The following is a 72,089-nucleotide window of genomic DNA, read 5'->3' as shown; positions in this document are numbered from 1 at the left end:
TGGCCCCGGGGTTCATTTTCCATATTATATTTTCAAATCTATAAACCAAAAATACCAAAAATATATTCCTGCAATTTATTTACTTTTTTTGCAATCTTCTATATATATATATATCAGATCTCATCCTTGCAAATAACTGTGAAGGGATTGACAACCCCTTTATAATGTTGGGTGCAAGTGTTTGATTATTTGTGTAGGTACTACTATTGGAGCCTTGATTGTTCCTTCTACTGGATTGATACCTTGGTTCTCAACAAACTGAGGGGAAATACTTATCTACTTCGCTTCATCCCCCTTTACTCTTCAAGGGAAAACCAACGCAAGCTCAAGAGGTAGCAAGAAGGATTTCTGGCGCTGTTACTCGGGAGGATACATAGCAAGATCACGCCTACCAAGTACCCATCACAAACTCATCTCTTGAATTTACTTTATTTTCCATTTGCCTCTTGTTTTCCTCTCCCCCACTTCTAAAACGATTTTCAGAAAATACCAAAAAGATTTGCCTTTTTATTCACCCTTTTTCCGTTCGTCTTTTTTTTGCTTGCTTGTGTGCTACATTGCTTGCTTTGTCATGATGGCTCAAGAGAATACCAAGTTATGTGACTTTTCCACTACTAATAATAATGATTTTATTAGTACTACGATTGCTCCCTCCACTAGTGCAGAATCTTGCGAAATTAATGCCGCTTTGCTCAATCTTGTTATGAAAGAACAATTTTCTGGACTTCCTAGTGAAGATGTCGCATCTCATCTAAATACTTTCGTTGAGTTGTGTGATATGCAAAATAATAAAGATGTGGATAATGAAATTGGTAAATTAAAGCTATTTCCTTCTCACTACGAGATCGTGCCAAAACTTGGTTTTCATCTTTACCTAAAAATAGTATTGATTCCTGGAATAAGTGTAAAGATGCTTTTATTTCCAAGTACTTTCCGCCTGCTAAGATTATCTCCCTTAGGGACGATATAATGAATTTTAAGCAACTTGATCATGAGCATGTTGCACAATCTTGGGAGAGGATGAAACTAATGATTAGGAATTGGCCCACGCATGGTTTGAGCTTATGGACGATTATACAATTTTTTTTATGCAAGATTGAATTTTCCTTCTAGAAATATTTTAGATTCCGCCACAGGTGGTACATTTATTGAAATCACATTAGTAGAATCTACTAAACTCCTAGATAATATCATGGCAAATTACTCTCAATGGCATACAGAAAGATCTCCTACTAATAAAAAGTGCATGTTATGGAAGAAATAAACACTTTGAGTGGAAAGATGGATGGATTAATGAAATTGTTTGCTAGTAACAGTACTCCTATTGATACCAATTATATGCCTTTGTCTTCTTTGATTGGAAATAATAATGAATCTATGGATGTGAATTTTGTTGGTAGGAACAATTTTGGCAATAACGCGTATAAAGGTAATTTTAATCCTAGGCCGTTTCCTAGTAATTCCTCTAATAATTATGGTAATTCCTACAACAATTCTTATGGAAATTATAATAAGATGCCCTCTGATCTTGAGAATAATATTAAAGAATTCATTAGCTCTCAAAAAGGTTTCAATGCTATGATTGAAGAAAAATTGCTCAAGATTGATGATTTGGCTAGGAACGTTGATATAATTTCTCTTGAGATTGATTCTTTGAAAACTAGATCTATTCCACCCAAGAATTATATTAATGAGTCTTTGAAAGCTATGAGAATTTCTATTGATGAGTGTAAGGAAAGAACCGCTAGAATACGTGCTAAGCGTGAATGGCTTGAAAAAGTGTTTTCTCGTGATAATATTCATGAATATCTAAAAGTGATTGGTGTGACACCTATTGAATCTTTGTTTTCTAGCATAAATCTTAAAAAATATGGGACTGGATATGAGTCAAATTTAGTAAAGAGGCGTCCCAATGATTCGGAGTTCTTAGATCTTAGTGATAAGATCGATAAAAGTGGGATCGAAGAAGTCAAAACTTTAAATAGAAATGAGCCCACTCTTTCGGATTTCAAGGATTTTAATTATGATAGTTGCTATTTGATTGATTGTGTTTCCTTGTTTCACTCCATGTTAAATTCTCCGCATAATTATAGTCAAAATAAAGCTTTTACTAAACATATTGTGGATGCCATGATGAAATATTTTGAAGAAAAACTTGAGTTGGAAGTTTGTGTACCTAGAAAGCTTTATGATGAGTGGGAACCTACTACTAATATTAAAATTAAATATTATGAGTGCCATTCTTTGTGTGATTTTGGTTCTAGCATTTTGACAATTCTAAAAACTTTATGTGATGTGCTAGGATTCCATGAATTTGATGAGTGTTCTTTAAATTTGCGTCTAGCGGATTCTACAATTAAGAAACCTGTGGGGAGGATTAATGATGTTCTTATTGTTGCAGATAGTAATTATGTGCCCGTAGATTTCATTATTCTTGATACATAATGCAATCCTTCATGTCCTATTATTCTTGGTAGACCCTTCCTTAGAACGATTGGTGCAATTATTGACATGAAAGAAGGTAATATTAGATTCCAATTTCCATTAAGGAAAGGCATGGAGCGCTTTGTTAGAAAGAAAATAAGATTACCTTATGAATCTATTATGAGAGCTACCTATGGATTGCATACCAAAGATGAATATACCTAGATCTATTGCATTATGCCTAGCTAGGGGCGTTAAACAATAGCGCTTGTTGGGAGGCAACCCAATTTTATTTTATTTGTTTTTGTTTTGTCTTTGTTTTTTAGTGCTGCACATATTATTAACTCTGTAATAGTTGTGTTTTCTTGTTTTAATTAGTGCTTGAGCCAAGTAAGACCTTTGGGATGGTCTACAGTGTTTGCAAGTTGATTTTGCTGAAAAACAGAAACTTTCTCTCTTAGTCCAGGAATTCTATAAATTCACTGGAACGTGCTTTTGATCTGAAGTTTTTACACAAGATTGGTTTAAAAATTTCCTAGATTTTACTAAATTTTCAGAATTTTTTGAGTTACAAAAGTATTGGAAGTAAATAAATAGCTACAAATTGTCCTGTTTTTGACAGATTCTGTTTTTCTTTGTGTTGTTTGCTTATTTTGATGAATCTATGGGTTGTATCGGGGGGTATGAACCATGGAGAAGTTGTAATAAAGTAAATATTACATAAATATAAATAAATAATTAGTTCACAACAGTACCTAAAGTGATGATTTATTTTTCTTATACTAACGGATCTCATGAGTTTTCTGTTGAGTTTTGTGTTGTGAAGTTTTCAAGTTTTGGGTAAAGATTTGATGGACTATGGAATAAGGAGTGGCAAGATCCTAAGCTTGGGGATGCCCAAGGCACCCCAAGTCATATTCAAGTATACCAGATAGCCTAAGCTTGGGGATGCTCCGGAAGGCATCCCCTCTTTCGTCTTCAATCCATCGGTAAATTTACTTGAGGCTATATTTTTATTCACCACATGATATGTGTTTTGCTTGGAGCGTCTTGTATGATATGAGTCTTTACTTTTTAGTTTGCCACAATCATCCTTGTTGCACACATCTTTTGAGAGAGACACACACTGAATCGTGAATTTATTAGAATACTCTTTATGCTTCACTTATATCTTTTAAGCTAGGCAATGTTGCTCTAGTACTTCACTTATATATTTTAGAGCACGATGGTGTTGTGTTTTATAGAAATTATTAAACTTTCATACCTCACTTATATTATTTTGAGAGTTCTTTAAACAACATGGTAATTGGTTTAGGTTATTAATTTAGTCCTAATATAATAGGCATCCAAGAGGGATATAATAAAAACTTTCATATTAAGTGCATTGAACATGATGAGAAGTTTGATTCCTTGCATATAGTTTTGAGATGTGAAGATGGTAATATGAGAGTCATGCTAGGAAGTAATTGTGAATTAGAAAAAATACTTGTGCTAAAGCTTGTGATTCCCGTAGCATGCATGTATGGTGAACCGTTACGTGATAAAGTCGGAGCATGGTTTGTTTAATGATTGTCAACCTTTGTGTGGAGGTCGAGATCGCGTGATGGTTAACTCCTACCAACCCTTCCCTAGGAGAATGCATCTAATACTTTGCTTCGATAACTAATAGGCTTTTGCAATAAGTATGTGAGTTCTTTATGACTAATGTTGAGTTCATGGATTATACGCACTCTCACCCTTCCACCTTTGCTAGCCTCTCTAGTACTGCGCAACTTTCGCCGGTACATTAAACCCACCTTCCTCAAAACAGCCACCATATATTTTACTCAAAACAACCACCATACCTACCTATTATGGCATTTTCATAGCCATTCTGAGATATATTGACATGCAACACCACCGTCCCGTTTTTTTATGACAAGCACCATCACTTCCATATTGCTTATAGAGTCATACTTTGTTCTAGTTATCGAGTTGTAATCTTTTGAGTTGTAAGTAAATAGAAGTGTGATGATTTACATTATTAGAGCATTGTCCTATGTGAGAAAAGGATGATGGAAGCTATGATTCCCTCACAAGTTGGGATGAGTCTCCGGACTTTACAAAAAAATAAAAGAGGCCAGAGAAGCCCCCAAAAAATGAGAGAAAGAGAGAAGGGACAATGCTACTATCTTTTTCCACACTTGTGCTTCAAAATAACACCATGTTCTTCATAGAGAGTCTCCTATTTTGTCACTTTCGTATAACTAGTGGAATTAAATCTTTTGCACAACCACTTAGTTTACTTTTTGAGCTTTCATACACTTATAGCTCTAGTGCATTTGTTGCATGGCAATCCCTACTCACTCATATTAATATCTATTGATGCGCATCTCCATACCCGTTGATATGCCTAGTTGATGTGAGACTATCTTCTCCTCTATTTTGCAACCTCCACCACACTCTATTCCACCCATAGTGCTATATACATGGCTCACGCTCATGTATTGCGTGAGAGTTGAAAAGGTTTGAGAACATTAAAAAGTGAAACAATTGCTTGATTTTCATCGGGGTTGTGCATGATTTAGATACTTTGTGTGGTCAAGATGTAGCATAGCCAGACCATATGATTTTGTAGGGATAACTTTCTAAGACCATGCTATTTCAAAAGGAAGCAATTACCTTATTAGTATGCTTGAAGTATTATTGTTTTTTTGTCAATATTAGACTTTTGTTTTGAGTCTTGTGGATCTGAATATTCATGCCACAATAGAGAACATTACATGGATAAGTATGTTAGATAGCATTCCGCATCAAAAATTCCGTTTTATCATTTACCAACTCGAGGACGAGCAGGAATTAAGCTTGGGGATGCTTGATACGTCTCCAACGTATCTATAATTTTTTATTGTTCCATGCTATTATATTATCTATTTTGGATGTACTATATGCATTTATATGATGTTTTATATTATTTTTTGGACTAACCTATTAATCTAGAGCCTAGGGCCAGTTTTTGTTTTTTCCATGTTTTTGAGTATTGCAGATAAGGAATATTAAACGGAATCCAAATGGAACAAAATCTCCAGAAAGATTTTTCTTGGACCAGAAGACACGCAACACACTTGGAGTAGGGGGCAAGGCAACTGTCGGGAGGCCACAAGCCTGCAGGGCGCGCCCCTGGCTTGTGGGCCCATGCAGGTCTCCTAACCCTATTATTTGGCCTATAAATTCCCAAATATTCCCGTATCGCCAAAAGAAGCCACGAAAATACGATTACGCCGCCGGGAGCCTCTCTTCCTAAGAGATCCAATCTGGGGACCTTTTTCGGTAATCTGCCGGAGGGGGAATTGATCATGGAGGGCATCTACATCAACTCCATTGCCCCTCCGATGATGTGTGAGTAGTTCACCATAGACCTACAGGTCCATAGCTAGTATCTAGATGGCTTCTTCTCTCTCTTTGATCTTCAATATCATGTTCACCCACCATATTATTTTCCTTTATGAGAGAAGCCTCTAGAGAAACCTATGGCCCCCGGGTCTATTTTCCATATTATATTTTCAGATCTAAAAACCAAAAATACCAAAAATATATTCCTACAATCTATAAAATTTTGTTTACGCAATCTTCTATATCTATCTCTATCAGATCTCATCCTTGCAAATAACTCTGAAGGGATTGACAACCCTTTATAGCGTTGGGTGCAAGTGTTTGATTATTTGTGTAGGTACTACTATTAGAGCCTTACTTGTTCCTCCTACTGGATTGACACCTTGGTTCTCAATAAACCGAGGGAAATACTTATCTACTTTGCTGCATCACCCTTTCCTCTTCATGGGAAAACCAACGCAAGCTCAAGAGGTAGCAGAGTGCCAAATCCACCGGCTACATCTAGGACAACATGGTGATCTCCCGCGAGCTCATCCCCCGTTTCGACAAGGCCCAAGAAGAATGCACGCTCTCGCCCCGAGAGGACTGGTTACAGAAGCTTCTCAAGATCTCTTACTTTGGGTTGTCCTCCCTCGAGCGCACCATTGTCACGCAGCACTCCCACATCACCACGCTCAAGGATGGCGACGCCAACACGGCCTTTTTTCACAGGCAATTCTCTTACCGCCACCAGAAAAACCATGTGCATGTCCTCTCCGTCGACGGCCATACCATCATAGATCAGGAAGAGATGGCGCAAGCAGCATTCACGCACTTCGACCAACTTTTCAGTCGTCCTGCTGATTGTGAATGCTCACTCAACCTGGACAACCTCATCGAGCCATGCGACCTAACAAGTCTAGATGCACCATTCTGTTGGGGAACGTTGCATGGCAAACAAAAAATTCCTACGCACACGAAGAGCTATCATGGTGATGTTCATCTACGAGAGGGAGATCGGATCCACATATCCTTGTAGATCGCTAAGCGGGAAGCATTAAGAAACGCGGTTGATGTAGTGGTACAGCTTCATGATTCAAATCACCGTCGTCCCACGATCTAGCACCGAACGGACGGCACCTCCGCGTTCAGCACACGTACAACTCGATGACGATCTCCGCCTTCTTGATCCAGCAAGAGAGACGGGGAAGTAGATGAGTTATCCGGCAGCTTGACGGCGCGCCGGTGATGGTGATGATCTATTCCTGCAGGACTCCGCCCGAGCTCCATAGAAAGCCGATCTAGAGGAAGAACTACGAGGTATAGGTTTGAGTTGCACGTGGAAAAGTTGTGTCTCAAAAACCCTCAAACCTCTAGTATATATAGGAGGAGGGGAGGGGCTAGCCTTGGGGCTCAAGGGAGACCCTAGGGCGCCGGCCGAAGTGGAGAGGAGGACTCCAACTCCAATTCAGTTTGGGGAAGGAGGAGTCCTCCTCTTCCTTCCCACCTCCCTCTTTTTTTGGTTTTATTTTCCTAGCGCCATAGCCCACTTGGGATGGCCTCACCAACCCAGTAAGGGCTGGTGCGCCACCCTAGGACTATTGGGATCACTCCCAGGTGGGTAGGCCCCTCCCGGTGAGAACCCGGAACCCATTCGTCACTCCCGGTACACTGCCGGTAATGCCCAAAATCTTTCCGGAGACCAAATGAAACAATCCTATATATATCAATCTTCATTTCCGGACCATTCCGGAAACCCTCGTGACATCTGTGATCTTATCCGGGACTCAGAACAACCTTCGGTCACCAACACCTATAACTCAACTATACCGAAACGTCACCGAACCTTAAGTGTCCAGACCCCGCGGGTTCGAGAACTATGCATGTCGGGACCCCGATCCTAAGCCATAGGAATCCAGCCTGTAACAAATCGCATCCCTTTGTGGTCTCACGCACGGTTAACTCCACGGTTGCAGCCTTACCTTAGCCGGGACCGTTTGCGTCTTTTGACGCACGTATGCGATAGTGTCGCTAGCATTCCAACGTCAAAGAACCCGGATCGACATGTCTAGTCATAAGCCAAAGTGGCAGTTCCGCACAAGGACAGGCATACATGACCCAACAAAGCAGGTGTCGGTCATCAACGAACGTAGACGAGTCGTAGCAAGCTACAAGGACTCCATTACATCGCGTGACATTTCCCCAAAGGGGACAGACACAGCAGCTAAGAAGGACACATGCCGGTCAACCAATGTGTCTGGAGCAGTAGCGAACTACCAAGGCTCGCTGGATCACAACGGGGCATTTCCTTGTAGGGAGTGCTACTAAAGTTCACGACTAGGTATTCGAACCCCATACATATCAAGTAAGACACACGTACGCATGGCATACCGATATGTATAGATACATCGATGGCATCACAACATAACCATAAACATACAAACTTTATTTAGGAGGCTCGGAAGAGCCACACACATAATATTACACATCAAGGGTCTCGCGACCCATAATAGCAGTCATACAATACAAGCCAGCGGAAGAATTATAAACTGTCTGGGTACAGACAGAGCAACTAGAAGGCACATGGCCTGACTATACTACAGAGCCGACGTAGGGCCAGATCGTAGCTGGGACACCAGCTACTCATCGTCGTCGATGTCTACGAAGAACCCTCCGTTAGGGTCATTAGCAACCTCTGCAACATTATTAAGCAAACATGAGTACGAAGGTACTCAGCAAGACTTTAGGATGGCTAACTACTCATGCAAGGTATCAAGAAGGTATTGTGGGGTTTCATGCAGAAAGCCAGCATTTGACTCGTGGCTAGACAACTTGCTTTTTGAAATTAGTTTTGACAATTCGATTTCTCGCACACGAGTCCACTAACACCACAACAATACCCTATCGTGGAATCATTCCGTCTCCATACGGAAATGCCGTCCACGACACTCACGCTTATCTTGACAATTTTATGAGTAGCCATTGAAGTTATCTATGAACAACATATGTCTCCAAGTAGTCCATATCCGCGGACGCGGCTATTCGAATAGATCATAACCCTGCAGGGGTGTACTTCGTCACACACGCTTCCGCCACTTATCGCCATGTGCACGTCATGCACCTCGGCAACCTTCAAGCGGAAGCCCAGCGAGGGAGTCGGCCACGACCGTTAACCACATTAGTACTTAGTCCAGGTTTATCGCCTATCTGAGAGTAACCCGTACGGAAGTCCGGCCGAGGTTTCCGCCATGGCCTCAAACGATGTGCGCAGGGTTCCCAAGCCCACCATCCGGGTGCCACTTGGTACACCGTGCCACTGCCTACCGCATCACGGTCCACCTCTCAGGTCAGCACCATGCACGGCCTCCAGCATTACTATAAACACCAGAAACTACTTGCAACTCCTGGACCGAGTACTACGCGATTAATAGGCCGAGCGGGGTCATATTTCAGGGCCCAGCATGTGGTAGTATCTAGTCTTGGATTACATACACGGAACTCAGTTCCTAAAGACGGTTCCAATGAAACAACCCGCCATGTACTCCTACACAACCTTTCACCGGTACCTTTACCAAATCAAGTTCAACACACGACCTTTGCTTACCGAACACATTCCACATTTCTGTTCATCTCCCAGATGACAGACCATACACAACTCTAAGCATAGCATGCATAGCAGGATAAGGCACATCATAGCTCAAGCAACTACCAGGTATGCTAGGTTGCAAGGTTCGGCTATTTACTATGACAAGGTTAAGTCATGCAAAGGAAGTGGGTCCAACTATCGTGGCAAAAGCAGTTGAAGCAGTTGATCTTAATGCATTAAATAGGTGCAGGAGCAAGAACATAGGTGTTATCGGGATGATCAAAAGGGGTGCTTGCCTTGTTGCTCAAAGGAGGAACGATATCCGTCGGACGGATATTCGGTGGAATCCGGGGGTGCGGAGCCTACCGAAATGAACGGCAACATTCAATAACAATCATATGCAATCAAAATGATGCATGAGCATGGCATGAGAATGCAAAGTGATAAGTTATTATAATTAAAATGTTTTAGGTTTAGAGTTGATTTGAATCACATTCGAATAGCAATTCAAACGGGTATTTTCGGATACCGGTTTAATTGATTCGACCTGATGCTCAGATCAACCTAATGTTAACATGCATGAAATGTCATGTTATGGTACTAGTTTATATCTAGGGCAGTGTGTGATCATTGCATTTACAATGAAATTTGGATATCTTTGCAAATTCCATTTATAAAGTGATTAAAGAATTGAATTATTCCGTATTTCACAATTTAGGGTTCTGTAACTTTTTCAAACATAGCTGGAAATAGCATAATCAGAATCCTTGAATTTTTCTGATACTTATTCATATATAAATTATTTTCATTGGAGTTACAGATTAATTTCTATGATTTTTGCAATTTTTAGCAATTTCCTGAATTATTTTTATACTGGAAATTCCATTTACTGCATCAGGCTGACGTCAGCAGGTCAGCCGACCTGTGCAGGTCAAACCTGACAGGGGGGCCCCACTGGTCAGCCTCTCTGGGACTAATCTCGCGCTGACCGGCTCCTAATTGGGGTTTGACCAGGCGTGGGGCCCTCTGTCAGCGACTCAGAGGAGGGCGATTAGGCCCTAATGGCCGGCCACGTCGACGGCCACCGGAGGGTGGTCGCCGGCGACCAAACCCGCGGCGGAGGGCTCGCCGGAGGCGGCCTAGACGGCGCTGCACCGCACGAAAACGCACGCGGTTGGCAGCTAAAGCAAGCTCGCGAAGTGGCCGATCTGGCAGGACCAACTGGGGAGGCTAGGGTCGCCGGAAGAGGCGTCGGCGACAAGCCGGAGCGGCGGCCGAAGCTCGGGCGTCGTCGGGGGCTTTGAATCAGAGGGATCCACGCTTAGATCTTAGCTGCTACGGCATCTACGCGTCGTCCGGGAGCTGCTGGTGCCCTCGGAAGGACGAGCTGATCAACGGAGGGCTACCGGCGACGAGCGGCAGCGGCAGGGCTCGTCGGGCTCCGGTGAAACTAGGGCTAGAGGAGGGGATCGACGGGGAAAGCTTAGGGAAAACCACCGCATGCTCACAGGGAGTGCAGAGAAGAGCTTAGACGGCTCGGGGAAGGCCTGGGGGCGACGAATTGACGGGAGAGGTCCGGCGGCCGGAGGAAGAAGACGACGGCGTTGCGGGCGTTGCAGGGCTCGAGGGGACTTCGGCTTCTGCAGAGACGACCAGGGCGACGAGGCGGAGCTAATGGCGTGTTCGCGGAGGAGATCCTATGGCCAGGGGCACGGCCAGCTCGAGCTCGAGCTCGGCTCTAATGGCGGCAGCAGGGAGGGGGAGGAGATCCGGGCGGAGGGGAAGAACCAAGGCGGGGAATGGATAGGGGAGGCTCTGGGGAGCTTATCCCCGTCGTCGCTAGCGCGAACCGGCGGCCAGGCAGGCACGCAGGTGCGTGGCCGCGCCGGAGGAGGCAGCGGCCACCTCCTGCTTCCTACTGGCGCGGGGAAGGGGACGAGCGGCGAGATGGGCTGGGCCTGGCTTGGGCGTCAGGTAAGCCTTTTCCTTTTTCTTCTGCTTTTGTTTTTTCTGTTTTGCTATTTATTGCTTTGCTAATTATTTCAGCTCCAAAACAAAAATTAAAAACTAATTTTGACCTCCTGAAATATTTGTTATAATATCCCCACTCATTTCCAAGACTTCCAACATTTTTGGAAAATTATAGTTTCTGATTTCAAATTTTTAAATTGAAACCAGTGGCTTTTGCATTTATTTAAAATGCTTAAAGTGTCAAGAAAATAGTTTTCTCTAATGCTCATTTACTTTCATGATTTATCAGAAAGTTTGAACATTTCTTGAGGCCATTTTGGGTTCATTGATTTTGAACTAGTTGAATTTTCCTTTAATTGAAAGGGTGGCTAGGGTTTAGAGTTTTTCCTTTGCCACTGGTTGTTTTTGTTGGAACTTCTTGGATGCAAATGCAAAGAAGACATGAGCACAATGCTATCTAGCTTAAGGTTTAGGGATGTGACAACTCACCCCCACTCAAAAGAATCTCGTCCCGAGATTTAGAAGTCGTCGGGAATAACGCAGGATACTCAAGTCGGAGACGAAATGACGATCATATTGGCTCTTTTGACGAGACTGGGCTGTTTTCAACTTTTCACGAATAATGCGAACCTGCTCTTCTGCATCCTGGATCATGTCCGGGCCAAAGAGTTGCCTCTCTCCGGTTTCTGACCAATTAAGAGGTGTTCGACATCTTCGTCCATAGAGAACTTCAAAAGGGGCTTTGCCCAAGCTTGATTGATAACTATTGTTATAAGCGAATTCGGCGAATGGAAGGCACTTCTCCCAATTCATACCGAACGAAATAACACAAGCTCGGAGCATATCTTCTAGGATTTGATTCACTCTTTCTACTTGACCACTTGACTGGGGATGGAAAGCAGTGCTAAAAGATAAGTGAGTCCCCATGGCATTCTGAAAACTTTCCCAGAAGCGAGAAGTAAAGATACTTCCACGGTCCGAGTTAATTTCCAGGGGAACACCATGAAGAGACACTATTCGAGAGATATATAACTCCGCTAGCTGGCTAGCTGTTATACTTTCACGAACAGGAAGAAAATGAGCCACTTTGGAAAGACGGTCAATGACCACAAAGATAGCATTGTTTCCTTTCTTGGTCTTGGGAAATCCGGTAATGAAATCCATGCTAACTTTATCCCATTTCCATTCAGGAATAGCTAAAGGTTGAAGGGTGCCAGCAGGCTTTTGATGTTCTGCCTTAACTCGACAACAAACATCGCAGTTAGCAACGAACTCAGCAATTTCTCTCTTCATCCTAGTCCACCAGAACCTCTGGCGTAGGTCCTGATACATCTTAGTACTACCGGGATGAATGGTGAGAGGAGAATCATGAGCCTCCTTAAGGATTTACTGCCTTAGATGTGGGTTCTTAGGAACCACTAAACGATTCTGGAAGAACACCACACCTCGATCATTCATGGAAAATTCTTTAGCGTTTCCGCTAAAAATATTCTCCTTGATCTGTGATATACCCTTGTCACGCTTTTGGCCAGCTATAATTTGATCCTTAAGAGTAGGCTTCGCCACCAGGGTAGAAAGGAATCCTTGAGGAACGATATGAAGATTCAACTTCCGAAAGTCCTCATGGAGAAGTGGTTGACCTTGTTGTAGCATCAAATTGTTACAATAAGATTTACGACTTAGTGCATCGGCCATAACATTGGCCTTCCCCGGGGTGTAAGTTATCCCTAAGTCGTAATCCGAGATCAACTCAACCCACCGTCTTTGCCTGAGATTCAAATCCGGCTGGGTGAAGATATATTTCAGACTTTGGTGATCAGTGAATATTTCGCAACGATTACCCAAAAGGTAATGTCGCCAGGTTTTTAGTGCATGGACCACAGCTGCAAGCTCAAGGTCATGTGTGGGATAATTATCCTCATGTGGACGCAACTGTCGAGATGCGTATGCGATCACATGACGATCTTGCATGAGAATGCAACCTAATCCCTGTCGCGAGGCGTCGCAATAGATAACAAAGTCCTTAGAAAAATTTGGTGGTAGCAACACAGGTGCGGAAGTCAGGCGTCTTTTCAGTTCCTGAAAACTATGCTCACACTGTGGTGTCCACTCGAACTTTTTATCCTTCTTGAGGAGTTCAGTCAGAGGCTTTGCAACCTTGGAGAAATTCTCGACGAAGCGGCGACAATAGCTCGCTAGACCAAGAAAACTCCTAACTTGCTTAACCGATTCAGGTTGAGTCCAATCAAGGACAGCTTGAACTCTCTCGGGATTGACAGCAATACCCTTACCAGAGATTACGTGGCCTAGATAGGTCACTTCTGGTAACCAGAATTCACATTTTGAAAATTTGGCATAAAGGCGATGCTCTCGAAGTTTCATCAATACCAGCCTTAGATGCTCGGCATGTTCTTGTTCATTCTTTGAGTAGATGAGAATATCATCGAGGTATACTACGACGAATTTATCCAAATACTCCATAAAGATTGAATTCATCAGCCGAGAGAAGGTGGCTGGGGCATTGGTTAAACCGAAGGACATAACGGTGTACTCATATTGGCCATAACGAGTAACAAAAGCCGTTTTTGGAATGTCCCCGTTCTTAATCTTGATTTGATGGTATCCCAACCTCAAATCCATTTTGGAGAAGACTGAGGATCCAGCGAGCTGATCATACAGATCGTTGATCCTGGGGAGCGGATACTTGTTCTTTATGGTGACCAGGTTAACTGGTCGGTAATCTACAACCATCCGATCCGTTCCGTCTTTCTTCTTGACGAAGAGGACGGGACAAGCCCAAGGAGAAGAGCTAGGACGAATGAAACCTTTGCTCAAGGCCTCATCTAATTGCTTCTTAAGTTCGGCTAGCTCCAGGGGTGCCATCTTATAAGGTCTTCTGGCTATTGGGACAGTTCCCGGAACAAGATCTATCACAAACTCTACATCTCTGTCAGGTGGAATTCCTGGCAGTTCCTCTGGAAAAACATCCGGGAAGTCACGGACTACCGGAATGTCTTCAAGTTCCGGAAGAGGGTTGGCATTTAAGGAGTAGAGCTGGCATTTGGCAACTCGAGTAGAGACATTTACTATCTCACCCGAGGGATGGGTAAGCTGGACATTTCTAGATTGAGTATCAATCTTGGCATAGTGAGCTGACATCCAGTCCATGCCCAAGATGATATTAATATCCGAAGATTTCAATGCTATCAATGAGGCTAGAAAAACTAGCCTGTCTACTAGAATTTCATTATCATAGGTTATCCTAGAGGTTTGCCATTTACTACCAGGGGTTTGGACAACCAATGGGATTGGCATATCACAAAATGACATGTTATGCAACTGTGCATAACTTTCTGAAATGAAGGAATGAGAAGATCCAGTGTCAAAGAGAACGGACGCTGGGTGATGATTAACAAGAAGCGTACCCAGCATGACGTCGGGATCCTTTGCAGCTTCTTCTGCTGACACATAGTTCACACGGCCACGTGCAGGAGTTGGCTTCACATAAAACGCCTTGCCCGACTTGGACTGCCCGACGGACTTTCCGGGTTGCTTGGCACCCATATTCTGAGGACACTCACGGGAATAATGCCCTGGTTCTCCACACTTGTAGCATATCACCTGGTTGGCACGTGGTGCAGCATTGCCAGCTGGACCACCATAAGCTTTTGCTGGAGGGTTGGCCTGATTCGTCTGAGGCGCCACATAGGATGGCCTCGGAGTGTATCTTGGCGGCAGAGAACTGTTTGGAACCCACAGCCTGCGTTTTGGAAACGCGGAACCAGAAGACGAGCCGAAGTCGCGGGAGTGCTTCCTTGTGGCTTCGAAGTCGGTATGACCAGTCTCCGCACTGATCGCTTTGTTGACCAGGGCTTGAAAGCTTGCACACTCATGGAGGCGCAGATCTCGACGGAGCTCAGGGCTCAGACCCTTACGGAATCTTGCTTGCTTCTTGGCGTCAGTAGACACCTCCTCTGTTGCATAACGGGCGAGGTTACCGAACTCGCGGCTATAGGCATCCACAGACAACTGCCCTGGGTGAAGGCACAGAACTCCTCTCTCTTTCTGTCCATCAGACCCTCTGGAATATGGTGCAGACGAAAAGCTGCACTGAAGTCTGCCCATGTGGCCACTGGTTCAGCGGGACGCATAGCTTCAAAATTCTCCCACCACAGATTGGCGGGTCCCTCCAGGAAATACGTCACGAAGGTCACCTTGTCGGCTTCAGATACATTTGCCGAGCGAATCTTGCGTGAGATGCTGCATAGCCAATCATCAGCGTCGAGGGGATCGACGGAATGATGAAACTTTGGAGGATTCAGCTTCACAAAGTCATTGAGGGATACTGCAGCATTCCTAGGCTGTCGAGCCGTATTCTGCTCAATACGCTCTAGCAGTCGGTTGGTCTCCCTTTTGTTTCTTTCTGCCTCAAGCATCACTTCTACCAGAGAAGGTGGGTGAGGCAGGTCTTCCTGCGACGCTTGACTACCCTCACCTTGCTCATGAGCTGGGGCACGGTTCAACCTGGTGAACACCATCCTGACAAACAAACTCATAGCTTAGACCAATATCATAACATTACTAGCTATGGATTAAGAATGTACTGAACACACGGAATGCGGAAATGAATATCCGAACAACATGGTAACAAGCAACTGCTATATATACACCATGGTTCATACACACCCTTACATAGTTCAGTACAAACTTACTCGAAGAGCAAACTACTGAAATGGTGGAACTACTCATCAGAGGCTTACAAGCTTCCTATACATTATTTATCTAGGCCTCCGGAATTCGTTTCACATTACTACCATACTCCACAAGTCACACAGGACTGTGAACGTACGGCTACTACCATACTATCCTTCCGCTCACAGCTCAGGCATCCGCATAGAACATCTCATAGAGATTACCTCCATGACCTGGAAGCTCAACCTGCGGATCAGGAAACACTCTAGCCTGAGATCCCTGGGATCCATAAGGACACGGATGTGGCCTTGGTCCCCTGACTGGTGGTAAGAGGGGTCCCCGAAGAGGTGTGGCTCCTCCTATAGCTGGCCAGTCAACATGGGCCGGAAGATGGGTCCTAACAGGGTTCATCATCTCCATCTCTCCATACCCTGTCTGGACTACCGATGCCAGCTGCGTCAAAGCTGTCCACAGACGGGCACGGGTAGCGTAAAGCTCCATGCGGAGAGCACGAGCATCCCTGTCTCTGTTCTCTAGCATCTCAACAGTGGTCTGCAGAAGTGGATCCTCCATAGATGAATCAAAATAGACTCCACTGAGGTATCCCTCTTCGCCAAACTGAGAGGCCGGAACATAGCAGAACTCTGAATTCTGCAGCAGTGCATGTCTCGCTCTCATAATAGGCAGCATCTTGTACTGCCATGTCAACAGTAACTCCCAACCCATAGGACCAATGGATTGGCTTCTCCGCTCCAGGGTAGTCTGGAAATACCCTAACAGTGCAGATGTACTGGCTCTGGTTGAAGTCTCGGTACTGTTCCTCCACTGTGTACTCGGGGTACCAGCGGTAACCGCACACCGACATCATCCTGACCAGCATGGCCGTATGACCCGGTACATCAATGCACCTGGTCAGACGTACCACCTGACGAGAAGGACGGCCAGGCATCTGTAAATAGAGAGTAATGCAAAAAAAAGCATTAGAGCTCTGAATGCAAAATTGGGCAGCATAACGGCTGTAAATGCTCAAAAACAAATTTTGAGACAACCCAAAAATGAAATAGCGTCACCACTTAACTATCAAGTTCAACTCTCTGATCATCAAACTTACTTCCTGCTTCCTAGGAATAAAAGAAACCCAATATCTCTCGCCCCGTAGTCCTATAAGCTACCGATCAGGAACACGAGCCTAGGAGAAGATGAGTAACCTAGTCCTTAATTCCCGCAGAAAAGACGAGGATGACCAGAATAGAATAACTTGAGAAGAGAACAAGAGTCTTACGTTCCCTTCCACAAACAATTCCCTTATATATAACTAACAAATTCTAGACTCAACTTCGACCAGTTTGGCTTAGTAATCCTACAGTCAGTCAGGCTCTGATACCAACGCTGTCGGGACCCCGATCCTAAGCCATAGGAATCCAGCCTGTAACACATCACATCCCTTTGTGGTCTCACGCACGGTTAACTCCACGGCTGCAGCCTTACCTTAGCTGGGACCGTTTGCGTCTTTTGACTCACGTATGCGATAGTGTCGCTAGCATTCCAACGTCAAAGAACCCGGATCGACATGTCTAGTCATAAGCCAAAGTGGCAGTTCCGCACAAGGACAGGCATACATGACCCAACAAAGCAGGTGTCGGTCATCAACGAACGTAGACGAGTCGTAGCAAGCTACAAGGACTCCATTACGTCGCGTGACATTTCCCCAAAGGGGACAGACACAGCAGCTAAGAAGGACACATGCCGGTCAACCAATGTGTCTGGAGCAGTAGCGAACTACCAAGGCTCGCTGGATCACAACGGGGCATTTCCTTGTAGGGAGTGCTACTAAAGTTCACGACTAGGTATTCGAACCCCATACATATCAAGTAAGACACACGTACGCATGGCATACCGATATGTATAGATACATCGATGGCATCATAACATAACCATAAACATACAAACTTTATTTAGGAGGCTCGGAAGAGCCACACACATAATATTACACATCAAGGGTCTCGCGACCCATAATAGCAGTCATACAATACAAGCCAGCGGAAGAATTATAAACTGTCTGGATACAGACCGAGCAACTAGAAGGCACATGGCCTGACTATACTACAGAGCCGACGTAGGGCCAGATCGTAGCTGGGACACCAGCTACTCATCGTCGTCGATGTCTACGAAGAACCCTCCGTTAGGGTCATTAGCAACCTCTGCAACATTATTAAGCAAACATGAGTACGAAGGTACTCAGCAAGACTTTAGGATGGCTAACTACTCATGCAAGGTATCAAGAAGGTATTGTGGGGTTTCATGCAGAAAGCCAGCATTTGACTCGTGGCTAGACAACTTGCTTTTTGAAATTAGTTTTGACAATTCGATTTCTCGCACACGAGTCCACTAACACCAAACAATACCCTATCGTGGAATCATTCCGTCTCCATACGGAAATGCCGTCCACGACACTCACGCTTATCTTGACAATTTTATGAGTAGCCATTGAAGTTATCTATGAACAACATATGTCTCCAAGTAGTCCATATCCGCGGACGCGGCTATTCGAATAGATCATAACCCTGCAGGGGTGTACTTCGTCACACACGCTTCCGCCACTTATCGCCATGTGCACGTCATGCACCTCGGCAACCTTCAAGCGGAAGCCCAGCGAGGGAGTCGGCCACGACCGTTAACCACATTAGTACTTAGTCCAGGTTTATCGCCTATCTGAGAGTAACCCGTACGGAAGTCCGGCCGAGGTTTCCGCCACGGCCTCAAACGATGTGCGCAGGGTTCCCAAGCCCACCATCCGGGTGCCACTTGGTACACCATGCCACTGCCTACCGCATCACGGTCCACCTCTCAGGTCAGCACCATGCACGGCCTCCAGCATTACTATAAACACCAGAAACTACTTGCAACTCCTGGACCGAGTACTACGCGATTAATAGGCCGAGCGGGGTCATATTTCAGGGCCCAGCATGTGGTAGTATCTAGTCTTGGATTACATACACGGAACTCAGTTCCTAAAGACGGTTCCAATGAAACAACCCGCCATGTACTCCTACACAGCCTTTCACCGGTACCTTTACCAAATCAAGTTCAACACACGACCTTTGCTTACCGAACACATTCCACATTTCTGTTCATCTCCCAGATGACATACCATACACAACTCTAAGCATAGCATGCATAGCAGGATAAGGCACATCATAGCTCAAGCAACTACCAGGTATGCTAGGTTGCAAGGTTCGGCTATTTACTGTGACAAGGTTAAGTCATGCAAAGGAAGTGGGTCCAACTATCGTGGCAAAAGCAGTTGAAGCAGTTGATCTTAATGCATTAAATAGGTGCAGGAGCAAGAACATAGGTGTTATCGGGATGATCAAAAGGGGTGCTTGCCTTGTTGCTCAAAGGAGGAACGATATCCGTCGGACGGATATTCGGTGGAATCCGGGGGTGCGGAGCCTACCGAAATGAACGGCAACATTCAATAACAATCATATGCAATCAAAATGATGCATGAGCATGGCATGAGAATGCAAAGTGATAAGTTATTATAATTGAAATGTTTTAGGTTTAGAGTTGATTTGAATCACATTCGAATAGCAATTCAAACGGGTATTTTCGGATACCGGTTTAATTGATTCGACCTGATGCTCAGATCAACCTAATGTTAACATGCATGAAATGTCATGTTATGGTACTGGTTTATATCTAGGGCAGTGTGTGATCATTGCATTTATAATGAAATTTGGATATCTTTGCAAATTCCATTTATAAAGTGATTAAAGAATTGAATTATTCCGTATTTCACAATTTAGGGTTCTGTAACTTTTTCAAACATAGCTGGAAATAGCATAATCAGAATCCTTGAATTTTTCTGATACTTATTCATATATAAATTATTTTCATTGGAGTTACAGATTAATTTCTATTATTTTTGCAATTTTTAGCAATTTCCTGAACTATTTTTATAATGGAAATTCCATTTACTGCATCAGGCTGACGTTAGCAGGTCAGCCGACCTGTGCAGGTCAAACCTGACAGGGGGGCCCCACTGGTCAGCCTTTCTGGGACTAATCCCGCGCTGACCGGCCCCTAATTGGGGTTTGACCAGGCGTGGGGCCCTCTGTCAGCGACTCAGAGGAGGGCGATTAGGCCCTAATGGCCGGCCACGTCGACGGCCACCGGAGGGTGGTCGCCGGCGACCAAACCCGCGGCGGAGGGCTCGCCGGAGGCGGCCTAGACGGCGCTGCACCGCACGAAAACGCACGCGGTTGGCAGCTAAAGCAAGCTCGCGAAGTGGCCGATCTGGCAGGACCAACTGGGGAGGCTAGGGTCGCCGGAAGAGGCGTCGGCGACGAGCTGGAGCGGCGGCCGAAGCTCAGGCGTCGTCGGGGGCTTTGAATCAGAGGGATCCACGCTTAGATCTTAGCTGCTACGGCATCTACGCGTCGTCCTGGAGCTGCTGGTGCCCTCGGAAGGACGAGCTGATCAACGGAGGGTTACCGACGACGAGCGGCAGCGGCGGGGCTCGTCGGGCTCCGGTGAAACTAGGGCTAGAGGAGGGGATCGACGGGGAAAGCTTAGGGAAAACCACCGCATGCTCACAGGGAGTGCAGAGAAGAGCTTAGACGGCTCGGGGAAGGCCTGGGGCGACGAATCGACGGGAGAGGTCCGGCGGCCGGAGGAAGAAGACGACGGCGTTGCGGCGTTGCAGGGCTCGAGGGGACTTCGGCTTCTACAGAGACGACCAGGGAGACGAGGCGGAGCTAATGGTGTGCTCGCGGAGGAGATCCTATGGCCAGGGGCACGGCCAGCTCGAGCTCGAGCTCGGCTCTAATGGCGGCAGCAGGGAGGGGGAGGAGATCCGGGCGGAGGGGAAGAACCGAGGCGGGGAATGGATAGGGGAGGCTCTGGGGAGCTTATCCCCGTCGTCGCCAGCGCGAACCGGCGGCCAGGCAGGCACGCAGGTGCGTGGCCGCGCCGGAGGAGGCAGCGGCCACCTCCTGCTGCCTACTGGCGCGGGGAAGGGGACGAGCGGCGAGATGGGCTGGGCCTGGCTTGGGCGTCAGGTAAGCCTTTTCCTTTTTCTTCTGCTTTTGTTTTTTCTGTTTTGCTATTTATTGCTTTGCTAATTATTTCAGCTCCAAAACAAAAAGTAAAAACTAATTTTGACCTCCTGAAATATTTGTTATAATATCCCCACTCATTTCCAAGACTTTCAACATTTTTGGAAAATTATAGTTTCTGATTTCAAATTTTTAAATTGAAACCAGTGGCTTTTGCATTTATTTAAAATGCTTAAAGTGTCAAGAAAATAGTTTTCTCTAATGCTCATTTACTTTCATGATTTATCAGAAAGTTTGAACATTTCTTGAGGCCATTTTGGGTTCATTGATTTTGAACTAGTTGAATTTTCCTTTAATTGAAAGGGTGGCTAGGGTTTAGAGTTTTTCCTTTGCCACTGGTTGTTTTTGTTGGAACTTCTTGGATGCAAATGCAAAGAAGACATGAGCACAATGCTATCTAGCTTAAGGTTTAGGGATGTGACAATGCAGATATGACCTGAGACACTCCCCAGTCAATATCCAATAGTGGGACATGGATGTCCATATTGGATCCTACATATTCTATGAAGATCTTATCGGTTGAACCTCTATGCCAAGGATTCATATAATCCCGTATAACATTTCCTTTGTCCTTCGGTATGCTACTTGCCCGAGATTTGATCATCGGTATCTCTATACCTATTTCAATCTCGTTACCGGCAAGTCTATTTACTTGTTTCGTAATACAAGATCCCGCGACTAACACTTGAGTCACATTGCTTGCAAGGCTTATATGTGATGTTGTATTACCGAGTGGGCCCCGAGATACCTCTCCGTCACACGGAGTGACAAATCCCAGTCTTGATCCATGCTAACTCAACGGACACCTTCGGATATATATGTTGATCCATGCTAACTACGTCTATTAGTTTGGGTATTGTCCATCACATCATTCTCCTAATGATGTGATCCAGTTATCAAGTGACAACACTTTGCATATGGTCAGAAAACCTTAACCATCCTTGATCAACTGGCTAGTCAGCTAGAGGCTTACTAGGGACATTGTTTTGTCTATATATCCACACATGTATCTATGCTTTCATTCAATATAATTATAGCATGGATAATAAACGATTATCTTGAAACAGGAAATATAATAATAACTATTTTATAATTGCCTCTAGGGCATATTTCCAACACATTCACCCATGAGGAAATATGGAACACCGTCAAACTGCTCCCGGCACGGAAAGCACCTGGGGCGGACGGGTTCACGGCCGAATTCCGGAGAGCTTGCTGGAGCACTATTCGGCAAGATATCTTGGACGTCTTCTAGTAGCTGCACGAGCTACTAGGTCGCGATTTCTGCAAGCTTAACCAGGTGCTACTAACCGTGCTCCCCAAATGCACCCATGCCAACGAACTTCACGACTACCGGCTGATTTGTTTGATACATCTCATGGCAAAAATCTTCATGGAGGTGCTATCGCTCCGGCTCGCCCCCAGACTAGGCGGCCTGGTCAGATGCAACTAGAACACATCATCCCCAACCGGAGTCTCCATTACAACTCCGTCTTGGTTAGGCAATCGCTCAAGTTGTTGTACCAAGTTAAGGTTCCACAGATCATGCTGAAACTAGACCTCACGCGAGCCTTCGACTCCATATCATGGCCTTTCCTCTTCGAGGTTCTCGCCCGGTATGGATTTGGAACCCGGTTCCGGGAGTGGCTGGCGATCTTACTTGCGACGTCCAGCACCGGCGTCATGCTCAATGGCGAGCCCGGCCCACCCATCTCGCTTCGTTGTGGCCTACGCCAGAGAGACCCGGTGTCCCCACAGCTCTTCATGCTCGCCGTGGACACCCTTAGCCGCATCATTCGACGCGCCCATGACTGCAGCATACTGCGCCTGCTTCACCACCGACGCGACATCCCGGCGATCTCCCTCTACGTGGATGACGTCATGTTGTTCTACCACGCCACACAGGATGATTTGGATGCCATTAAGGGGATCCTCACCATGTTTGGCAGAGCAACCGGGCTCAGGGTCAACTACGCCAAGAGCTCAGCTACCATCCTTCATGGCAACCCCGACACTGCGGAGATGATCACTCAACTGGGATGCCCGATGGTCGAATTACCTATCACTTACCTTGGCATCTCGTTGACGCTCCGCCGCCCCACTGCAGCCCAGCTACAACCCCTCGTCTTCGGTGGCAGCCAATCTCTCGGCATGGAAAGCATGGCTCATGAACAAAGTTGGGCGACTCGCACTAGTAAAGTATGTACTGAGCTCAATCCCGATGCATCAGTTGCTCGCACTTGCCCCTCCAAAGAAGACCATGAAGCAGCTCGAGAAAATACAACGTGGATTTATTTAGGTCGGCCACGCCACCGCCAACGGAGAGCACTGCCATGTCAACGGGCGCCACACTTGTCGCCCCGTAGAATATGGTGGCCTTGGGATCCGTGATCTGGAGTGCACCGGCCTAGCGCTTCGGCTACGATGGATGTGGTTTGGCCGTACAGACGCGGACTGGAATGGCAAGGATTGGGCCTACAATTCTCTAAGGAGGACAGTGTAATGTTCTTTGCATCCACCACTATGGTGCTTGTGTTGGAAATATGCCCTAGAGGCAATAATAAATTTGTTATTATTATATTTCTTAGTTCATGATAATCGTTTATTATCCATGCTATAATTATATTGATTGGAAAGACAATACTTGTGTGGATACATAGACAAAACACTGTCCCTAGTAAGCCTCTAGTTGACTAGCTCGTTGATCAAAGATGGTCAGGCAAGGGTTGTCACTTGATAACGGGATCACATCATTAGCAGAATCATGTGATGGACTAGACCCAAACTAATAGACGTAGCATATTGATCGTGTCATTTTGTTGCTACTGTTTTCTGCGTGTCAAGTATTTGTTCCTATGACCATGAGATCATATAACTCACTTACACCGGAGGAATGCTTTGTGTGTATCAAACGTTGCAACGTAACTGGGTGACTATAAAGATGCTCTACAGGTATCTCTGAAGGTGTTCGTTGAGTTAGTATGGATCGAGACTGGGATTTGTCACTCCGTGTGACGGAGAGGTATCTCGGGGCCCACTCGGTAATACAACATCACACACAAGCCTTGCAAGCAATGTGACTTAGTGTAAGTTGCGGGATCTTGTATTACGGAACGAGTAAAGAGACCTGCCGGTAAACGAGATTGAAATAGGTATGCGGATACTGACGATCGAATCTCGGGCAAGTAACATACCGAAGGACAAAGGGAATGACATACGGGATTATATGAATCCTTGGCACTGAGGTTCAAGCGATAAGATCTTCGGAGAATATGTAGGATCCAATATGGGCATCCAGGTCCCGCTATTGGATATTGACCGAGGAGTCACTCGGGTCATGTCTACATAGTTCTCGAACCCGCAGGGTCTGCACACTTAAGGTTCGACGTTGTTTTATGCGTATTTGAGTTATATGGTTGGTTACCGAATGTTGTTCGGAGTCCTGGATGAGATCCAAGACGTCACGAGGAGCTCCGGAATGGTCCGAGGTAAAGATTGATATATAGGAAGTCCTGTTTTGGTCACCGGAAAAGTTTCGGGCTCATCGGCAGTGTACCGGGAGTGCCGGGAGGGGTGCCGGGGACCATCGGGAGGGGTGTCACGCCCCAAGGGGTCTCATGGGCTATGGGAAGAGATAAACCAGCCCCTAGTGGGCTGGAATAAGTTCCCACTAAAGCCCATAAGGTTTGAGAAGGAAAAAACACAAGGTGGAAAGAGTTTCCAAGTGGGAAGGTGGAATCCTACTCCAAGTAGGATTGGAGTAGGACTCCTCCACCTCCAATTTCGGCCAAACCTTGAGGGTTTGAGGCTGCCTCTTCCCTCCCCCTCCCTCCTATATATACTGAGGTGTTAGGGCTGATTTGAGACAACTTTTGCCACGGCAGCCCGACCACATACCTCCACGGTTTTTCCTCTAGATCGCGTTTCTGCGGAGCTCGGGCGGAGCCCTGCTGGGATTAGATCACCACCAACCTCCGGAGCGCCGTCACGCTGCCGGAGAACTCTTCTACCTCTCCGTCTCTCTTGCTGGATCAAGAAGGCCGAGATCATCGTCGAGCTGTACGTGTGCTGAACGCGGAGGTGCCGTCCGTTCGGCACTAGATCGTGGGACTGGTCGCGGGATAGTTCGCAGGGCGGATCGAGGGACGTGAGGACGTTCCACTACATCAACCGCGTTCACTAGTGCTTCTGCTGTACGGTCTACAAGGGTATGTAGATCACACATCCCCTCTCGTAGATGGACATCACCATGATAGGTCTTCGTGCGCGTAGGAAAATTTTTGTTTCCCATGCGACGTTCCCCAACAGCTTGGTGATGGACTGACGGCCATTTTCTCGGAGGACCACTGGATACATGGACAATCAGTCTCGGAACTCATCCCCCAACTATACCGGTGCATCCCCAAGCGGCGACGCAGTACAAGAACTATGACAGAGGGCCTCCACGGGAACACTTCGTCCTGTGACATCCAAGGGACCCTCGGGATACACGAGATAGGTCAGTACATGATGCTCTGGCATGCCACCCAACACTTCGCCCTCTTGACTGAGCCTGGTCGGTTGCTATGGAAATGGACGGCGAGTGGCATATACACGGTGCAGTCTTGCTATGCCGCCACATTCCAAGGATCCACTCGTTGACCCTCCTGAAAGCTCATCTGGAAGGGTTGGGCGCCGCCCCGCGGCAGATTCTTTCACTGGCTCGCCAACAAAGACCGATGTTGGACGGCGGCAAGACTTTCCCGACACGGCCTGTGGCACCACCCCAAATGCCTCCTCTGCGACCACGACCCAGAGACAATCCATCACCTATTTCTAGTGTGCCCATTTTCTAAGCAAACCTGGCGCATCATCCTGTACTGAACACACATACCAACGCAACCACTAGGTAATGAACCTACCATGCTGGACTGGTGGCAACAAGCGAAGGCACAAACCCCGCCCACACTTCACAAGGCTCTACAATCCATCACAATGCTTGTTCCTTAGATGATTTGGAAACAGAGGAACGAATGTGTCTTTGGCAATGTGAGACCCTCGATAGATTCATTAGGTGATAGGATCAAAGTAGAAGCCAAATGTTGGGCACAAGCTGGGGCACAGGGGCTCAGGGTTGTGCTGCCCGCCTCCTGGGACGTCCATTGACGAAGAATTGGCCTTGTAACCATCACCTCTTAGGAGGCATGTAATCTCCCACCTTTTCAATGAAATGAAACGCAAATGCTCCTTGCGTTTTCTCGAAAAAAACATAAACAAATCACAACGGATTACCGTCTATTAGTTGTTGTAGGAGCGACGGTGTTCATGACGATGTTGGCAACGATCTATTGTTGACAGTGATGAAGACGGCGATGAGTAGCACCGCCCGACTTGGACGAAAGACGACCCGTGATGACGAACTTGAGCAACGCTTCGCAAAAACCTAATTCATCCACTCCTGGCACATGATCGTAAGGATGAACAGTTTCGGAGACCTCTTGAGACCTCCTGTCCCGCACGCTGATGCACGCCCGTGTTCGGGATAGAGTAGACTATGGTGGCGACGCAAGTTACGAGATGAGGCAAAATCCTAGGTGTTTTCAATATATGTTTGGACGCGACTAATAGGAGTATATATAATATGATCAAAGGCGGTATCGTTTTGCGACCACGATCTCAATCCGACTTATCCATTCACGCTCATGTTGCATGCGCGCCACCCTGGCCCGAGTCTGGTGAGGCGAGTGAGTGTGTGTGGTCTTTTATTTCTCTGCTTCACGCCTTACTAATAAGTGTGGTGCAGAGAACCCGCTATATAAAAAGGTCCCACACTTTCTCAACTAGCAGTATGAGACTAAATTTTAGCACCACCACCGAGACTAAATTTTAACATCATCACTTGTCATTTTTCTCATGGGCTGATTTGAGATTTTAGAAATTGCTAATGGGCCAAGCCCGTTTATTTCTTATTTCTAACATCCACGAGGACGAGAATTGAACATGCTAGACACTATTTTTGTTAAGTAGGAGTATATTATAATCAAATCTGTGATGCATACTCTTCCAAAGTTTAATTATACTATTGAAATAGAGTATGTTCACCAGAACGGAACCATGTCCATGCAAAACATGTTGGGAGTATGTTCATCCAAAATATGAGTATATTCCTTTAGAAGATATAATGTATTTATCCCTTGAAATTTCGCGTATATATTAGTAGTAGTCTTTCCCTAATAACAAAGCAGCTACTGCTTATGTCGTCCGTCATGACAGTTTTGCAAAAAAAGTCCCTTCGTTTTTGAGGATTCAACCCGCAGTCCTGGTTTAAAAACGTTTCATTTTTGCAAGAAAGCACCTGCATCTGTAAAAATTCAACTTGCAATCATTTGTTTGATCTTATCCAAACGCTCTCTTTCCGGCCGCGACGGAGCAGGAGAAGGTGAGGGGCGGCGCCCTTGTCGGCCGAGTGGCGGACGGCTACATCCATGAAGGAAGAGAAGGTAGACGCAGTGGGCGCTTGCTTGGGTAAGGGAGGCCACCTTTGTTGCACGAGGAAGGGGAAGAGAGAGGTCGTCGCGGACGGAGCTTCTGGCGGTGGAGGAGATCCTCACCGACGAGGTGATGCGTCGAGGTGGCAAGGTGAGGCCGGGGTCGGGCACTGGCTCTCCCGATCCAGACGGGATCGAGCCGAGGCCTTGATGGAATGGAAGGAAAAGGAATTGTAAAGCAAGTAGTAGCGGCAAGGAAAACAACCAGCAGCACTTGGTCCACAGCGCCATCCTGCTGAAGACATGGACTTCGATCTGGACCAACGGCTGGCGGATCCTGCTAGTCCCTATGGCTGGCGTTACAACGGCGAGTGGCGGTGTCCCCATCGAGTTTGACCAGAAAGTGGATCCAGAGATAGAGGAAAAGATTGATGGACTGACACAGGAGATGGACTGACACAGGAGACCGTCAATGGCAAAAAGAGTCAGCATCCCTTCCTCCTCTACTCTTCCATAAGCTTATGAGGATTAGCATAATCTAAATATTTCGGTGCTCAAAACTCTACAAAATATCTTGGAAAATTACACAGATTTTACTACTTATATAATACTTCCTATGTCAACTAATATTCTAATATCAGGAAAAGTTATATTTAAATTCTTAATATATTGTTGTGTCTAAAATGAAAATTCCAAACAAAAACAGAGTCACGGTTTGTATTTGTGATGAATAACTGAAGTTTCAATTGGCAAATTTAAACTACGGTTTCTAAAATACATTGTGTTCTCTAGGCTAGCCGCATGTAATCCATCAACTAAATGTATTATATTCTTATAAGTGCAACCAACGTTTAAATTTATTTGATTTTGAATTAACAAGGTTGACTATACATTATGTGTTCTCAATAGCTTGATATGAACATAGTAGAATTGCTAATCCGTTGCAGCGGACGGGCACTTCCTTCCTCTAGATGGCGAGCCATCAACCATGCCACGATGACCCGTGGTGTGTAGACAGTACACCGCCTTACTCTAGATGGCGAGCCACCAACCATGCCACGATGACCCGTGGTGTGTAGACAGTACACCGGGGATGTGTCCGACATGCCGACACACTAGGAGTACCAGGGTTCGATGTTTTATTTGTACATGCTCCTGGTGCAACGCACGGGCTCTTTTGCTAGTATATAATAAAGCTCTACAACTTTTATACACCATGTTTCCCTTAAACCAAATGGCAGCAGCAACCATTGGATCCCAGGGAACAAATAAACCTGCCTCCAGGATATGAAAATGTGTGAACTGGTGTGATTAAGCAGGAGCATGTGGGTTAACCAAAAACATGTGATGCACAAAGTATAGATAGGTAGTGCTACTGCATTTGAAAATAAGCAATGCTGCTAGATTAACAGTGAATAGCAGAAAATTGATTCTACCAAGTAGATAAAACGAGCGGATAACATCTGTGAACAATTCAGTGTAACTACAGATAGGAGAATTCTCCATCATGTCGACCATTCAAAAATTAACCTGTACACATGTAAACCCTCAAATTCTCAAAACTCGTGGTACGTGAATTACAGCAAAGGAACTGGATATCTCAAACGTCACAAGTAAACTAAATAGCACTGAAATGATTACCGACGCTACAGGATGGTAGTATCAAAAATAACCGATGACTAAACAAAATGAAAGGAAGATGGCTCTTCTCTATGGGACTACCAGACAGATTCATCGCGATGCACCGCCTTTTCCTCTCCTAGCCTTTACTCTTACAGTATATGGAGTCTCAGCAGCAATTTCGCCAGCCTTCTGCGTACCATCATTCACAGACTGCTCGTTCGGGGTCTGACTGGTCTCTGTGGCAACACTTGTTCTGGGAACATTGCTCGTCTCTGTGGGCGAACTTGCTCTGGGAGCAGTGCTGGTTTCTGTGGATGCACTTGTTCTGGGAACATATCTTGTTTTCTGGGATTTGCTTGCACTAATCTGCCTTCTTAGACGCAACATCTCACCCTTCGCTAACGCCAGTTCCTCTTCGAGGTGCCTAGACCTCATTTCAAAAGTCTCCCTTTCTGTCTGAAGCCTCGTGATAAGATTCTGAGCATCCTCGCAGTTCTCTTGAGCCTCGGTTGTCAGTTTTGTTTGTTCATCGAGAGCTTTTGATAGCATTTCTTTCTCTGCCTCAAGAGTGGCATTCTTGGAATGAGTGCTCTCTAGCGCCTTAGATAGTGACAGTGCACTCGTGTTCATCTCGTCCAGTGATCTGGTTGCTTCATCCAGGTCTGCTTCGAGTACTTTTCGTGCTTGAGAATCTGCATTCAATTGTTTGGCCAAAGCCTCAAGCTCCCTATTCAAAGTAGTCACAACTCTCCTTTCATCAACAAGCTCCTGTGTGGTGGATTCAAATTTCTTGTACACATCCAGCAATTCTTTCTTCAGGTTATCACGAGCTTCCACAGCAGAAGCAAGCCCATTAGAGGTAGCTTCAAGTTCTTCCTGTCCCTTTTGAACCATCTCTTTAGCTGACACCACTTCATCTGATAGAGCTTTACATACTGATTCAGCCTCTCCAAGCTTGTAAGTCAGACCTTCTTGCATTTCATTGAACTCGCTTTGGAGATTTGAAATCTGCAATGACAGGTCCTTGTTCATTCTATTTGCTTCATCAAGGTCCTCGGAAAGTTTGGAAACCTCAGTTCGGGAATCACTTAGGGTCTCTTCAGTGGATTTAAGTAGATCTCTAAGACTTTTCAGTGCCGCAACTTCATCGTCTAACATTGCTTTGGTGGAATCCAATTCCTTGTTCAACTCGGCAATGACTTCATGGTCTTTGCTAGAGGCACTTAGTGCAACAGAGAGCTTTTCTTCCAGTTGTTTGATCAGATCATCTTTCTCAGACAATAATTCAGAATCATGATTCGCTCTCATCTCAGAAGAAGCCTTCAAGTCTGTACACTCTTTGATTAGCTCATTTATTTTTTCATCAGCTTCCTTCTTTGCAGAGTTTAATGCTTGAAGTTTCTCATTCAGTGAGTCAATTGAAGATATCTTAGAAGCAAGATCATTTTTAGTTGTATGAATCTCTTCCTCCAGCTGTTGTATTTTAGCATTTGCAAATTCAAGACTCTCTTTAGTTTGATGAGAGAAACGGCGCAGGTTCTGGTACTCTGCTTCCTTTGAAGAAAGTGATGAGTTGAGTTCCTCGATGCGTTTCTCCTTACTATCATTCTGTTGGCTGAGAAGACTTAATTTTTCCTCCAAATCACTCATTTCACCAAACTTTTCTGTCAGTTGGGCTTCAAGCACTTCTTTATCATTCCCAGCTTTATCAATACTACTTTCTAATCGCCGTATTTCATCCTTGAGCTCCTCAGCCCGTGCCTTCTCCCTTCTGAAATCTTCACTTAGTGATGTTACAGTCTTTTTTGTTGAAGACAATTGATCTAGCAATGAAGCTTCCTGCTCCTGGAACTTCATAGATTGCTTCTTTTGTGCCGCTTGCTGCTCTAATAACCTTTTTTCATATGTCTCCCTCATCGATGAGATTGCTGCCTCATTTTCAGCCAATTTGACCTCCAACTGAACAAAGTAGCAATTTAGACATGTCAGATAAATGTCTTCATGGAATATATAAATTTCAATGTATTGAAGTACTTATAATATTTTTAAATCTTATTGCATCCATATTCAAGTTATACTCTTTAAGGGAGTCAACTCGACACATTTCTCTGAGAACATCACGGCGGGAAATAAGAGTATTCAAGCTTGCAAGGTTCTCAGTGAGTCCTATACTTTCAAGCCTAACAAAAATTGGGTTTAATAACATATGTAAGCTCTCGTACACCCTAATTTGAGAGTGTTCATTTCTACAAAACACATGCCCAAGCCCAGGCATCAAAGCACAAGCACGCGCACCAACACACACAAACACATGTGTTTGTCTATGGATATGCCCATTACTATTTGTGTCCATTTCTCTTTTTTATTTCTTTGGATCTTGGCCAAGACTACACAAGAATGAAATATGTCAAAGTGAGTGGAGACCATGCTAGATGAGACACGATCAGGATGAATGAAGGGCTAATATAGAGACTCAAATTGATACGAAGGCAAGGTCATGAATGGACAGATTAAGAAAATGCATGAGCAACCATCTTAAACCATCTCAATAAGTAAAAGTAAAAAGGGATGGAAAATGGATGAATTAGCACCGGTCTGAATTCACAATTATAAGTTGAGGGGTTCGCAGTTTTTGGCGCTTATTATGGACTAGTAGTCTAGTAAGGCATGATTATCTAAGGCTACACAAAATCGCTATACCATAACAGATAAACAGCAGTAAGACACTAACTACAGGTTTGCAGATGATTTACAGATGAGACGACAGATTGCAGGGCCTTCTTTTCCTGTTGAGATGTACCATACAATCCAGCAAGAACGCCTGAGGCAATAACTGCAATTGCATTCAGAAGGCCAGCAAGTGGATTCCCTGGAGATTGTTTTTGCACCAGTGGTAAGGGTGATTCAGGTTGAGGGGCTTCAAGTAGAGGAGTTTCTGACTGAGTCCCGCCAGTCTGAGGTTCATCAACCATAGTCCCACCAGTCTGAGGTTCATCAACCATAGTCCCACCAGTCTGAGGTTCATCCACCTTTGGGACATCCTTTGTCTCTACAGAGGAAAAGCAACTTCAATTATTTATTTGATTTTCCAAACCACCATAAATGCGCAAAACAAATGTACTAGTATCAGTACGTTTATGTTTACAAAATGTTCCCAAGTTAGTAGTATTAGTATGCAAGCACTAAATAGCACTCGAGTGCGATGACAATGAGGCGGCACGAAGACAATTGAATTCAAAATAACCTTATCTTGGAGTAGAGTTTGCAGGTACACTAGAAAATATTTATACCAAGCAGCAAAAGCAAAGGAATGCATCATAGTAGACCCCAACAGGATTACTACGATAGTCATAAATCCCATCTTCAATATGCCTATTTAAATGAGGGCAGGGATTCTGACCATCAAGCATGGCATCGTTAGGTTTACAGATGACTTTATTACGTCCAATCTTGAAAGTTTTGTAGCAATTCTGAGCTTGGCGATCTATCCTCGGGGCAAGGATCCCCTTTCTTCTAATAAACCCTTCGGATAATGACATGCCATAAACTGCGGGAAAATTTAAAAAGCGGCATCTGATCAAAACTCAAAATTCACTTGAGATAAGTCGTGAATAATGAGAGCATAGCTGTGTAACTCCAATTTCAAATATCTTCCACCAGAATATCAGGTGTAGTACAGACCGATGCTGCAGGTATGAGACCTTTCACAAAACCTAGACATAAACCTTTGAGGTGTGGCACATATCAAGTGTAAGATTTATTTTGAGGAGTTATCTGTAGTCATCACCACCTTTTTTGTATAAGTACAACATAGTATTAAAAAATCCATCCCAAACTCAAATTTGTAGTTCTAAGAGCAAGTACAATAGACCTGAGTCAGCGGGCTATAAGAAATAAAATAATATATTTTTGCTTAGTTGAAAGAAAGGGGAGATGAGAGAGAAGGTAAGCGGGCTCTTAGTTAAGAGCCAGCTCTAACATGTGCTCCTAGACACTTTGTGAAAGTGAAAGGTGGACCATGTAATAAAAAAGTAGTACACTTTCTAATCAACTATTGTACATGTTAACTATAAGATGGGTTATAGATGACATGGCAATGGCTTATAGCCAGCAGCTGGCTATACTATTAACCATGCTCTAAGCAATAATTTACAAACTAATGTCAGGTGGAAATTTCAATATGGCAGGATGACACAACCTCTTTGTTTTACCAGTTCTAGAAGGTCTTTGCTTTTACAGTCTTTGACTCTTTGTACTGCAAACATTGGTGACAGTGACGAAATTGGGGGCAAAACCTTTCTCGTCAGACAGTATTATACAGACAGACTAGGCATTATAGTGCTTTAATACATACTCCGGGCGCACAGAACAGAATTAACATGAACAAGCGGATCCCGGGTCGGAGCATCGCACTAACCAGTCACGAGACCAGCGCTACTTGGCGCGGCCGCCTTGGCGGCGGTGTCGCGGAGGAGCGGCAGCGCGGAGACCCCGAGGAGCACGGCCCGGCGCGCCAGCGCGTACCGGGCCGCCTGAGACGTGGACGGCACGCCATCGGACGAGGCGGCGATGGCCCCGCCCCTCCGCGCGCGGTGGCGGCCGGCGGCGGCGGCGGGGGAGCGGTGCCGGGACGCGAGCGGCGGCGACGGCGAGGGCGAGAGGAGGAGGTACCCCATCGCGCCACACCCGCAGAGGCAAGGGCAGAGGCCGAAGTGGAAATGGCGGTGGCGGTGGTGGTGGTGGTGGTGTGGATTAGGAGCTGGCCATCTCGGAGGCGAAGGAGAGAGAGTGGGTGGGTCTCAACTGGGGACAAAGGCAATCTGCTTTGGGTGATGGAGTAATTACGCGTATGTCCCTGCGATTTTGAACGCGCACGAATCTTGGCGAGGTTTTCTGCGGGGGTGGTATGGGTGTTCAGCGTTTACGCTGGTGGGGACTGGGGAGCCCACCGGCTGGCCGTGCGCCTAAGGTTGTCGGTTCGGTGGAGTGACGGATTTACCCTCCGGATGTGTGCTTCGCACAGCTTCTGCTTGCTACCGTTTGGAAGGGTACTTCGGGGTTTCTGTGTGGTCAGCAGATTATTCTTTTAGGGATGTACTCCCTCCATTCCTAAATACTCCCTCCGTTCCTAAATATAAGTCTTTTAAGCGATTTCATTAAGGGTCTACATACAGAGCAAAATGATTGAATCTATACTCTAAAGTATGTCTATATACATCCGTATGTAGTCTATTAGGGAAATCTCTACAAAGACTTATATTTAGGAACGGAGCGAGTATAAGTCTTTTAAGCGATTTCAATAGGTGTCTACATACGGTGCAAAATGATTAAATGTGCACTCTAAAGTATGTTTATATACATCCGTATGTAGTTCACTAGTGAAATCTCTATAAAGACTTATATTTAGAAACGGAGGGAGTAGTATAAACCAGGCTTTATTCATCAAACCCACATAATGTGAGATACAGTTCTGGTCATAAAATTGGACAAATCAAATATGATGTCATCGACCTAAAGACGAAATGAGCTTGGCTAAACTATGTGCTTTAATATGAACTAGCACAAATACCCATGCGTTGGATCGGGTAAAAAAAAGACATAACCGATTCATGTGTCATTGTGCATCAGTTTTTATATCTGATTTTACTAAACATCTATGTTAAAGTTAAAAATGCAAATTTTCATCAGATGCAAGTAAACACAGCGAGCACATACACATAAAGAGTAAGGCAGAGACATAAAAAAAGGGCAAAGATAATTTAAAGATTATATATATTCTATTTTCACACTTGACATCACAAAGAACACAAGTAAAAGATATTGTGATACATCTTACCCTTTTATAAATTGACTGCAAGGCACGAATTGCTTCTATGGTTCAAGTATCGCATAATAGTTATATACAGTTTATTCAAGAGTGAGCATAAACATGGCATGTACTATGAAAATTCCTTTGCTATGGAGCTTAGTCTGCATATCTATTCGTCTTGTTTATAAATCAATGGTGGTCAAGATGTGCTGACAGCTCACCTGCCTCGCCCAGTTTACCAATAAATCAATGCACCTCAAAGCAAAAAAAAAGAACATAGATTTATCTACCTGATGTAATTGCTTTGTTATGGGTTCTACAGGCTGTCCTTGTGCCTATTCTGAGGCGTTTCCGGAATTATTTATTTATTTTATTATTGTTATTACTTGGAGAGGGGGGAGGAAGGGAAGGGAGGGAATGGGGGATCTTGGGGCGGCGCTCACCGTCGACGAAGTAGGCGGAGCAAGGGTAGCCGCAGGAGGAGGAGGCGACGGCGCGGGCCTCGTTGTCGGAGAGCATGGGCAGGAGCACCCCGATCCCGCCGCCGCGGGTGACGAGCTCGAGCAGGCCCAGGGCGGCGCCCGCGGGCCGGAGCGGCGCGAAGTAGGAGGTGCCGGGCCGGAAGGGCGCCCACTCGGGCTCGGACATGCGGGCCGGAAGGGCGCCCACTCGGGCTCGGACATGCGGGCCATGGCGCCGTCGATGGCCTCCTTCAGCCGTCGCTTGAGCGCGCCCGCACCCTGCCCGGTCGCCGGCGACGCCCCCGCCGTGTCCAGCTCCAGCACCATCGCGCTCCCCGCGCCCCGGCGCCGCGTGTGGTGGGCGCGAGGGCCGTGGGCCGGGCCAACAGCCGCCGGGACAGGGTCGCCGCCGCACGGGAGGTGAGCTTCGTTTCCCAGCTCCCGTCAGATCGACTTATGAAGGGACTGCGAGTTGAATACCTAAAAGTGGAGGGGCTTTTGTACAAATGTGCTGACGACATACGACAGAAGCGATACATGCTTTATTATTAGGGAAGATAACACGATTTTCAAAAATAAAATTACAACTAAAAAGCGATATGAAACCTAATCTGGCTGATAATGGCACCACTACTACCATGATTGTTTTTGTGGATATCACCCATGATCGAAGCAAACACAAACTGATGGTGGTTGAGATCCTCTACTAGTACTAGGGCCTCTCTGCATGCAATGGCCTCTAAAAATTGATGGGTCATCAACTTCATCTATAACCACAATCGAGCTCCCTCGAAAGTTTACGGACATAGTTGAACGTTCAACTCCTTTTCGTATTTTCAATTTGAGGCACTCTACGTCAAGATGTGGCTCTTTCACGTGGTTTTATATATTGTATTGTTTTGAATAAATCAAAAGTGTTTTCGCGTTCAGGAAATTTCACCTTTTAAAAAATATTTGTATTTTCTAACCGTGTTCACATTTTTGTAAACATGTTGAAGAATTAGAACAATATTATGTTTTAAAATGTATAGAATTTCAAAAACTATTTGTGTTTACAAAAGTTGTTCATAATTAAAAAATACACTTTTAAAAGCTATCCCAAATTTTCAAAAAATATTCACATATTTATAAAATACATTTTTTTTGTCCCTCTAAAATACATTCATGTTTAATAAATAATAATAATCCGTGTGCTACAGTGTCTAGCTCAGGCAAATGCTTCGATTAGCTACAATAAGTGTGAGTCTTGAACCTACAGAAACAAAGGATTAGTCCATGAGAAAACACCTGGAGGCAGCCGGGATGCATTAGTACAAAGGTAGCAGCCATGGAGGTGATGGAGTTATATACCCGCAGAGAAATGAGGAAGTACAAGAGATGCATTCGTCAGTTAAATTTTATCAGATATGGGCTACATTATGTTTTTTTTCTCTCTCGTTGCAACACACGGATATTTTTGCTAGTAAGTACAAAATGAACAAATAAAAAAAAACACAAAACAGGAAACCCAACGAACGTGCGTCTATGTGCTTGAGAAGCAATTCGACACAAAATGCGTCTTATAGGCGCACCCCAGGGTGAAGGTGATGGGTCCGAGGCATAAAGTTCATCCGGATTTCTGCGGAGCATGTCGTGGCGTGGGGTTCAAGCCAGCAAGGGCTAAGGGGTGGACTAGCGTTCCGATGTTGAGTATGGGCTATTAACAGGCCATCTATCCAATTGTATTCGTCGCATCGCTAGTGCAAGTTATCTCCCGGCTGGGCTATTTCTTGCGAGAGATCCATCGGTCTCGCCTCCGGCACTAAACTAAATGGGTCGGCCCAACATTGTATGTGTTGTAGGCTTGTAGCGATTTCAGAAAGGTTCTATGGACCAGTTTAAGAAACTTTTGTGTGGGTTTTGTCTTTTTCTTTAATTTCTATATGTTCTTCTATAAGTTTTTCAACGGGATTTTGGGTTTTCCTATGGTTTTTAATATTCATTTTCCTTCGCACATGCATGTATACTTTTTTAACACATGTTGCTTATTTTTTATTGTATATAGAAACATTTTTATATACATTGGACATTTACAAAATATGATTCACATTTATTTTCATATACATGTTTTGAACATTTTTGAAATACGTGTTTAAAAAACAATACATGTTGAAATATCATTTTTAACTACCCGAACATTCCTTTACATCATATAAACATTATTTTATAAATGTCATAAACATATTTTTGAAACACGTAACCTTTTAAAAAATGTAACATACGTTCTTCTTTGAATATTCAGAAACATTTATTAAATCACATGAACTTTTATTTTAAAAATGTATAACATTTTTCTAAGTGACACATGTATTTTTCTTTAAATTGTCACAAACATTTATTTGAAAGCTATATCAACATTTTTGAATATACTAACAAGTATTTTACAGTACTTTAACATTTTTTCATTTTGTGGTTTAAACTTTTTTTAAGTGTATTTTACATTTGAAGTATATGTAATTAAAATATGTGAATAAAGGGAAAAAGAATGAAAGAAAAGACAGAGAAGATAAACGAACTAACATGTAGGAAGATACTTGGGCCAGTCCAATAGTTACGATGGGAGGGTGCTCGTAAGACGAGACAACTTCGGTATAGCTAGAAGCAAGACATGCCACTCCTTGTATCCGTCAAAATCACATATTAAGGGGTACCCCTTGCAAAAGCTACTCTCATTGTGACAAATGGTGCACTGTATGTGCATCATTTGTCAGTGTGTCACTCGTTGTAATTAGGGAGTTTTCCTTTTCTTTTTTGTAGATTCATTTATTTTAACATTTTATCTTTTTAATCGTGCGTCCAAATCTTTAACTGTTTCATCGTTGGCTTTTTCGTGTCGAGATATTCGTAACTAGATCTCATGTTAATAGTTTTTGACGAACAATTTTTCACGAAAAAAACAGAAAAGGGGAGAAATGAGCCGGAAGCACGTTGTTTTCTTACTTTTCCCTTTCCGTGGGGTATAATTGTGCCTGTCGTTGAAGCAAACCTATTCCTCCACCAGAAGAAAATCTGTGTCCATCACCGAAGAAAAAAAAACTCATTTTTTTCCTTCTCGGGAGCTTCAGGTATGAACCTTTCACAAAATCTGGACATGAACCTTTGAGGCGTGGCACATATCAAGGGTAAGGTTTTATTTGAGGAGTTATCTACAGTCATCGCCACCTTTTTGTAAAAGTAGGATAGTGTGGGGGAGGGGATGGAACCCTAATTCAAATTTGTTAGTTTTCAGTAATAATTTACAAACTAATGGACCTCGGGGGATTTTTCTAGTGAAAAGTTGAACACCCAACAAAGATCCACAATTAAAGGAAATTTGCATTTCGGCAATAATAATTTTTAGATTTGACATGAAACATCACATGCATCTCTACAACACAAGACATCTAAGATGTAACTCTGCGTAGGGTGTTGTTTTAGTTGTACTAGGTATGCGACTGCACTATTTTATTCAGGCTGTTGTGACATTCGTTGAAATGTCACACCATAAGGTCACATGAAAATTTCAGTCTGATATGTCTAGGTGTGAGTAAGATGGCAAGATGTCATTCAGTCTCTTTCTTTTAACACTTCTACAAGATGTTTGTTACCGATCTCTCTGTATTGCAAACACTTGTCACGCTAATGAAATCGGGGGTAAAACCTTTTTCTCAAACAGTATTAGATGGGGGATTAGGCTTTAGTATTAAACAGTATTAGGAGTACAAGAATATAAACAAAAATTGAATTAACATGAACAAACGGGTCCCGGGTCGGACCATCTCACTAACGAGTCATGAGAGTCGTGTTGCCGGGTGCGGTAGTGCAGCGGAGGAGCGGCAACGCCGAGGCCTCGAGGAACACGGCCCGCTGCGCCAGCATGTACCGGGCCGCTTGAGAAGTAGATGACACTGCATCGAATGGCACGACGATGAACTCATCCCTCCGCGCGCGGTAGTGGAGGGGGAGTAGTGTCGGGACGCGAGTGGTAGCGACGGCGAGGGCGAGAGGAGGAGGTATCCCATCACGCCACACCGAGAGGCAAAGGCAGCGACCAAAGTGGAAATGGCAGCGGTGGTGTTGATTAGGAGGTGTTCATCTGAGAGGCAGAGGATTGAGAATGGGTGGGTGTCAACCGAGGACAAAGGCAATCTCCTTTGGGTGATGGGATAATTATGCATATGCCCCTGTGATTTCGGACGTGTATGAATGTTGACGAGGATTTTTGTGGGGGTGGTATGGGTGTTTAGTGCTTATGCCGGTGGGGGTGGAATGATGAATTTACCCTCCGATCGTGTACTTTGCATTGTCTCTGTTGGTGTTGTTTTGAATGGTGTGCCGGGGTTTTTGTGTGGTCGGCAGGATGTGAATATTTCACCGTTGAAACAAGCACTACATTATTTCGATTTAGATTTGCTAGTGAAGCTAGCTCTCAAATGAACGTCAATCTGAAATCTAAAACAAACAACTATTCCGAATCAGCTTTGTTAGTTAAATTGAATCTGAATTCAAGCATTTTTAGTGCAATTTGTTGAAGCATCTCAAAGTGTACTTACATGACAAAGCTAATTCACGGTCACTAAAGTGAATCCAGAAGTGGTCGATGTGACATCCTCAGCTTTTGCTACAGTAATGAATGTAATTAAGCTACAGTGATCCCACGCTAATGATGCCACGTCATCATAATTTCAATAGTTGATCTCGTGTTAGTCGAAAACCAAGTCGAATTCAAATTTAAAAAATAAATCGAACGAGAAAAGTTTTCGAATGTTAAAATAAAAAAATCGAATGAGTTACAAACATTTCGTAATAATTTATAAAAATGAAACGGGAATTTTTGAAATTATTAAAACCCTATATAATTAAAAATAGAAACTATTAGAAAAATAAAATAAATAACAAAAGAAAAAAAAAGCCCCTGGCCTAACTGGGCCAAAGTGGCCAGTCGGCCACCCCCACCAACCCATTTCGCCTAGGGGTATAAGACCCCGAGGGAACCCTAGCGCCAGCCCCCTTCCTCCCCATTTCCCACGCCGCCCCTCGTCACCCCCACCAACCCCCGTCTCTCTCACACCCCACGACGCCAGCGCCCCTTCCCACTCCCCCACGCCCGTGAACTCCTGTCACCCCACCCCTGCTGCTCCCGTCGAAGGCACTCCCCCACGCCCCAGCGCCTCACCTCTCCCCCAGATCCCGTCCACCCCCGACCGCGCTCTCACCCACCGCGAGCGCCGCCTAGCCCATCCAGCCCCTCACCACCCCGCTCCTCTCCCTGTCCAGCGCCAGCCGCCCCGTCGGCCTCAACCGACCGCCAACCCCGTCGTCCACCTCGCCCCACCTTCGACTGAGGCCGACCCCTCTCCTCGCCGGCCTCCTATCCGGCCCCAACGGCCGACGCACCACCGGCCGCACCACCATCGACGCCATCTCCACCACCCCATCAACGCCACCGGTCGGCTCCTCCTTCCGCTTCACCTCGACGCCGCCGTCGACACCCCCACCGAAGCCCCTCCACGCCGGAGCTCCTTCTCACCAGATCCGACGCCGCCTCCTCCGCCCCTCCCCGAGAACTCCGGCTACACCGGGGCTTCCCGTCAACGACAGTGAGCCCTCCATTTGGGCTCCTCCCACCACCCCTTCCTTCCTTTCCCCGCTCTGGTTCCGTTCAGGCATTTATCGTCTCGTTCTGGTGCCGATGATTTCCTGTATGAGGAGGTGGAGGTTGCGTCCTTTCTCTCTGTTGAGAGAGATGCCAGTGAGTTGAGGAGAGAGTTGGCAGAAAGAGAGTTGAGATGAGAAGAAAATAATAATGGTGATATATGTATGTATGTATGTATAGATGTGCATGTATGTATGTTTTGAGTATGTATGCATGTATGTAGAAAAAGAAAAACATATATATATATATATATGTTTTATTATAACAAATAAATAAACAATTATATATACTATTTAATTAATTAGTTAGTTAACTAAATAGATAAATTAGTAATCTGTTTATATAGATAAATAATTATTCTATTAGAGTATGACGCGTGGGTCCCCCACTAAATTAAATTGATTAATTATTAATTAAATCTTAATTAATATCCGTGTCAATGACACGTAGGACCCACTGGTCAGTTGACCAGTCAACTGTTGATGTCAGCATGACATCATGCTGATGTCATAATGACATTTAATAATTAACTAAATCTGTTTTTCATTCCTAAATAATTAAAAAAAACTTTAAAAATTAATATAAAATAAACCATAAGTCAGATCAAAATATTTTCAACATGAAAGTTGATCAGCAGAACGAGACGAACCCGGATACGCGGTCCATTCGTCTATCACGCGTCCCTAGCATAGCAAACGTGGAACTTTTCCATCATTTTCAGTCTGACCGGTAGTAGCGAAAGACCTTGGGAAATATCATGTGATATTTTCCCGACCCATCTATGACGGATGTTACCGCGTTAGCTCATGCCTAGCGTGCATATTGCCATGTCATGCTTAGTGTTGCATCTGTTGCTATTATTTATTGTTTCTCCCCCCTCTTCTTACCGGTAGACCCCGAGGCTGACGCTGCTGCCGGGTGCATCGACCCTCCTGACGACCAGCCCTTTGCCGCAGAGCAACAAAGCAAGCAAACCCCCCTTGATCACTCATATATCGCCTATGTCTTTCTTCCTACTGCTTGCATTAGAATTTTGCTACTCTTGTAGTTAGCTCCTATATCTGATGCATAGCCTATTTTTTGATGAACTGCTACTTTCAGTACCGCACTTTTTAACAGTTTAGTATAGCTGGAGCAGTCATCCCCTCTAACCCCGTAGTCCAGTTGCGCCGCTTTGTTTTCAAGTCTCAATCCCTGATCGATGAGCCAGACCCGGCACAACACTTACACCCCCTTAGTTGTGCGGCGCTACGGAGATACTATCAGGTATCGAGGGTGACACCTCGCGAAGTACTCCTGATGTTATCTCTGTAGTACAGCTAGTCGGTCGTGGTTATCGAGGGTGATTCCTCTTTCACCATTCCCGACGATGTCTCTGTCATGCAACCCCTCAAGTGTAGGACCCTCGAGGGTGATTCCTCTAAGTCCACCTTGACGGATTACATCGTTCGGAATCCAACGAGGGTGATACCTCGGATTCCCCCCGATGTTACAACCACATAGTTACTTGACCATATTACTGGGATCTTTGATGAATAGATGTTAGTCGGGTGGATTCCCGCGTGTTTGTGTCGATGACATAAGTAACATGATAATGGATTTGGGTATTTGATCTGGGTTGGTCGGAGACCTTTTCACACTAACCGGCTACGCGGGAAGAATTATGGGTACTCGACGTCGCGGTATCAGCCGAAGCTCTTCAGACGTCAGCGATGTAGCGGCGCGCGCCCGAGTGGTCCCGAGATGCATCGCTCTTGTATTAAGGGGTGCTAGGACTGACATCGGACGCCCTCGCATCATGCAGGAGCGCGGAGGGCAAGTGGGCCCACGACCCCTTTGTGCTTAGGAGTTAGACCAGCGGGTTGGCCTTTGTGCTGAGCTTAGGTGGGGCTGCGACGTGTCGATATTCCGAGGCCGAACATGACCCAAAAAAGTGTGTCCGGCCAGAGTGTTATCGAGTGTGGCGGGAAACTTGGTGCACCCCTGGAGGGATGAAAATTAACTATTTGGATAGCCGTGTCCACGGTTACAGGATGACTTGGAGTTGTGCCCTGATCTTATACAACTACAATTGTTACTTAACCGGATTTAGTTGCCCCGGGATTGCTTCCTCGCAGGGAGTCGAGGAAGTATCTCTAGGCGTGACCTTATATTAATATTGCTGCAACAATATGACTATTAATTGTGTTAGCTTGCTCTACTCTTGTCTATTGCTGCAAGACCCTGAAGATGCTAGTCTTTGATAGGACTAGGCCTTTCTCTCTCTATTCTCGCATTGTTGCAGTCAGTCCACATAGAAACCTCTTCCTTGATACTGATGCATAATTAGCATAGTTCTGATGTAAGACTTGCGAGTACTTTGGATGAGTACTCACCATTGCTTTGCTCCCCCTTTGCCCCCTTGATCCGTTGTTGCGACTAGATGATGGAGCCCAGGAGATGGAGTATACCGCCGACGACGACTGCTACCCCGACGGTGCCTACTACTACGTGGAGGTCGCTGAAGACGAGGAGTAGTTAGGAGGTTCCCAGGCAGGAGGCATCGCCTCGTTCGATCGTTGTATCTTTTGTGCTAGCCTTCTCTAAGGCACCCCATGTTTTATGTCTGTACTCAGATATTGTTGCTTCCGCTGACTCGTGTGTTTATCGAGCTTCCGTATTCTAGCCCTCGAGGCCCCTGGCTAGTAATATGAAGCTTGTATTTGTTTTATTTGTGTCTAGAGTTGTGTTGTGATATCTTCCCGTGAGTCCTTGAGTTTGGTCGTATGCATTTGCGTGTATGATTAGCGTACGATTAAATCGAGGGTGTCACAAGTTGGTATTAGAGCCGACTGCCTGTAGGTATCCCCCTTTCCAACTCCTTGGCCGAAGTTAAGTCTAGTGTTTGAAAAACTTACTAACACTCATGATGTGGCTTACGGGCCCACATCTCAATTGGATGGTATTAGTATCTTTTACTCCTTTTCTATACTCTCGGCTCTACTCTGTCTCTTCTCTTTTGGGTTAAATATTTTACTAACTCTAACATTAGGTTCTCGTAATCACATCAACCCGGAGCACTGGACTATCTACTATGTTCTTCTGAATGTATATTACACACACTGTCATTTGACATCCGTTAATCTTCTTTTCAGATGCGTCCCGCAAGACAGCACGTGCGCCTGACACATGCCATTGAGACGACTGGGTTCCCGACCATTTTGGTCGACCTCCTGACCAGGCTGGGATATCGCTGGTACCCAGTACCAGTACCAGGCTGAGGTTCGCATCTTCGACCAGATGGGCGACTCCACCCTCGAGTGTCACGTGTTCTGCAATATTGGATTGTCGATTGAGATGGCCGTCCATGATGTGGCCTACATCGCTATCACCCGTCTCCGTGGAGCATACCCTAACCTGCAGGAGAGTACTTTCAGATACATCCCGGATGTTCCTACTGGGGATGAGACTGGCTCTGATCTCATTGCCTACACTGCTAGCGTCCGGGAGCACAACAACCGGTCCTATGTCGCTGTGCGCCCCCCTACGTGACGCGTCGCTATGACGCACGGGTTCTGGTGAAGTACACTGAGGCACTGGATCGTGCTTTTCGAGCTCTGACTATGGAACTGTACGCTACATGTGCTCGTCTTTACGACGCGTTGACAGAGCTGGAGCCAGCACACTACCCGAGGGTTCCCCCTATGCACATCCGCGAGCCGAGCAGGACAGAGCTACCATCACGTCTTGAGTGGACTGAATTTGGCGGTAGAACCCCTGCACTTGGACCTCTAATCCTCGAGTGGATGCGGTACCCTCACCAGAGTCACCATAGAACGCAGGGTCGTGTTCCTACCTTGTATCACCGCCAGCTACCAGGATTTGTTCGTCCTCTCCGACGTTGATGTAGCCTTATCTCTATGTCTCGTCGTGGTACTCTTCCACCGCGTGCCTGCGTGCCACCTAGTGAGTCCAGGGTATCGTCTAATGCGACCAGGTTATCGCTAAATTTCGAATTTGTAACCGATGGTCTGTAATCGAACTTATGTATGGGTCTGTATGTCGAACTCAACTACTATGAAGTATCTATCACATTTCCCTTTCGTAATGTTTGATTACTTCATGAATGTGTGCAATGCCTTTGCAATTACTTTAAGCTAAACTACCCCTGTTAAATATTTAGCAGGATGGTTAGACCAGCTGGCCGTCCGCGTGGCCCCGCCAACGATGCACCACCCCTGCCTCCTGAGTATATGGCGGGGATGATCCAACAGTTTGAACTGAACCGCTAGTTTATGCAAGGGCTCATGGATCAGTTCCAAAGGCCGAACATGAACCAACATCAAGGCGTGACACTACAAGACTTCTGCCGCCTCAACCCTGCGATCTATCGCAACTCAACTCAGCCTCTTGATGCTGATGACTAGCTCTGTGACATTGCTTATGAGCTGGAGTCTGCCAATGTGCCCCTGGCGAGCTATGTCAACTTTCCCACCTACTTCCTAAAGGGTCCCGCTACTCAATGGTGGGACAGTTACATGCGCTCTCAGCCCGTTGGAACTGTCATCACTTGGACGGAGTTCAAGGCTGCTTTTCGTGCTTGCTATATTCCTCAGGGAATCATGGACCGGAAGAAGCGTGAGTTCCGTAACCTTGTCCAGGGCAACAAGACTGTGGATGCTTATCAGTGGGAATTTCTGGACTTATCTCGCTATGCCGAAGAATACATTGCAACTGATGCACACACGCAGGAGAAATTCCGTGAGGGCCTTCACCCTGACATCAAGCTGGCACTCCTTGTTTAGGACTATGCTGATTTTGCCACCCTGGTGAACAAGGCTATTCAAGTTGAGACTGGTCTGCAGGAATACAAGGATAGCGTCAAGCGCAACCTTGACATGGGCTCATCTTCGGGCTCATCTGCACAGAAGAGGAAGATCTGGATTCCCAACAACATGTACCATGCAACTGCTCCTGCTCCGAGGCCGTCCTATGCTGCACCTCGCGTGCCTCCTCCACCACCTGGGCAGCCAAGGCTTCCAGCTCCACCGCCTCGAGTTCCCCCTTCCCGTCCTGAGGACGGGTTGTGCTTCAAGTGTGGCCGTGCACGTCACCGTGCTACAGACTGCTGGCAGAGTCCGAATCAGCTGGCACTTCCCTCAACTGGAAGTGGCAACAACCATAACCGCAACTACAATGCCAAGCCTGCTTATGTTCGTGGTGAGGCCAACAACATTGATATGGGTCAAGCTCAAGACCAGCCTGCTATCGTGATGGGTACACTTCTCGTTAACTCAGTACCTGCTTCTGTATTGTTTGATACAGGAGCATCACATTCCTTCATGTCAGAAAATTTTGCATTCATGCATGGCATTAAGTACGAAGAGATGAACGTCCCAATAGTGGTAAACACCCCCTCGGGCTAATGCCTACCCTCCATGGTCTGCCCAGTGTCCTCATTGAAATTGAAGGATTGGAATTCCTTGCCGTTCCCCTGTTATTGAGTTCTTCCAACATTGATCTCATATTGGGGATGGACTGGTTGAAAGCTCATACGGCATCGATCATTTGTGCCACCAAGACCGTCCACCTCCTACACCCTTCAGATGAATTAATAAGCTACCATGCTCATCTCGTCCGAAATGTTGAGGCACGGCTATATGCCTTGAACGCATTAAATGCGTCGCCTCTTGAAGGGATTGAAAACATTCTAGTGGTCCGAGAATTCCAAGATGTCTTTCGAGAAGAACTTCCGGGGATTCTCCTTGCTCGAGTTGTCGAGTTTGTCATTGACTTGGTACCCGATACCACTTTTATCGCCAAGCGTCCTTATAAAATGCCACCACATGAACTTCTTGAACTTAAGCAAGAAATTGACAACTCGCTTCGTCTGGGTTTCATTCGTCCGAGTTCCTCTGCTTGGGGAGCACCTTCTCTCTTTGTTAAGAAGAAGGATGGGACAAATCGATTGGTTCAAGACTATCGTCCTATCAACCACGCCACTATTCAAAACAAGTATCCTCCCCCTCGGATAAATGATTTGTATGATCAACTTGCTGGTTCCACCGTCTTCTCTAAGCTTGACTTGAGGTTGGGATACCACTAGATCCGTGTTCGCAAAGAGGATATTCCAAAGACCGCCTTTGTTACTCATTATGGATCATACGAGTACACCGTCATGTCCTTCGGCTTAACCAATGCACCGGCAAACTTCTCTCGATTGATGAATTATATATTCATGGACTACCTCGACAAATTTATCGTGGTATATCTAGATGATATTCTGGTATTTTAGAAGAATAAAGAAGAGCACGCTGAACATCTTCGTCTTGTACTGGATAAGCTTCGAGAGCATAAACTCTATGCGAAGTATTCCAAATGTGAATTCTGGCTGGATGAAGTGACATGCCTTGGTCATGTGATTTCAAAGGATGGTATTGCAGTCAAACCCGAATGAATTCAAGCTATTATTGATTGGATTCCCCCGAAGAATGTCAAGCAAGTCAGAAGTTTTCTCAGACTCGCCAGCTATTGCCGTCGATTCGTCGAGAACTTCTCCAAGATTGCGAAGCCCTTAACCAATCTTCTTCACAATGGTGCTAAGTATGAGTGCACTGATAAATGTCAGGAATGTTTCCAGGCACTCAAGGACAAACTGACATCCGCTCCAGTACTTGCTCCTCCGGATACGAAAAGGGATTTCGTCATATATTGTGACGCTTCTCGTCAAGGAATAGGCTGTATCCTGATGCAGGATCGCAAGGTAATTGCTTATGCCTCACGTCAGTTGTGTGCTCATGAAGAGAACTACCCAGTCCATGATCTCGAACTTGCTGCAGTTATTCATGCACTGAAAGAATGGCGACAATACCTTGTCGGTAATCGCTGTGAAATCTTCACCGACCATCAAAGTCTGAAGTATTTGTTCACTCAACCGGAGGTGAATCTATGTCAACAAAGATGGATGGAGCGTATATAACCCCGGCAAGGCTAATGTAATGGCTGATGCCTTGAGCCGCAAGTCATACTGCAACCACCTCCAGGTTCATAAGGTTCACGATCGTCTGCAAGAGGAATTCCACAAGCTAAACCTCCATATTGTTCCTCAGGGTTACCTTGTACCCCCTCCCGAAGAGTTTCAAAAGATGAACCTTCGTGTTGTTAATCAGTGTTCCCTCAGTAACCTGGTTGTTGAACCAGGTCTTGTGGGCACCATCAAGAATCTGTAATGCTTTGACAATGATGTCAACAGGATTAAAAGCTATATTACGAAGGGTAAACCCTCCTTTTTCACTGTTGCTGAAGATGGCGCCTTGTACTTCAAGGGTCGCCTATTCGTCCCAAATAAGAAGGAAAATCTCAGAATGACCGGAGAGGTGATGAAAGAAGCTCACGACACACGATTGTCTATTCACCCGGGTAGTATCAAGATGTACCAAGACATCCAGCAAAGATTCTGGTGGCCCAATATGAAACACGACATTGCATGATATGTGGCAGAATGTGATATTTGCACGCGGATCAAAGCAGAACATCAAAAGCCTGCTGGTACTCTGCAACCTATTGATACGTCCATTTTGCATCATGCTTTTATGTTGATATTTATTGCTTTATGAGCTGTTATTACACTTCATGGTACAATACTTATGCCTTTTCTCTCTTATTTTGCAAGGTTTACATGAAGAGGGAGAATGCCGACAGCTGGAATTCTGGCCTAAAAAAGGAGCAAGTTTGAGATACCTATTCTGCACAACTCCAAAAGCCGTGAAAATCAACGATGAATTATTTTGGAATTTATAAAAAATACTGAGCGGAAGAAGTATGAGAGGGGAGCCACCAGGAGGCCACAAGCCTGCCAGGCGCGACCTACCCACCTGGCCGCGCCTAGGGGGCTTGTGGGCTCCCTGTTGGCCCTCTGGCCCCCTCTTTTCTATAAGGAGGGTTTCGTTCCAAAAAAATCAGGAGGAGGCTTTCGGGAAGAATCACCGCCGCCACGAGGCGGAACTTGAGCAGAACCAATCTAGAGCTCCGGCAGGGTCGTCCTGCCGGGGAAACTTCCCTTCCGGAGGGGGAAATCGTCGCCATCGTCATCAGCAACACTCCTCTCATCGGAGGGGACTCATCACCATCAACATCTTCATCAACACCATCTCATCTCCAAACCCTAGTTCATCTCTTGTAACCAATCTCCGTCTCGTGACTCCAATTGGTAGTTGTAAGGTTGCTAGTAGTGTTAATTACTCTTTGTAGTTGATGCTAGTTGGATTACTCGGTGGAAGATTATATGTTCAGATCCTTGATTCTATTCAATACATCTCTGGTCATGAATATAATTATGCTTTGTGAGTAGTCACTTTTGGTCCTGAGGACATGGGATAAGTCATGTTATAAGTAGTCATGTGAATTTGGTATTCATTCGATATTTTGATGCGTTGTATGTTGTTTTTCCTCTAGTGGTGTTATGCGAACGTCGACTACATAACACTTCACCATTATTTGGGCCTAGAGGAAGGCATTGGGAAGTAGTAAGTAGATGATGGGTTGCTAGAGTGACAGAAGCTTAAACCCTAGTTTATGCGTTGCTTCGTAAGGGGCTGATTTGGATCCACTAGTTTAATGTTATGGTTAGACTTTGTCTTAATTATTCTTTTGTAGTTGCGGATGATTGCGAGAGGGGTTAGTCATAAGTGGGATGTTTGTCCAAGTAAGGTCATCACCCAAGGACCGGTCCACCCACATATCAAACTATCGAAGTAGCGAACGCGAGTCATATGAACATGATGAAAACTAGCTTGACAGAAATTCCCATGTGTCCTCGGGAGCGCTTTACCTCCTAAAAGAGTTTGTCCAGGATTGTCCCTTGCTACAAAAAGGAATTGGGCCATCTTGATGCACCTTTGTTACTATTGTTACTTGCTAATTGCTACGAATCATCTTTTCACACAACTATCTGTTACCGATAATTTCAGTGCTTGCAGAGAATACCTTGCTGAAAACCACTTGTTAGATCCTTCTGCTCCTCGTTGGGTTTGACACTCTTACTTATCGAAAGGACTACGATAGATCCCCTACAGTTGTGGGTCATCAAGACTCCTTTCTAGCGCCGTTGCCGGGGAGTGAAGCGCCTTTGGTAAGTGCAATTTGGTAAGGAAACATTTATATTGTGTGCTGAAATTTATTATCACTTGTTACTATGGAAACTAATCCTTTGAGGAGCTTGTTCGGGGTATCTTCACCTCGAACGGAAGCACAAGGAGTTGCTCCTCAACCTGCTGCACCTACTGAAAATATTTGCTATGAATTTCCTTCGGGTATGCTTGAGAAACTACTGGCTAATCCTTTTACAGGAGATGGAACATCACATCCCGACTTGCATCTAATCTATGTAGATGAAGTTTGTGGTTTATTTAAGCTTGCAAGTTTTCCCGAGGATGAGGTCAACAAGAAGGTATTTCCCTTATCTTTGAGGGATAAAGCATTGATATGGTATAGGCTATGTGATGATACTCGATCATGGAACTACAACCGATTGAAATTGGAATTTCATCAAAGGTTTTATCCTATGCATTTGGTACATCGTGATCGGAATTATATTTATAATTTTTGGCCTTGTGACAGAGAAAGTATCGCTCAAGCTTGGGGGAGGCTTAAATCAATGTTATATTCATGCCCCAACCATGAGCTCTCGAGAGAAATTATCATTCAAAACTTCTATGCTCGGCTTTCTCATGATAATCGCACCATGCTTGACACTTCTTGTACCTGTTCTTTTATGAAGAGAGATATTGACTTCAAATGGAATTTATTCGAAATAATTAAACGCAACTCTGAAGATTAGGAGTCTGATGAAGGTAAGGAGCGAGGTATGAATCTCAAGTTTGATTGCGTTAAATCCTTTGTTGAAACAAATACTTTTTGTGATTTTAGCGCTAAATTTGGACTTGACTCTGAGATAGTAACTTCATTGTGTGAATCATTTGCTGCTCATATTGATCTCCCTAAAGAGAAGTGGTTTAAATATCATCCTCCCTTAGAAGTCAATGTAGTTAAACCCAATCCAGTTGAAGAGAAAGTCATTGCTTATAATGATCCTATTGTTCCTAGTGCTTACATTGAGAAACCACCTTTCCATGTTAGGATAAAGGATCATTCTAAAGTTTCAACTGTGATACGTAGAGGCTACGTTAGAACACCTACAACCCCTGAGAAAATTAGAGTTGAACCTAGCATTGCTATTATCAAAGATCTCCTATCCGACAATGTTGATGGCCATGATATTCATTTCTGTGAAGATGCTGCTAGAATTGCTAAACCACATGCTAGAGACAAACATAGGCATGTTGTTGGCACGCCTGTTGTTTCTGTTAAGATAGGAGATCATTGTTATCATGGTTTATGTGACGTGGGTGCTAGTGTTAGTGCAATACCTCAATCCTTATATGATGAAATTAAAGACGAGATTGCACCTGTTGAGATGGAACCTATTGATGTCACTATTGAGCTTGCCAATAGAGATACTATCTGCCCTTTGGGAATTGTTAGAGATGTTGAAGTCTTGTGTGGTAAAATGGAGTATCTTGCTGATTTTCTCGTTCTTGCTACCACACAAGATAAATTTTGTCCCATCATATTTGGCAGACCCTTCCTCAATACTGTCGATGCTCATATTGACTGTGAGAAGCAAACTGTCACTGTTGGCTTTGAAGGTGTGTCACATGAGTTCAATTTCTCCAAGTTTGGTAGACAACCTCATGAAAAAGAGTTGTCTAGTAAGGATGAAATTATTGCCCTAGCTTCTATTGCTGTGCCTCCTACTGATCCCTTAGAGCAATACTTGCTTGAGCATGAAAATGATATGCATATGGATGAAAGGAATGAGATAGATAAAGTTATCTTTGAACAACATCCTATCCTTTAGAATAATTTGCGTGTTGAACTGCTTGGAGATCCACCCCCACCAAAGGGTGATCCTGTGTTCGAGCTTAAACAGTTGCCTGATACTCTTAAGTATGCTTATCTTGATGAAAAAGAGATATATCTTGTTATAATTAGTGCTAGCCTCTCAGAGCATGAAGAAAATAAGTTACTAAAAACTCTAAGGAAGCACCATGCTGCTATTGGATATACTCTTGATGATCTTAAGGGCATTAGTCCCACTCTATGCCAGCACAAAATTAAAACCGATCCTGATTCCAAACCAGTTGCCGATCATCAACGGAGATTAAATCCTAAGATGAAAGAGGTAGTAAGAAAAGAAATACTAAAGCTCCTGGAAGCTGGTATTATCTATCATGTTGCTCATAGTGATTGGGTGAGTCCGGTGCATTGCGTCCCTAAGAAGGGAGGTATTACCGTTGTCCCTAATGATAAGGATGAATTGATCCCACAGAGGATTATTACTGGCTATAGTATGGTGATCGATTTTAGGAAATTGAATAAAGCCACTAGGAAGGATCATTACCCTTTGCCTTTTATCGACCAAATGCTAGAAAGACTGTCTAAACACACACACTTTTGCTTTCTAGATGGTTATTCTGGTTTCTCCCAAATACCCGTTGCGCAATCTGATCAGGAGAAAACCACTTTCACCTGCCCTTTCGGTACCTTTGCTTACACATGTATGCCTTTTGGCTTATGTAATGCACCTGCTACCTTTCAAAGATGTATGATGGCTATATTCTCTGACTTTTGTGAAAAGATTGTTGAGGTTTTCTTGGATGACTTCTCCGTTTACAGGTCTTCTTTTGATGATTGCCTCAGCAACCTTGATCGAGTCCTGCAGAGATGTAAAGATACCAACCTTGTCTTGAATTGGGAGAAGTGCCACTTTATGGTTAATGAAGGCATCGTCTTAGGACATAAAATTTCTGAAAGAGGTATTGAAGTCGATAAGGCTAAGGTTGATGCGATCGAAAAAATGCCATGCCCTACATATATCAAAGGTATAAGAAGTTTCCTTGGTCATGCTGGTTTCTATAGAAGGTTCATTAAGGGCTTTTCTAAGATTTCTAGGCCTCTTACCAATCTCTTGCAAAAGGATATTCCTTTTGTTTTTGACGATGATTGTGAGGAAGCCTTCGAAATACTTAAAAATGCCTTGATAACTGCGCCTATTGTTCAACTACCTGATTGGAACTTACCTTTTGAAATCATGTGTGATGCTAGTGATTATGCTGTTGGTGTTGTCCTAGGACAAAGAGTTGATAAGAAGTTGAATGTTATTCACTATGCTAGTAAAACTCTAGACAGTGCCCAAAGAAACTATGCTACTACTGAAAAGGAATTTTTAGCACTCGTGTTTGCATGTGAAAAGTTTAGATCTTACACAGTTGATTCCAAAGTCACTATTCACACTGATCACGCTGCTATTAAGTACCTCATGGAAAAGAAAGATGCTAAACCTAGACTTATCAGATGAGTTCTCTTGCTACAAGAATTTGATTTGCATGTTGTTGATAGAAAGGGTGCTGAGAACCCCGTAGCAGATAACTTGTCTAGGTTGGAGAATGTTCTTGATGACCCATAACCTATTGATGATAGCTTTCCTGATGAGCAATTGCATGTCATCAATACTTCACGTAGTACACCGTGGTATGCTGATTATGCAAATTATATCGTTTCCAAATATATACCACCTAGTTTCACATACCAGCAAAAGAAGAAATTCTTCTTTGATTTGAGACATTACTTTTGGGATGATCCTCACCTTTATAAGGAAGGAGTAGATGGTGTTATTAGACGTTGTGTACCTGAACATGAACAGGGACAGATCCTACAGAAGTGTCACTCCGAGGCTTACGGAGGACACCATGCGGGAGATAGAACTGCGCACAAGGTATTGCAATCAGGTTTCTATTGGCCCACTCTCTTTAAGGATGCCCGTAAGTTTGTCTTGTCTTGTGATGAATGTCAAAGAATAGGTAATATCAGTAAACGTCAGGAAATGCCTATGAATTATTCACTTGTCATTGAACCATTTGATGTTTGGGGCTTTGATTATATGGGACCTTTTCCAAAATCCAACGGGTATACTCATATCCTAGTTGCTAAGTGGGTAGAAGCTATCCCAACTAGTAGTGTTGATCACAACACCTCTATCAGGATGCTTAAAGAAGTTATTTTCCCTAGATTTGGAGTCCCTAGATATCTAATGACTGATGGTGATTCACATTTTATTCATGGTGCTTTCCGTAAAACGCTTGCTAAGTATGATGTCAACCATAGAGTTGCATCTCCCTATCACCCTCAGTCCAGTGGTCAAGTAGAGCTAAGCAATAGAGAGATTAAACTAATTCTGCAAAAGACTGTCAATAGGTCTAGAAAGAATTGGTCTAAGAAGCTCCATGATGCACTGTGGGCTTATAGATCTGCTTATAAGAATCCCATGGGCATGTCTCTGTATAAAATGTTTCACGGTAAAGCATGTCATTTACCTCTTGAGCTAGAGCATAAGGCTTATTGGGCAATCAAAGAGCTCAACTTTGATTTCAAACTTGCTGGTGAGAAGAGGTTATTTGATATTAGCTCGCTTGATGAATGGAGAGCTCAGGCATATGAAAATGCCAAGTTCTTTAAAGAAAAGGTTAAGAGGTGGCATGATAAAAGGATACAAAAACGTGAGTTCAATGTAGGTGATTATGTCTTGCTATATAATTCTCGTTTAAGATTTTTTGCAGGCAAACATCTCTCTAAATGGGAAGGTCCTTACATTGTTGAGGAAGTATATCGTTCCGGTGCCATCAAGATCAACAACACAGAAGGTAATTTTCTGAGAGTGGTAAATGGGAAAAGAATCAAGCATTATATCTCAGGTACTTGTTGGGGAACGTCTCATGGGAAACAAAAAATTTCCTACGCGCACGAAGACCTATCATGGTGATGTCCATCTACGAGAGGGGATGTGTGATCTACGTACCCTTGTAGACCATACAACAGAAGCGTTAGTGAACGCGGTTGATGTAGTGGAACGTCCTCACGTCCCTCGATCCGCCCCGCGATCTGTCCCACGATCTAGTGCCGAACGGATGGCACCTCCGCGTTCAGCACACGTACAGCTCGACGATGATCTCGGCCTTCTTGATCCAGCAAGAGAGACGGAGAGGTAGAAGAGTTCTCCGGCAGCGTGACGGCACTCCGGAGGTTGGTGATGATCTTGTCTCAGCAGGGCTCCGCCCGAGCTCCGCAGAAACGCGATCTAGAGGTAAAACCGTGGAGATATGTGGTCGGGCTGCCGTGGCAAAGTTGTCTCAAATCAGCCCTAAAACCCCACTATATATAGGAGGAGGAAGGGGGAGCCTTGCCTTGGGGTCCAAGGACTCCCAAGGGGTCGTCCGAACCAAAGGGGGAAGGTCTCCCCCCCAAACCGAGTCCTACTTGGTTTGGAAGGTGGAGTCCTTCTTCCCTTTCCCACCTCCTCTTTTTTTCTTTTCTCTTTGATTTTTCTTCCAATGCGCATAGGGCTCTTTTGGGCTGTCCCACCAGCCCACTAAGGGCTGGTGCGCCACCCTCAATGCCTATGGGCTAACCCGGGGTGGGTTGCCCCCCCCGGTGAACTCCCAAAACCCATTCGTCATTCCCGGTACATTCCCGGTAACTCCGAAAACCTTCCGGTAATCAAATGAGGTCATCCTATATATCAATCTTTGTTTCCGGACCATTTCGGAAACCCTCGTGACGTACGTGATCTCATCCGGGACTCCGAACAACATTCGGTAACCAACCATATAACTCAAATACGCATAAAACAACGTCGAACCTTAAGTGTGCAGACCCTGCGGGTTCGAGAACTATGTAGACATGACCCGAGAGACTCCTCGGTCAATATCCAATAGCGGTACCTGGATGCCCATATTGGATCCTACATATTCTACGAAGATCTTATCGTTTGAACCTCAGTGCCAAGGATTCATATAATCCCGTATGTCATTCCCTTTGTCCTTCGGTATGTTACTTGCCCGAGATTCGATCGTCAGTATCCGCATACCTATTTCAATCTCATTTACTGGCAAGTCTCTTTACTCGTTCCGTAATACAAGATCACGCAACTTACACTAAGTCACGTTGCTTGCAAGGCTTGTGTGTGATGTTGTATTACCGAGTGGGCCCCGAGATACCTCTCCGTCACACGGAGTGACAAATCCCAGTCTCGATCCATACTAACTCAACGAACACCTTCGGAGATACCTGTAGAGCATCTTTATAGTCACCCAGTTACGTTGCGACGTTTGATACACACAAAGCATTCCTCCGGTGTCCGTGAGTTATATGATCTCATGGTCATAGGAACAAATACTTGACACGCAGAAAACTGTAGCAACAAAATGACACGATCAACATGCTACGTCTATTAGTTTGGGTCTAGTCCATCACATGATTCTCCTAATGATGTGATCCCGTTATCAAGTGACAATACTTGCCTATGCCCAGGAAACCTTGACCATCTTTGATCAACGAGCTAGTCAACTAGAGGCTCACTAGGGACAGTGTTTTGTCTATGTATCCACACAAGTATTGTGTTTCCAATCAATACAATTATAGCATGGATAATAAACGATTATCATGAACTAAGAAATATAATAATAACTAATTTATTATTGCCTCTAGGGCATATTTCCAACAGTCTCCCACTTGCACTAGAGTCAATAATCTAGTTCACATCACCATGTGATTCCAACGAATCCAACACCCATATAGTTATGGGGTCTGATCACGTCTTGTTCGTGAGAGAGGTTTTAGTCAACGGTTCTGAAACTTTCAGATCCGTGCGTTCTTTACAAATCTTTATGTCATCTTATAGATGCTGCTACTACGTGCTATTCGGAAATGCTCCAAATATCTACTCTACTATACGAATCCGTTTCACTACTCAAAATTATTCGGATTAGTGTCAAATCTTGCATCGACGTAACCTTTTACGACGAACTCTTTAACCACCTCCATAATCGAGAAAAAATTCCTTAGTCCATTAGTTACTAAGGATAAATTTTGACCGCTGCTAGTGATTCAATCATGGATCACTCTCTGTACCTCTCAAGAGACTTTGAGTCAAGGCACACATTAGGTGCGGTACACAGCATGACAGACTTTAGATTCTACGGCTAAGGCATAGAAGACGACCTTCGTCTATTCTCTTTATTCTGCCGTGGTCGGGTTTTGAGTCTTACTCAAATTCACACCTTACAACGCAACCAAGAACTCCTTCTTTGCTGATCTATTTTGAACTCTTTCAAAAACTTGTCAAGGCATGCATCTTGTTGAAACTTCCATTAAGCATTTTTGATCTATCTCCATAGATCTTTGATGCTCAACGTTCAAGTAGCTCAATCCAGGTATTCCTTTGAAAAACTCCTTTCAAACAACCTTGTATGCTTTACAGAAATTCTACATTACTTATGATCCACAATATGTCAACCACATATACTTATCAGAAATTCTATAGTGCTCCCACTCACTTCTTTGGAAATACAAGTTTCTCATAAACCTTGTACAAACCCAAAATCTTTGATCATCTCATCAAAGTGTATATTCCAACTCCGAGATTCTTGCACCAGTCCTTTGAAGGATCACTGGAGCTTGCATACTTGCTAGTATCTTTAGGATCGACAAAACCTCCTGGTTGTATCACATACAATGTTTGCTCAAGGAAACCGTCGAGGAAACAATGTTTTGACATCCTACGTGCAATATTTTATAAATAATGCAGCAACTACTAACATAATTCTAACAGACTTTTAGCATCGCTACGAGTGAGAAAGTCTCATCATAGTCAACTGTTTGATCTTGTCGGAAACATCTTTGCGACAAGTCGAGCTTTTCTTAATAGTGACTTATCACCATCATCGTCTGTCTTGCTTTTAAAGATCCATCTTTACTCAATAGTCCTTTGACCATCAAGTAGTTCTTCCAAAGTCTACACTTTGTTTTCATACATGGATCCTCTCTCGGATTTCATGGATTCCAGCCATTTGTCGGAATCCGGGCCCACCATTGCTTTCTTCATAACTCGTAAGTTCATTGTTGCTTAACAACATGACCTCCAAGACAGGGTTACCGTACCACTCTGCAGTAGTACGCGACCTTGTCAACCTACGAGGCTTGTAGTAACTTGATCCGACGCTTGATGATCACCATCATCAGCTTCCACTTCAATTGGTGTAGGCGCCACAGGAACAACTTCCTGCGCCCTGCTACACATTGGTTGAAGTGATGGTTCAATAACCTTATCAAGTTCTACTACCCTCCCACTCAATTCTTTCGAGAGAAACCTTTCCTCGAGAAAGGATCCGTTTCTAGAAACAAACACTTTGCTTTCGGATCTGAGATAGGAGATGTACCCAACTGTTTTGGATATCCTATGAAGATGCATTTATCCGCTTTGGGTTCGAGCTTATCAGACTGAAACTTTTTCACATAAGTGTCGAAGCCCCAAACTTTCAAGAAACGACAGTTTAGATTTCTCTAAACCTCAGTCTATACTGTGTCATCTCAACGGAAATACGCGGTGCCCTATTAAAAGTGAATGCGGTTGTCTTTAATGTATAACCCATAAATGATAGTGGTAATTCGATAAGAGACATCATAGCATGTACCATACCAAATAGTGCGTGGCTATGACATTCAGACACATCATCACACTATGATGTTCCAGGTGGCATGAACTGCGAAACAATTTCCACATTGTCTTAACTGTGTACCAAAACTCGTAACTCAGATATTCATTTCTATGATCATATCGTAGATAGTTTATCCTCTTGTTACGACGAACTTCACTCTGAAACAGAATTGAACTTTTCAATATTTCAGACTTGTGATTCATTAAGTAAATACTCTTGTATCTACTCAAATCGTCATTGAAGTAAGAACATAATGATATCCACTGCGTGCCTCAGTACCCATTGGACTGCATACATCAAAATGTATCACTTCCAACAAGTTACTATCTTGTTTCATCTCAATGAAAACAAGGCCTTGCTCATGTAGTATGATTCGCATGTCACCAGTGATTCAAAATCAAGTGAGTATAAAGATCCATCAACATGGAGCCTCTTCATTCAATTAATACCAACATGACTCAAGCGGCAGTGCCACAAGTAAGTGGTACTATCATCATTACCTCGTATCTTTTGGCACCAGTATCATGAACATGTGTAACACTACGATCAAGATTCAGTAAACCTATTGAAGGTGATTATTCAAGCAAATAGAGTAACCATTATTCTCTTTAAATGAATAATCGTATTGCAATAAACACGATCCAATCATGTTCATGCTCAACGCAAGCACCAAATAACAATTATTTCGGTTTAACACCAATCCCGATGGTAGAGGGAGCGTGCGATGTTTTGATCAAATCAATCTTGGAAACACTTCCAACACGTATCGTCACCTCGCCTTTAGCTAGTCTCCGTTTACGCCGTAGCTATCATTTCGTGTTACTAATCACTTAGCAACCGAACCGGTATCCAATACCCTCATGCTACTAGGAGTACTAGTAAAGTACACATCAACATCATGTATATCAAATATACTTCTTTCGACTTTTGCCAGCCTTCTTATCTACCAAGCATCTAGAGTTGCTCCGTCTCAGTGACTGTTCCCCTCATTACAGAAGCACTTAGTCTCAGGTTTGGGTTTAATCTTGGGTCTCTTCATTAGTGCAACAACTGTTTTGCCGTTTCACGAAGTATCCCTTCTAGCCCTTGCCTTTCTTGAAACTTAGTGGTTTTACTAACCATCAACTATTGATGCTCCTTCTTGATTTCTACTTTCGCAGTGTCAAACATCGCGAATCACTCAAAGATCATTGTATCTATCCTTGATATGTTATAGTTCATCACGAAGCTCTCACAACTTGGTGGCAGTGGCTTTGGAGAACTATCACTATCTCATCTGGAAGATTAACTCCCACTTGATTCAAGCGATTGTCGTACTCAGACAATCTGAGCACACGCTCAACGATTGAGCTTTTCTCCTTTACTTTGTGGACAAAGAATCTTGTCGGAGGTCTCGTACCTCTCAACAAGGGCACAAGCATGAAATCACAATTTCATCTCTTTAGAACATCACGTATGTTCCGTGACGTTTCAAAACGTTTTCGGCGCCTTGCTTCTAAGACATTAAGTATTCTTGCACTGAACTATCGTGTAGTCATCAGAAACGTGTATGTCGGATGTTCACAGCATCCACAGACGATGCTCGAGGTGCAGCACACCGAGTGGTGCATTAAGGACATAAGCCTTCTGCGCAGCAACGAGGACAATCCTCGGTTTTACAGACTTAGTCTGCAAAGTTTGCTACTATCAACTTTCAACTAAATTTTCTCTAGGAACATATAAAAAACAGTAGAGCTATAGCGCAAGCTACATCATAATTCGCAAAGACCATTAGACTATGTTCATGACAATTAGTTCAATTAATCATATTACTTAAGAACTCCCACTCAAAAAGTACATCTCTCTAGTCATTTGAGTGGTACATGATCCAAATCCACTATCTCAAGTCCGATCATCACGTGAGTCAAGAATAGTTTCAGTGGTAAGCATCTCTATGCTAATCATATCAACTATACGATTCATGCTCGACCTTTCGGTCTCATGTGTTCCGAGGCCATGTCTGCACATGCTAGGCTCGTCAAGCTTAACCCGAGTGTTCCGCGTGTGCAACTGTTTTGCACCCGTTGTATGTGAACGTTGAGTCTATCACACCCGATCATCACGTGGTGTCTCGAAAGGAAGAACTGTCGCAACGGTGCACAATGGGTGAGAACACAATTTCGTCTTGAAATTTTAGTGAGAGATCACCTCATAATGCTACCGTCGTTCTAAGCAAGATAAGGTGCATAAAAGGATTAACATCACATGCAATTCATAAGTGACATGATATGGCCATCATCATGTGCTTCTTGATCTCCATCACCAAAGCACCAGCATGATCTTCTTGTCACCGGCGCCACACCATGATCTCCATCAACGTGTCGCCATCGGGGTTGTCGTGCTACTCATGCTATTACTACTAAAGCTACATCCTAGCAAAATAGTAAACGCATCTGCAAGCACAAACGTTAGTTTAAAGACAACCCTATGGCTCCTGCCGGTTGCCGTACCATCGACGTGCAAGTCGATATTATCTATTACAACATGATCATCTCATACATCCAATATATCACATCACATCGTTGGCCATATCACATCACAAGCATACCCTGCAAAAACAAGTTAGACGTCCTCTAATTTTGTTGTTGCATGTTTTACGTGGTGACCATGGGTATCTAGTAGGATCGCATCTTACTTACGCAAACACCACAACGGAGATATATGAGTTGCTATTTAACCTCATCCAAGGACCTCCTCGGTCAAATCCGATTCAACTAAAGTTGGAGAAACTGACACCCGCTAGTCATCTTTGAGCAACGGAGTTACTCGTAGCGATGGAACCAGTCTCTCGTAAGCGTACGAGTAATGTCGGTCCGAGCCGCTTCGATCCAACAATACCGCGGAATCAAGAAAAGACTAAGGAGGGCAGCAAATCGCACATCACCGCCCACAAAAACTTTTGTGTTATACTCGAGAAGACATCTACGCATGAACCTAGCTCATGATGCCACTGTTGGGGAATGTCGCATGGGAAACAAAATTTTTCCTACGCGCACGAAGACCTATCATGGTGATGTCCATCTACGAGAGGGGATGTGTGATCTACGTACCCTTGTAGACCGTATAGCAGAAGCGTTAGTGAACGCGGTTGATGTAGTGGAACGTCCTCACGTCCCTTGATCCGTCCCTCGAACTATCCCGCGATCAGTCCCACGATCTAGTGCCGAACGGACGGCACCTCCGCGTTCAGCACACGTACAGCTCGACGATGATCTCAGCCTTCTTGATCCAGCAAGAGAGACGGAGAGGTAGAAGAGTTCTCCGGCAGCATGACGGCGCTCCGGAGGTTGGTGGTGATCTTGTCTCAGCAGGGCTCCGCCGGGCTCCGCAGAAACGCGATCTAGAGGTAAAACCGTGGAGATATGTGGTCGGGCTGTCGTGGCAAAGTTGACTCAAATCAGCCCTAAAACCCCACTATATATAGGAGGAGGAAGGGGGAGCCTTGCCTTGGGGTCCAAGGACTCCCAAGGGGTCGTCCAAACCAAAGGGGGAAGGTCTCCCCCCCCAAACCGAGTCCTACTTGGTTTGGAAGGTGGAGTCCTTCTTCCCTTTCCCACCTCCTCTTTTTTTTCTTCTTTTCTCTTTGATTTTTCTTCCAATGCGCATAGGGCTCTTTTGGGCTGTCCCACCAGCCCACTAAGGGCTGGTGCGCCACCCTCAATGCCTATGGGCTTCCCCGGGGTGGGTTGCCCCCCCGGTGAACTCCCGGAACCCATTCGTCATTCCAGGTACATTCCCGGTAACTCCGAAAACCTTCCGGTAATCAAATGAGGTCATCCTATATATCAATCTTCATTTCCGGACCATTCCGGAAACCCTCGTGACGTCCGTGATCTCATCCGGGACTCCGAACAACATTCGGTAACCAACCATATAACTCAAATACGCATAAAACAATGTCGAACCTTAAGTGTGCAGACCCTGCGGGTTCGAGAACTATGTAGACATGACCCGAGAGACTCCTCGGTCAATATCCAATAGCGGGACCTGGATGACCATATTGGATCCTACATATTCTATGAAGATCTTATCGTTTGAACCTCAGTGCCAAGGATTCATATAATCCCATATGTCATTCCCTTTGTCCTTCGGTATGTTACTTGCCCGAGATTCGGTCGTCAGTATCCGCATACCTATTTCAATCTCATTTACCGGCAAGTCTCTTTACTCGTTCCGTAATACAAGATCCTGCAACTTACACTAAGTCACATTGCTTGCAAGGCTTGTGTGTGATGTTGTATTACCGAGTGGGCCCCGAGATACCTCTCCGTCACACGGAGTGACAAATCCCAGTCTCGATCCATACTAACTCAACGAACACCTTCGGAGGTACCTGTAGAGCATCTTTATAGTCACCCAGTTACGTTGCAACGTTTGATACACACAAAGCATTCCTCCGGTGTCCGTGAGTTATATGATCTCATGGTCATAGGAACAAATACTTGACACGCAGAAAACAGTAGCAACAAAATGACACGATCAACATGCTACGTCTATTAATTTGGGTCTAGTCCATCACATGATTCTCCTAATGATGTGATCCCGTTATCAAGCGACAACACTTGCCTATGGCCAGGAAACCTTGACCATCTTTGATCAACGAGCTAGTCAACTAGAGGCTTACTAGGGACAGTGTTTTGTCTATGTATCCACACAAGTATTGTGTTTCCAATGAATACAATTATAGCATGGATAATAAACGATTATCATGAACTAAGAAATATAATAATAACTAATTTATTATTGCCTCTAGGGCATATTTCCAACAGTACTCCCACAAATATTGAAAGCAATATTATCAATACCATAACTCCGGAGGAGTACATAAGGGATATTTATCAGCCTGTTTCAGACTCCGAAAACGAAGAGGTATGTGATTCGGTAAGTAAACCGACTCCAAAACTTTTCGAGTAGGAATTTTTCTCCGTTTTGGAATTTTTAGAAAAATAGAAAAAAAATTAAAGTAGTCCGGAAAGCGCACGAGGAGGCGACAAGCCCGCCAGGCGCGGGCCACCCACTGGCCGCAACTGGGGAGCTTGTGACCACCTCGTGTGCCTCCCGGACTCCGTTTTCTTGCGGAGTGATAACCCACAAGTATAGGGGATCGCAACATTTTCGAGGGTAGAGTAATCAACCCAAATTTATTGATTCGATTCAAGGGGAAGCACAAGAATATTCTCAAGTATTAGTAGCCGAGTTGTCAATTTTAACCACACCTGAAAGATTTAGTGTCTGCATCAAAGTATCAGTAGCTGATACGTCTCCAACGTATCTATAATTTTTGATGGTTTCATGCTATTATCTTGTCAAACTTTGGATGTTTTGCATGCCTTTTATATATTTTTTGGGACTAACTTATTAACTCAGTGCCAAGTGCCAGTTCCTATTTTTTCCATGTTTTTGATCCCTTTCAGAGGAGGATTTTGAACGGAGTCCAAACGGAATGAAACTGCCAAAAAGATTTTTTTCGGAACAGAAAAAGATCGGAGAGCTGGAGAATCACGGCAAGTGGGCACCAGGGACCTCACAAGCCCTCATGGCGCGGCCAGGGGCCCGCGCCCCCCTGGCTTGTGGGATCCCTGGGGCCCCTTTGCCCTAGGTTTTGCGCCTATATATCCCCAAAAATTCCACAAAAAATCAGGATATCATCGAAAGTACTTTTCCGCCGCCGCAAGCTTCTGTCTCCGCAAGATCCCATCCGGGGCACGTTCTGGTGCCCTGCCGGAGGGGGATTCAAATATGGAGGGCTTCTTCATCAACACCATGACCTCTCCGATGATGCGTGAGTAGTTCACCATAGACCTACGGGTCCATAGCTAGTAACTAGATGGCTTCTTCTCTCTCTTGGATCTTCAATACAAAGTTCTCCATGATCTTCATGGAGATCTATCCGATGTAATCTTCTTTTGCGGTGTGTTTGTCGAGATCCGATGAATTATGGATTTATGATCAGATTATCTATGAATCTTATTTGAGTTTCCTCTGATCTCTCTTATGCATGATTTCATATCCTTGTAATTCTCTTCGAGTTGTGGGTTTTGTTTGGCCAACTATATCTATGATTCTTGCAATGGGAGAAGTGCTTGGTTTTGGGTTCATACCGTGCGGTGACCTCACCCAGTGACAGAAGGGGTAGCGAGGCACGCATCATGTTGTTGCCATCAAGGGTAAAAAGATGGGGTTTTCATCATTGGTTTGAGATTATCCCTCTACATCATGTCATCTTGCTTAAGGCGTTACTCTGTTCGTCATGAACTCAATACACTAGATGCATGCTGGATAGTGGTCAATGTGTGGAGTAATAGTAGTAGATGCAGAAAGTATCGGTCTACTTGTCTCGGACGTGATTCCTATATGTATGATCATTGCCTTAGATATCGTCATGACTTTGCGCGGTTCTATCAATTGCTTGACAGTAATTTGTTCACCCACCGTGATATTTGCTATTTTGAGAGAAGCCTCTAGTGAACACTATGGCCCCCGGGTCTACTCCACACCATATTTTCAGTCTTACACTTTTCGTTGCACTTTCCGCCTTCAGATCTCACTTTGCGAGCAGCCTGCCCACAAGCCCCCTTGGTGAGATGGCGATGGCTCTCTCTCCCTCCCCCTCCTCCTCCTCCCACCTCCCTCTCCACGGCCTCTCCACTCCATTCAACCATGAAGATTTCTCCTGTTAATCAAGATGGAAGGGCTCCTACACTGGGATTTCTCACCAGGTGTAGCCCTGGCCAAACATGTGAGGCACAAGTTTGGCACCACGGTGCATTTCTCTTCTCCCCGGTCGGGCAAAGTTTCTTCTTGGTGGTTTCTTTCTCTTCGGCCTCCTTCCCTTTGAATGAAGACTCAGTGGGCATTGCTCTCCAATGCTGTTTGGGTGGTTTAAGTTCGGGTTTCTCTGTCCGAAAAATCTCTGTAAGAACTTTTTGGTTTAGTGTTGCCAACAACAAAGTGGGTCATTTCATCTATGGACTCAAAGACAGAGTATGGCCAGATTTTGTTTGTCATTTCCACCTATTCAAGGGACGTTATGCTCAGGCTATACATCATGATTATCATTGGCATGCTGATGAGGAATTGGTTGACATTTCGCCTAGGAGGTCTATGGCGATCAAAGCTAATCTAAGTTTTCTTAGGAAAGAGACTGTCAACGACCATACACCAGCTTTGAGTCACTCCTCGGATTTGGTTCAACTTGATCATATCAACTTTTGCAATCGTAATGGAGATGAAGCTTCTTCGTCACAAGCGGTAGTTCGTGCCCAAAGTGCAAGCAATGTGACACATGCAAATTTGAATTCCACAACGCCATCATCGGAGAAGAGCCCGCATATGCATTTAATGGAGAGTTATGTTGCCCTAGCGGATTTGGAGGACTTGGGATTAGCCTATGATTCTGATTTCCTCCCTTTGGGCAGTTTCCGCTTTCTGATTAATATTCCTTACCCGACAACACCTCAGTGTTTCTTAAAATCAGCTTTTAAATATGCGCCACAATCTTCGGAGTGGCCGCCGGTTTTAGAGGCTCGTCACAAAGCAGACTTAGCGCAAGCCCAATATTCTGTAGAGGAAATAGCGGGATTAGCCATTAATTGGCCGATTTTATTCTCGAGATGCCTTCAATGGGGCCATCATAAGCGTGACTGTTTCTCGTGATTGATTTTCATTAACTGCTCAGCCCCTGATCATAAGGTGATTGCTTTCCCGGCGCTTATTAAGCATCGTTTGTCGTCAGACACTACTACTACTCGGGCCATTAATACCAGAGATTGCAATCAATGCCAAGTTGTCGTTTCCCGCTCTCTTCCCTCTTAAGGCAAACGAAGTCAAGCTACTAGGTGCGACTGGTGTGGGGCCTATGGACACGCGGTGCAATCCTGTCTCAAGAGAGAAAAATCTTCTAAATGGATTTGGGTGCCTAAAGTTTCCATCTCTACCCCTCACGCTTCGAATTCTATGCCTTCCCCAACAAAGCTCATCACCCTCCTGTCCCCTCCGATACCACGGCCGTCGCTCCCTCCCCTGTCTTCTCCCACATCGCTGTCACCTCTGCTACCAACCACCTCCATTGCCATTGCCAACTACCCACTGAACCCAGTGTCGTTCCTCCCGCCGGGATTCGTCGTGGAACCTGGTCCGGCTGACAGAATCGTGAGAAGTGGCATGGTGGTAGGGACGATCCCACCCCTCAACCACGATTTCCTCGCGATTGCGGAGGCAAGCCACTACGTTCCTCTTCATCGTCGCGCAGCCATCCGCACTCAGATAGAAGGTTTGCTCCATGAATCCCAACTATTCACCACTGAATCTTCTGATCATCCATTGGGTATTGGGATCTTTGGGTTTGCGGATTCGTTTTTGAGAGATACCGCCATTGCCTCTCCCATAGAACTTGAGGAAGAAGACCTCCTCATCACCTTTGTACCGCACAATGAAGCTCTGAATCGCTGCAGCACTACCTTTGGGCCTGAACTTTGGATTATGTATTTCGGTTTCCCTTATGATTATCAAATAGAGTACTACATACAGAAATCCCTAGGTGGTTTTGGCTCTCTCATTTCCTGGTATAACCCGAGACAGGATAGAAGATTTGTACTGCTCAAGGTGAGAGTTCTCAATATGCGGTTAATCCCGAAAACTTTTGTAGTGTGGCAGCTTGGAGGAGCTAGAGACTGCTGGACTTTCCAAGTTACTATACTGCGTAGCAATGACTGGAATGGATTATTACCTGAAGTTCTCCCTGCAGGGGAGGAACCCCCTCTTCCTGATGGCAACCCACATCCCCAGTTTGGCCCTGACTTAACTACTGAGCAACTGTATCAGCAGCAAGTACATAACTGGCTTGTTCAGAATGCAACTCCGCCTAATGTGGTTCCCCCTGCTAATGTAGCCCCAAACCAGCAAGATCAGAATGATGGATGGGGTGTGTGGCCGGCTTCACCTCCACAAGCACCACAATTACCCCCATACCTGTATAATTTTCAAGCTTGGCTTGCTGCTCAGGGGCTCCAAGTGCAAGATGATTTGGTCCCTGAAGATAACATTTCAGATAGTGCCTCCCAAGCATGGAATGATGCTATCTCTTCTTCAAACAGCTCTGGTGGCCCAACTATCTCTGCTGGATCCCTGCCCCCATTAGTAATGCACTCTCAATAAATACAGCAGCAACACTCTGAGGGCCTTTTGAGGATATCTCTTGAAGTTCATAATGAGGGCATCCGTTTTGGTTTATTTGAACATGGAGAATCAGTGCTCACATTGCTGTTAACTGACCCAGCTCCAAGGCAGCAGTTGAATGACTTCAGTTTTAGGGCCATAAAACCTCTCTTACCTTCTAGAGGACCTTGGAATAATGGATATGGATTTAAGCATGAATGTCTAAATGTGGAATTTGCAGTGGCTATGGGAGAGGAGGGTCTGATTTTTAGCACCACCTGCTCTACACTCCCCATGATCAGCTCATCATCTGCAGTTGTGATTGAAGAGATATCCCCTGAGCAAACGCTGACACCAAGTCTAGAGCAGCCTGTCACACTGATGGAAACAGAGTACAACATGGGTCAGGAGCCACAAGTAAGCAGGATCTCCCAGAAGAACAAAGGCAAAATGAAGATCCAAGTGGACACTACTAACCTTCGCCGCAACTTGCGCTCAAACAAATATGATGGTTTTAAGATACCATCCTTGGCTGAGGGTAAGATCCATAAGTCCAAAGTTAAGCCCAGGCTGATCCCCAATATTGCAATACAAGATGCTACCCGTACCCTGAAGATCGAGGTGCCCCCTCCTACTGCCATTAACACTATGCAAGCCATTGGGACACACCTCTGTGCAATACCTGAAGCAGAATTTTCAGGTGAGGAGCTTCTTAGAGAAGAACCAGACTCTGGAGATGACCAAACTTAAGCTTGTGCTTGTGATGACACTTTTATCATTATTATGGTGCTTTTGAATCGTTGGAATGTCTTATGTTGGAACATTCGTGGTCTTAATTCTCCCAAAAAATATCTAGCTCTATCGAATGCTATTCGTGACAGTGGCTGCTCTATCATCTATTTACAAGAAACCAAAATGACGTTGTTTGATGATAATGCTTTGAGTTCCTTGTGTCCCAAACGCTTTGATAAATTTGCCTATATTCCCTCCAGAGGCGCTTCTGGTGGGCTAGTCATGATTTGGAACAGCAATATGTTCATAGGAGATACGTTTGTTGAAGAAGATTTCGCTCTAGGGGTTCAGTTTACATCTACACAATCAACGCATAAATGGAAACTACTGAATATATATGGCCCCTGCTAAGGGGAACAACGCGTTCGCTTCACAAACTGGCTCTTTGATCTTAATATTGATGCATCCGAGGACTGGCTAATCCTTGGGGACTTCAACTACATTAGGGCCCCAGCAAATCGTAATCTACCCGGAGGTGATATCCAAGACATGTTCACGTTCAACGAATTCATTAGCGAACAAGCGCTAATAGAGATTCCAATCAAAGGTAGAGCTTATACCTGGTCAAATATGCAACTAAACCCCCTCCTAGAACAACTAGACTGGTTCTTTACCTCTCTGAATTGGACCACTTCCTTTCCCAAAACCTTGGTACATCCCTTGGCTCGCCCTGTCTCAGATCATATACCCTGCTCGGTAGAGATTCAAACAAACATCCCACGAAACAAAACCTTCCGCTTTGAAACCTACTGGATTGCTCACCCAGGATTCATGGACACGGTGTCGCAAGCATGGAATAAACCCATCAAGCATGGTAGGGATAATAATGTGGCTGCGATAGTCTGTCAGAAACTCAAAGCGGTACGATTTGCGCTAAAACGCTGGAGCAGCAGTATCTCCCGCCTCAAAGTAGCAACTATCAACACCAACAAGACCTTGCTTGAGATAGATGCCATCGAAGACAAACGAATTCTCACAACACCCGAATGAAACTTCAGGCGCATTCTCAAAACTCACCTTCTCAGACTGTTGCAGTATCAGAAAGACTACTGGCAAAAAAGATGCACGACCAGATGGATCAAGTTTGGGGATGAGAATACCAAGTTCTTCCAAATGGTGGCGACTGAACGATATAGACGCAACTATGTGGCCATGCTCAAAACTGCGGGGGGAGTCGTGGTTGAGACACATGCAGACAGGGAAGTTCTCCTGTTCGACACCTACAGAACAAGGATGGGCACAACAAGATCACCAGACATACGATTTGATTTAACGCAGCTAAGGCGACAAGGGGTCGATTTTGAAGCCCTTACTGTCCCTTTTGAAAAGAAGTAAATTGACGCAGTAGTAAAAGAGATGCCAGCCGACAAAGCACCAGGGCCAGATGGGTTTAACGGGGCCTTTCTAAAAGCTTGCTGGCCTATCATCAAAAAGGACTTTTATGATCTCTATGATGAGTTCCATCAAGGTAGTCTAAGCTTAGAATCCCTCAATTATGGACACATCATGCTAATCCCGAAAATGGCTTCGCCTAAGACAGTAAACGACTATCTACCCATTACACTACTTAATTGCTGCCTCAAGATAATCACCAAGATACTGGCACAACGGCTTCAGAAAATCATTCTCCATATTGTGCATCAAAACCAGTACGGGTTCCTCCAAGGTAGATCTATTCATGATTGCTTGGCATGGGCTTTCGAGTACATTCATCAATGCCAAACCTGTCGGAAGGAGGTGGTTCTTCTTAATTTGGATTTCGCTAAAGCATTCGATACTGTTGAACATTCGGCCATGATCAACATCATGCAACACATGGGGTTTAACTCGAGGTGGATTCAATGGATCAAATGCATCTTCTCGTCAGGGAAATCATCGGTCCTGCTGGATGGCATCCCTGGTAAACAGTTTCCCTGCCGATGTGGGGTAAGACAGGGAGACCCTCTCTCCCCATTGATTTTTGTACTCGTGGCCGACCTCCTTCAAACTGAGATTAACAAACAGCTGAATCTTGGCACGTTATTGCACCCCATTGATCCTAGAGGTGATGTTGAGTTCCCAGTAATCCAATACGCCGATGACACCATCATCATCATGCCGGCATGCCCTGTCCAAGCTGCGAGAATGAAACAAATACTCAATGACTATGCTACGACTATAGGCCTCAAGATTAACTGTCAGAAATCAACTTTATTCCCTATTAATGTGACGACTGAAGTCTACAACACAATCATGTCGATCTTTGGATGCGCACAAGCAGCCATGCCATTCACTTATCTAGGGCTCCCGCTTGGTACGTCTAAGCCCACTGTCTCGGACATGACGCCGCTGGTCTGTAAAGCAGAGAGGAAAATCACGGCTGCCATGTTGCTGATGTCGCATGCGGGCAGATTAGCTCTGATGAACTCGCTCATCACATCGCTGCTTGTGTTTTCAATGGGGACTCTCAGAATCCCCGTGACAATTGTGGAGCAATTTGATAAGATCCCGAGGCGGTTCTTGTGGAGGAAGAAGATTGCGGATGGGTTTAAGAGAAATGCCCTCGTAGCCTGGGAATCGGTTTGCCGCCCCAAATAAAATGGGGACCTGGGGGTCTTGAATCTCAAGCTGCAGAATGATGCCATGCTCCTGAAGATGCTACACAAATTCTACAACCGAAGAGAAATCCCATGGGTGTCGCTGATCTGGAACACACACTATAATGATGCAATACCCCATGCACGAGATCAATGTGGCTCTTTTTGGTGGCGGGAACTGACTAAACTTATGCCGGTATTCCGAGGGATAATGCGGGTCAGGATCAACAATGGGCTCTCATCGCTCTTTTGGAAGGATGACTGGAACAATGTCGTCTATGCAGAAAAGTCCCCCCGTGCTTTCTCTTTCGCTAGCTCTGAGGATGTCTCGGTTCAGACCTTCCTCAGGACAAGCTCGCTGCAGGAAGCTTTCTCGCTGCTGCCGTCGGAACAAGCGCATGAGGAGCTCAAGGTGATGCAGCATGAAATTAGAAGTGTTCAACTAAACCCTAGAGGAGATGACTGGATATGTGCCTGGGGGGCCGACACTTTTATGATGGCGGCGTACCGTCGGTTCTACTACGGAGGAGCCACGGTCCATGCGGCATTTAACTGGTTGTGGAAAACGAAATGTGTCCCAAAGATCAAGGTGTTCGGATGGTTCTTACTGATGGACATACTTAATATGCGGAATATGCTCAAACGAAGGCATTACAATATCGGGTCTACTTTGGACTGCATGTTGTGTGACCAACGCGTGGAGGAAACCCTTGAACACCTCTTCTTCGAATGTTACTTTAGCCCATGTTGTTGGGAT

General features: G+C 44.8%; 1 protein-coding gene and 1 pseudogene across 1 annotated transcript; both read right to left on the bottom strand.

Annotated features, from left to right (window-relative positions):
* Positions 1-29,084: 29,084 nt before the first annotated feature.
* LOC123442971 (MAR-binding filament-like protein 1) lies at positions 29,085-34,023 on the bottom strand. The gene is made up of 3 exons (XM_045119167.1): positions 33,652-34,023; positions 31,988-32,283; positions 29,085-31,193 (listed from the first exon to the last, which is right to left on the bottom strand). Exons 1-3 carry the CDS (start codon positions 33,908-33,910, stop codon positions 29,343-29,345), a joined length of 2,406 nt encoding a protein of 801 aa, XP_044975102.1. The 5' UTR covers positions 33,911-34,023; the 3' UTR covers positions 29,085-29,342.
* An 825-nt stretch (positions 34,024-34,848) lies between these two features.
* On the bottom strand, positions 34,849-36,025 carry LOC123441486 (annotated as a pseudogene).
* Positions 36,026-72,089: the final 36,064 nt, after the last annotated feature.

This window comes from Hordeum vulgare, chromosome 3H (genome assembly GCF_904849725.1).
Source record: "Hordeum vulgare subsp. vulgare chromosome 3H, MorexV3_pseudomolecules_assembly, whole genome shotgun sequence".
In the NCBI taxonomy this organism is placed as follows: Eukaryota; Viridiplantae; Streptophyta; class Magnoliopsida; order Poales; family Poaceae; genus Hordeum; species Hordeum vulgare.
The sequence above is the reverse complement of the archived record's forward strand: the minus strand, read 5'-3'. Positions and strand labels throughout refer to the sequence as shown.

Bases quoted from the DNA above. Each gene is read 5' to 3' on its own strand.
- LOC123442971 (XM_045119167.1), bottom strand. From the start codon at position 33,910: ATGGGGTACCTCCTCCTCTCGCCCTCGCCGTCGCCGCCGCTCGCGTCC. The intron at 32,284-33,651 runs GTTAGTGCGATG...TTTCCTCTGTAG, and splicing joins TAGCGCTGGTCTCGTGACTG to AGACAAAGGATGTCCCAAAG. The intron at 31,194-31,987 runs GTAAATCATCTG...TACTTTGTTCAG, and splicing joins TGCAATCTGTCGTCTCATCT to TTGGAGGTCAAATTGGCTGA.